At 40.1% G+C, this 72089-nt stretch overlaps 1 protein-coding gene across 5 annotated transcripts; it reads right to left on the bottom strand.

The window, feature by feature from the left end:
* Nucleotides 1-55324: 55324 nt before the first annotated feature.
* LOC132641031 (protein NDL1-like) lies at nucleotides 55325-60220 on the bottom strand. 5 transcript variants are annotated; one of them, XM_060357882.1, is made up of 11 exons: nucleotides 59893-60218; nucleotides 57851-57950; nucleotides 57669-57766; nucleotides 57446-57534; nucleotides 57246-57306; nucleotides 57082-57168; nucleotides 56930-57007; nucleotides 56779-56835; nucleotides 56609-56664; nucleotides 56384-56519; nucleotides 55325-55818 (listed from the first exon to the last, which is right to left on the bottom strand). In XM_060357882.1, exons 1-11 carry the CDS (start codon nucleotides 59953-59955, stop codon nucleotides 55597-55599), a joined length of 1047 nt encoding a protein of 348 aa, XP_060213865.1. In that variant the 5' UTR covers nucleotides 59956-60218; the 3' UTR covers nucleotides 55325-55596. The 5 variants fall into 5 exon arrangements, with proteins under 5 accessions (XP_060213865.1, XP_060213868.1, XP_060213866.1 ...); XM_060357885.1 differs by having other exon boundaries at nucleotides 57840-57950; nucleotides 59893-59920; XM_060357883.1 differs by lacking the exon at nucleotides 59893-60218 and adding an exon at nucleotides 59675-59879.
* Between the last annotated feature and the right edge of the window lie 11869 nt (nucleotides 60221-72089).

The raw sequence follows: 72089 nt of genomic DNA, 5'->3' as shown, positions 1-72089 counted from the left end.
TGGTTAGCCCAGGTACCCGTCATGGCCCCTAGTCGGGTCGTGACACTGCTGGTGCCATCCTATAAGGTGGGATGGAGATAGGACGAGTCCCTGAGTCTACGTCAATTTCGAATTCAATATCACGATTCAGTGGCATGTCAGGCAAGTTCGTGAGGAACACATCCGCAAACACGCGTACCGCTGGAACCGAATCAAAGGATGAAGTATCTGCACTGGTATCACTGATATGTGCCAGATAAGCTAAACAACCCTTCTCTACTAGCTTCCTATCACGAACAAAGGATATTACTTTCTTAGGGAGGGGACTAAGGTTACCCTTCCACTCGAGTCTGGGTGCCCCGGGCATTGCTAGTGTAACAGTCTTAGAATGACAATCAAGTATAGCATAATGCGGGGACAACCAACTCATACCCAAAATAACATTGAAGTCTACCATGTCTAAGATCATCAAATTTGCCCAAGTACTATATCCCATAACAGAAATTGCACACGAAGGGTAGACGCTATCCACTACCACAGAATCCCCAATAGGAGTAGACACAAAAATAGGGGTATCAAGAGTAATACACATCATATCCAGACCCACAGCAAAATAGATATATACATAGTAAAAAGTAAAGCCCGGATCAAACAAAACAGAATCCATACGGTCATAAACTGAGATAGTACTTGTGATAACTGCATCGGAAGCCTCAGCCTCGGGTCTACCTGGGAAGGCGTACAAATGACCGCGCCCCCCTGTCGCCTGTGTACCACCATGATTACCATTTCCAGTCTGAGCCCCGCCCCCGCCGGGCTGCTGTCCGCCTCTACCTTCCTGAGGACCGCCTCGGTTAGGCTGGGCACAATCCCTACCCGCTGTGTGGACGCCCCGCCCTGCTGGTGCGCGATCCTTACCCCTCGAGCTGGTGCAAATAGAGCTCGGGGAGTCTGATACTGAGTCCCCTGCACACGTTGTCTAAGTCTAGGAAAATACCTCTTAATATGCCCTATCTCACCACACTCGAAGCAAGCACGGTCCAGCGTAGGCCACTGAACAGATGCTGATAAAGTAGTGCAGCCTTCATGCTGACCGGAAGCCTGGTAACTTTCCCCTGATAGGCCCCCAGGTGACACCTGCATCGCGGACTGAACCGGACGCCCTGAATATACCAGTGAACTCTGACCCCTCGAGAAGGAGTTGTTTAACATCTCGCCCCTCCGGGCCTTCTTCTCTATATGCTTCGCATGACTCTCCTACCTAATTCCCTCAACAGTACAGACATGCTCCACTACCTCCTAGAATGAAGCCCCAGTGGCTACAAGCTGAAAAGTCGATAACTGAAGCCCAGTGTTCAACCCCTTCACAAATCGCCGTATCCTCTCCCCCTCAGTCGACAGCAACTAAAGAGCATATTGGGATAGGGAGTGGAAACGTCACTCATACATAGCAACTGACGAGTTCCCCTAATCAATAGTAGAGAACTCATCCTTCCTGCGGTCCCTCAGAGTACGCGGAACGTACTTGTCCAGAAACACAGAGTAAAACTGGACCCAAGTCAACGGAGGAGATCCAGCTGGCCTACACTCCACATAAGCCCTCCACCAGAGCTTGGCATCGCCAAAGAACTGGAATGTCACAAACTCTACCCCGTAATTATCCACGGCCCCCATCTTATGGAGCCGCTCATGACAGTCGATGATGAACTCATATGCGTCCTCCGACTCAGTACCATAAAACACAGGAGGATTTATTTTTGTGAACCTCCAAAACAGATCATGTTCTTTACCAGTCATCACTGGCCCAGCAACAGGCCTTGGGAAGGCCTCAAAATCCGGAACCTCATCCAAGCGAGGTGCCATCGCTTCTGCTTGCTGAACCCTCGGAGCCTGTGCTCTGTCCGGATCTGGGGTCGCTACCCCTGCGTTCCTACTTGCTGGACCCACTGGTATAGCTCCGGCCTGTGCTAACCCATGCAACAGATTCAGCACTTGTGCCGTCGCGTCTGGTATACCCTAAGCAGCTGCAGCTCCTAGTGGAACTGGTACTACTGCTGGCTGGGCTGGTGCGGCTGCAACTCCCGCTGCCTCGTTAGGGACCACTGGGACACTACCCCCAACTGGGCTGCCCCTCTGCCAACTCCTCTGCCTCCACCTCTACCTCTAGCTGCTGTCGCGCGTGTTCTCGCCATCTGCTCGAAAATGAAGGATAGTCAGATACCAATTGGAATCAAGTAGCACGAAAGGAGAAAGAAAAGGGAGTTTTCCTAGTATCCAGCAGCCTTTCGAAGATAAGTACAGCCGTCTCCGTACCGATCTATAAGACTCTGCTAGACATGTCCTGGTACGATGAGATCGACGAACCTAAAGCTCTGATACCAACTTTATCACGACCCAACCCGCCATGACTGGCACCCATCTAAATCCTAGTGGGCGAACCAACATACAAAATAATTATCCATTCAATCCGATTTTATATAAATCAAGCTAAACAATTATTACTCATTTAACAACAAAAGAACAAGTAAATCATGCCATAAATACTGTAGTAAGTGCGGAAGTTCTAACTAGTACAATTCCCAAAATTTAAAAGTCATCGTATAGGACTTTAATTCAAAAACAAGTCTAAGAATCTGAAGTCTAACAAATAAGTAATCCATAATGTCTAGAGTATTAAAAGACATCATAGCAAGATGATCATCAGGCGGCCTGGCATGGGAAGAAGCTCACCCCAAAATCCGTCAACAAATATCCTCCACGCTAGATGTGAGGACGATCAGCAGTCTCTATATCAAAATCTGCACTCAAAGAATGCAACAAGGTAGTGTTAGTACAAACACTATGTACCGATAAGCATCATAGGTCGACTAAGATTAGTATCATGCATATTTCGTAAAATCAATAGAATAAAACACGCCAGTTAAGAGTCCTGAACATCAATAAATCACAACAAGTCAACCAAGAATAATCACAATCAATCACCAACATGTCAAGCATCACAATCACGGAAGTCAACAATGGAAACAAATTTACCACAATAACCACACGCACTGTACATGCACGCTAGCTGATGTCTTAGCTCAGTAATCATGACCTGCAGAGGACCCATGGTGTCCATGTACCACTCGTTCCGGAATGCTTCTCGGACCCGAGCACAAACCTCCACTCCAGAACAAATCTCGAACGCGAGAAATATCAATGTACCTCTCGTTTCCGAAACTATCCTCGGACCACGAGCCCATAATCTAGGTCACATATGTGCCATTTCATACCTCATACAGAACAGTGTTTCTTACCTTTCAGTATCATTACTCAACTCATCATTTTATGTCACAATACCATCGAGAAGATTATATTAGCTTCTCACTACAACACATCCACTGCAGATTCAATCACACAGGAATAATGGCACGAAGCCTACACAAACATTCAATTCACATTCACATAAGAGTTTAGCCACAAAATGTCGTGCATGCAAACTAGACATGCTTTGTCCTAAGGAAATCACAAACATACAATCAATTAACCAAAGTCTAACTCAAGTAAACTGTAACCTACCTCAAAGTAGAGCTGGAACGCACAGGTTACTTTGCTACAGCCTTTCCTTTCCTCAAAGATTCAATAGGTTCATGGTATAAAAATAGAAGGCTCAATGAGTCACATTGCTCAATTTACAAATACCAAGGCAAGAAACACCCTTCCCTCTCCCCATTCTAAGGGTGGGTGACTTTCTAGGTGATAAACAACCTATCAAATCCCCTAATATTCATAAACCATCAATTTATACCACATTCTATCAAACATTCCCATTACAAACAGTTTTCTATGGCAAAGACACCATTTTTATAGAACCTTAGGTCTTAAATCACTTAGTTTATTATTGTAAATGTTCAATTTGTGACAAATACCAACTAATCAATCCATTTAAATGATAAATTCGTGTTAATAATCCTAACCCACCAAGTTTAGAAGATTTATTGATATTCTAGGGTTCCTACTTCACTTTCACCATTAAAGACCCACGAAGATGATTATATTAACGGACGAAATGGAATAGTAGAATGGAAAGCAAAGAGACTTACCTCTCAAGGTTAACTTGTCCTAGCTTGAAAATCCTCTCTAGATGCTTCTGAGGAAGTGTGTTTGTGTGTTATGAATGAAAATATAAAACTTAGGCATTAAAAATCTGATTCTGCCTTCCTTCGACCGTTGCGGCAGTCACTACGCTGCTGCAGCGATCCTGCTATAGCAGCCGAGCCACCGCTATAGCGAACCCAAGATAAATCTGCGCACCACTATAGCGGTCACTACCCTGCTATAGCGGCATCGTCGTAGCAGCCAATGGCCCTCCACAGCGGTCCAAAATAAAGTAGCAGTCAGCCCACCGCTACAGTGGTAACGCTGCAGCGGTACTCCTACCGCCACAGCGGTGCATTTTGGGCAGTAAGCTCGATTTTCTGTCCAGTTTTTCCCCTATCATCCCACATTTCATCCAAGCCCTCAAAAACATAACACAAAACATGCATGCATATAAAAAGACGCCATAAGAATCCACCCGCGACCTCGGAATTTCCAATGGAGTCCTAAATTCCCATAACGACCGGAAGAGTCGTTACAATAATTCCCAGCCACTTATAGTTCATAAGAGCATCTTTCAAAACCGTCCACAAGCCTAACATTTCAATCTTCACTTTCAATCTCAAGTTTCATTTGTTTCTTTCACTAATTCACTTGATAAACATATATATACAAATAACAACAAAAACCGTATCATAATCATGTTGAATTCCATAGTTTCCAGCCATCACAAATCATATTTATCACCTCAAAAATAGCTCAACGAAACAGTAGCCATATCTTAGGCTATTTCAATGCTATCTTGTAGTATTTTGCTATAAACAATCTCACCAACATGGAATTAAGATTAAGCACAACCAAAGGGATGGTAAACTTACCTTAAACAGTAATTCCCATTTGAAATTTGCTACTGATTCAACTTCCAATCACCCTTAAACACAACACAACCCTATAGAGGCATTCTTCCTTACCAAGGTTAACTTTTAAGGTTGAATTTGGATATAATCACTTGGATTTGATCTTGAACCTTCATGAACTTGGTTGAGAGAGTTTTGGGGGTGTGTAGAGGGAGTTTAGGAGTAAGAAAGGGTAGGAATAGTGACAAAATGCAGATTTTCTCCCTTTTAATTTTCTGATTTTCACTGTTCATCCATCACTGTTCACCTGCGTCAACTGTTCATCCGTGTCTACTGTTCATCCAGTGGAATTATTTCAGGGACTCAATTTTTCCATAATTTTTTCACGGATGGTCTCATGCCCGAGCTTACATTAACCAACTTACAATATGAACGACGTAAAAAAAATCGAGGTGTAACACACCCCTCTCTAGAACCTCCCACAACATTGATCCAATATCCATACACCAAAACTTAGAAAATTTAGAAGTTCCTACATCAAAATAGGCTCGGGTTTGTGAGATTAACATCGAATCGAGGCTTATAAAATTTGTAGAAACGTTGTGGTGCCGAAATTAATGTCGAGCAAAGCGAGAGATGGTGGAATTTTGAAGTTTAAGTTATTAAAGATGTTATACAAGCTTAGGAAGGTAAGAATCCTATCTTTATAATCATAGGTTTCGTTAATTCGATGTTGTATTCGTTAATCATCGTATATGTGGTCAAATTGAAGTAAGGGGTGGAATTATATATTTGGTTATGTGATGCTAAATGGGTTACTGGTTGTTTTACCGAAATTACGAGTTAAGCCCGTTATTAGATTCTAAGAACTGGGTTTGGGTGTTATTGTTGTTGCCGTTGTTGTTGATGGTTGTTGTTGTTATTGATATTACTTCTACCTGACATATGCCAGGATGTAATAAAAACAGAGAAAGTGCTGCCGAATTTTCCGTAAATCAAACTCTTCAAGACTATAGGATTTGGATAAGTTGAATCTACGAAATTGACTAAAGGAAGTATTTGTCGATATAGGTTTCGGGACGAAAGGACGAGAGGTGGAATAAGGGAGCCAGTCGGGATTAGCAAGGCAGCAGAGACAGGTATGTAAGGTTTAGCTGTCCTCATTCCCTTGGCACGAGTCTTAGAGCTATTTATGTCCATGCTCCTCTATTCGAACCGTCCGAAGTTTTACAAAGAAAGGATATGTTTTTATAAGAAAGCTGGATTTTGAGAAAAATCCATGTTTTATGAGATTTACCAATTTATGGAAAAGTATATTTTATACAATTTTCTCTAAAAGAGCTTATTGATTATGACTAAAAGTCCATAAGTGCGCATTCCTTGACCCTTGTTAAATTCCACAAAATGTCACGTATAATCCTTATGCTTGTTTATTGATATCATAACTATTATTAATTGTCCTTTTGGCCTTGATATACATTCCATAACTAATTCGGAGGTCACGACCTTACATCACTCTGAAAGGCCCATGTCTATTTCTTGAACTCTACATGTATTTATATATATACTATATATGCACTATTTTACTTACCGAGCCGCGCTATAGTCGACCGGGTACAGCACGTAGAAGTGCAACCACTGATCAGTTGGGTATGTTTATCGAGTCCCGAAAAGGGTCGGGTACGTTATGATGATTATATGAATTTTCCCCGGACGCGGGAGGATATGATGATGATGATGCTTATTTACCGAGTCCCGAAAGGGCCGGGTACGATATCTTACCGAGTCCCACTAGGGCCGGGTACGATATCTTACCGAGTCCCACTAGGGCCGGGTACGTATATATATATATATATATATATATATATATATATATATATATATATATATATATATATAGACACACACACATACACGCACACACACACACACATACTATATTGCATTTGATAAATGGTGTTATCATGCATTTCATATTAGCTGCTTTCAGATTATGTCCTTCGTTTTTCTTATCTTATGGTTATGTCTTGTTTCATTACCGTATTTCATCTTGCCTTACATACTCAGTACATATTTTACGTACTAACTATTCCATTTTGGGACCTGCATCTCATGCTGCAGGTCAGGACAGGTTTATTAAAGACGCGCCATGATAGGAGCATCGTCAGCAGGTCAGTAAGTGCCATTCATCCGGACTTTCCTGTTTTGGTAGATAATTATGACTGCATGGTCACTGTATATATTTTTGGATACGTCGGTGGACGTGTAGTCCCAACCTTTTATGATGATGATATTTTCTACACTTAGAGGCTCGTAGACCTTGTGTAGTGTGTTGGTGTTGGTCGTGGGAATTATGTTTTTTTAAATGGGCCTACTGACTTATGATATTGTTTAGTGGTGGCCTCATCGGCATGCGTACTATGATTATGTGTATATGTAGGCGATGTTGTCTACTGTTCGGTTTGGGTTTTGCTGAATGCAGGTGCCGCTAAGGCTTTAAGCTAAGTTATTCTAAGTCCATTATGATTATGTTATCTAGTTCAGGTTAGCTCAGCCGGCATTCCGACCGTAAGGTCGGGTGCCCTGTCACGCCTCCCGGCAGGGGTGTGACAAAGTGGTATCAGAGCGGGTCAGTCCTAGGGGTATCTACTAGCCGTGTCTAGTAGAGTCCTGTTTATCGATATGAAGCGCGCCATACTTATAAACAAGGGGATACAGGGCATTTAGGAATGTTTCCTCTTCTTCTTGATCTAGATCGTGCGTTAGAGCCATACGTAGGGTATTAACTTTCAATTCTGGCCCACATTTATACTGTAGCTATGTCGATGGAGAGTCCAGTTTCAGCAAATAGGAGTGAGAGGACCGCCCCGAGGGTGGATGCAGGACCAGCACCACCTGCCCCTGCAGATCAGAGAGCGGCAGATGAGGGGAGACGGAGTTTCAGCTCTTCCATGGAGTCAGACCTCTCCGAGTTTATTCCAGAGCAGGCTCCCCCTGAGGCTACGATATCTATGGAGTCAGACCCTTCTGAGATCATTCCAGAGCCAGACCCTTCTAAGCATCTGACTCCGATAGAGGAGGACCCATCTGAGGGTTCCAATGAGGTCCCGATAGAGCCCGAGGAGATGCTAGAGGAGCAGGAGGAATACTTGGGAGGATGGGGGCAGCCAGAGCTATTGCAGGAATCGCCACGTTCGGCTTCCCCTATGGTTCAGCATTATGTGATTCAAGCCACAGCTGTGAGTGTTACTGAGCCCGATAGCCCCTAGTCTTTGGCATCTGTAAACTAGGGGTCCCCAGTGTATGTGATGAGATATGTTCCGGAGGAGGAGGAAGAGAATAAACCGACAGAGAGGGAGAGAACAGAAGAGGAGGCTAGGAGAGCTCTACTTCGAGAGGTATCTAACCAGAGCTCCCGTGTGCAGGACCCGCGTAGGCGGCTTACAGGTATATTAGCACCGTATAGATTGTATGTGTGCACAAGTTAGTTTGATTATCTATAGTATGGTATACAAAAAAAAATCGAAGGAATTGGTTCCTGAAAATGGAGATTAAGGTTGGTATGACGAGAACTGTGATGTCGGGTATTAAGTGAATAAGGATTGGGCCTTAGTCGCCAGTTACCCTATTTCACCCTCTTCTTAAAGACATATGATCAGAGAATTTGTCCATAGTTCTAATCAAACCGCAAGTTAACAGACAAATGGGAAAAAGGACTTAGCTCCCAACACAAAGGACATGTAGTATTCATCTTTAGGGCAAGAAATTAGCAAAATGAATAGCCAGATGAGACAAGTAAGGCAGACGGTGGGAAGATACGACACGAAACTACCTTAGGACAACATGTAAACCAAATGGAAAGTCAGGACGACCTGAGTAGGCAAAGATGAATGAAGACAACTGGGAGCTAGGACATGGAGGGTATATTGAGCAAGAATAGGAAAGACCATCACTATAACAAAAAGGGTCTTTAGTGGTAATAAAAATTGCCTAAATATTTGTCCGTCATTAAACATTGGCCTGTGATGTTGGCGTCGCTAAAGCCTTTAGCAGCCATTCAGCGAAATGCTGGTAAAGGTATGTTTTATTGCCGCTAATAATCACTTGCTTTAGCGGCACTTGTGTAGCAGCAATTGTGATGGCCGCTAAATCCAATCCGAAAATGGCTAATTACACTCTTTTAGTGTCTACTTTTGTGGCCGTTAAATTTGATTAAATTGCCGCTAAAAGTCACAATCTTTAATGGCAATTATAATTGCTACAATAAATGTCTTAATTTTCCCTTTTAGCGTCCATTTTATGGTCAGTAAATTTAATTTAATTGTTGCTAAAAGACACAAGACTTATAGGCATTACCGCCAATGATAATCACTAATAAATCCAGTTAAATTATTAGTAAAAGATATCCTTTAAAGGCAATGAAGTTCAGTAAATGCTAAAACATCATTAATTCATAAAAACATAACATATCTCTTTAGATCTAACAAACAAAATAAGTACCGATCCAAGATTTTAATATAACTGCAACTGAAAAAACATACATTGTTTGAACTATATCACTAATGTCATTATATAACCAATCTTAGCGGAAAAAAAATGATAGTCTTCAGATAATTTCCACAACTCTTCATCATATTGAAATCTTCCAAATGCAAAATGTTCGAACATCAGACTATATGGCCTGAAATAACAATAATAATATGATATTTGGGACAAATATCATGTTTCGTGCCATTTTTACATCCTATTCTTATGACTTTTATCGCTTAATCTATGATGAAATAATTGTATTTGGGATTATGTTGTTATATTTCATTTGTATAGGCACGATGAAGACAAACGATGGAAAATCGAGCTAAAAGCGATTGATTTTGGAGCATATGATGATTACATGAGGTGGCTAGGCGAAGACAACAAGTGACAAACTAAAAGAGAAGAAAAACTGAACTGAAGGAGGCATATGTGCCAGACCCGTAGCACGGGTCCAACACGTGAAAAAATGAACTGAAGGAGTCATATGTGCATAACCCGTAGCATGGGGCCAGCAAGTGAAGTTCAAGCTGCGGGAAATTGAAGACCCGCGCTACACACGCGTCGCGGACTTGGCACATTCACAATCTTAGAATCACTGAAGGGTCCATGCTGAGCCCGTAGCACAGATGAGCTAAATGTTATATCCCGCATTTTTGTGCGTTCGGATAATTCAAGACAATCGCGGGAAGACAACAAGCAAGGCCTTATTTTTGTTTTGTTTGGCATATGAGTTGCTTATGAAGAATTTAGAAGCAGAAATATTAAGAAAGGTTAGGGGCAAAAATGTAAATTTGCAATATGACTCGTGGAAATATGGAGGAAGGCGAAGGGCAAATTTGGAAATTTGGAAAAATTAAAATTTGTCATGAGGTGCAAAACAAAACAAAAAAAAATGGGCTAGATCACTTTGGGCCAAGGTTGGCCGTCGAACTCCCTTCTTGATGGGCCAAGCCCATATGGGAATTAAGTGAATGATTTAAAAGATGACTTAATAGTCATCTTATCACATAATTCTCTAGAGACTTCAAGAACACTTGAGAAAAAGAAAAGAAGGAGAAAGCTTCAAAGGCCATTCGGCCAAGACCAAACCCACAAGAACATTGAAAAATTCTTCACCAAAAATCATTCTCTTCTAGCCAAACAATCCATTGAAGATCCCTTAGCAAAGTAAAGTGGTTTTTGGAGCAAGAAAAACATATATTCATATAAGTTGGAAATTCTAGCTAATTGGAGAATCAAAGAAGAAGGTAAGAATTCATTCCCTTTACGTGTTATGGATGTTTGTGTATGTTGTAGTGTATAAAATGAGTGAAATTCATGAAGAATATGGAAGTGGGGGTGGTGGCCGTGAGGTGTAGTATATGTGTGTGTGGCCGTGTATGCATATGGTGGTGTGGCCATGTGGTGGTGGTGTAATATGGAAGAAAATGAGTCAATTTTATTTAGTGTTTTGGTTTTTGTTGAATGAATTCTATATTGCTAATAAAAGCTTAATGATCTTAGTGAAATTGTAGTAGTTGGAGATGTGTTTTAGAAGTTTATGTAAATTGAATATAATGTTCTTGCATGTATGGAAGACAATGTGATTAGTATGACGTTGTTGGTGTATAAATTATTAAGTTGTTATTGCTCTTAGTGGAGTTGGAAGGTCTTGAAGGAAGTAGTATATTGATTGAATCGTTAGAATGTGATTTGGATAAATCGTTAAAGTTGTTAGTATGATTGTTGATATTGTTGTGGATAGTTTGGCCGGGTTGAATTCCCGGATTGTTGTTGAGTAAAATTGACCAAGATAGATTCTTGGGGGACGTTGTATTTACAGGGGAAATGCTGCCGAAATTTCGGTAGACAAGTGTTACTTTAAGATTCAATTCTAAATGCTTTAATTAATGTTTGGTAAATGTAACCAAATTGTAGATTTTGGCGAATTTGGAACTTGAGTTTGGAGTGGCGTAAGAGGCGGAAAAGGTATGTAAGGCTTCACTCTTCCTTCTTTGGCATGTCTTAGACATAATAGGCTTGGATACGAGCCTCGGGGACTACTCTATCTCTAGAAATCCGAGTTTGAATTTGACCCTTATTCATTCAATAGAATTGAATTAGATGCTCTAGGCTTAATTGGAAAAGTAGTTTGAATATATGCAACTTCCACAAACGGAACTAGAATGTCCTAAAACTTTCGTAGGTAATTCCATCAAGTCTAGGATTCTAAGGCATAATTTTCCTCCTAATAATTCGTAATGTTTCCGAAACGTCTATTCTTTTCCAAGACAAAGGTGTATGAGTTTGTAAGCTTTTATGACTATAATGATGAACATGCTTTTGTAATGATAACGATGATATTAAAGAAGAGGATAAGTCTAGAATGATTATGATAAGAATGGTTTCATGTCAAAAAGTCTTGAGTTAAAGATTCAATACGAATATAAGAATAATGAGATAGTTCTTGATTTTAATTCCCTTCCTTTATTATGACTTTATTTTCTAAAAACTCCAAGGTTTAAGAGTCGATGTTTCAGGAGGCTTATGATCTTATTCTATGTTTTTCTCTTAGTGTTATCCTTCGTTGATAGTCTCATCTTATAACTATCGTTCCTTCAAGGTGAGACAAGCGGTCATGGTTATTCCATAATGTAATCGGAGGTTACCGACCTTACGTCACCCCGATGGATATATGACCTTCTTTGGGCTCTCATACATGCTGTTATATGTTATAAGCATATGTATATGTATATGGGGAAGATGGGAAAAGGACAGAGCGCTATAGACGCTATCCACCTGATCAGTTGGCACTGTATGACATGATATCGTCCCGGACGCGGGATACATGGGCGAGCCGACGTATTTCGGCGCTATGACATGATATGATATGATATGATATGATGATACGTTTACTCTCTATATATGGACATGAGATGTTTTTCAAAGGAAAGATAAGCATGCATGGCATCCGTCCTAAAAGGCTTTCATATGTACAGGTTACTCTCTTATCTCACTGTATGTTCTAAGATCCCATAAAATGGTTATTCATTCTTTATGTTTCTTATTATGATGTATTCTATGCCTTACATACTCGGAACATTATTCGTACTGACGTCCCTTCTTGCGGACGCTGCGTTTCATGCCACGCAGGTAAACAGGTAAACGGGCTTGACTCCTAGGAGCTTCATCACCAGTACTTGAGGGTGCTCCAGTCGTTCCGGAGCTCCAGCCTATTGGTACTACTTTTGTGCACATGTTCGGGCTCGGCGGTACCCGGCCCTCCTTGTTATCATATGTATTTTCTTTAGAGGCTCGTAGACAGATATGTACAGTCAGATGATTTGTACTTTTGTTGTCCTCGTCGCTGTATAATGTACTAGCAAAGTTTATTAGTCAATGTTTATAATTATGCTATTAATGTTAGTGTTAAGTAACAAAAAAAAATACAGCATAGTTCATACGGCCCACTCAGTAGTAGAGGTAAAACGATAGATAAGGGGTGCTCGGTACCAGTATCGGGTACCCGTCGCGGCCCCTAGTTGAGTCGTGACAGAGGTGGTATCAGAGCAGGCGGTCCTAGGGGTTTGTCTACGAGCCGTGTCCAGTAGAGTCCTGTTTATGGGTGTGTAGCGCGCCACACTTATAAACAGGATGCTGCAGGGCATTTAGGAAATCTGACCTTCTTTGGATCTTAGATCGTGCGATAGAACTGTAATATTAGGATGTTTTCCTTCCAACAAATTGTTATGTCTACAGTGAGGCTCCAAAAGAGCAATAGCGTCAACATTTTGGGGAATTGTTTCTAATCCTCTTCCTACAGGTGATTGCAGATTAACAAAAGATGAAGAGGGAAGCTTCAGATAGTGGGGGCGCTAAGAAGGCCCCTAGAGTATCTCCAGAGCCGAGTAAGGGGAGCCTCGGCTATTCGATTGAGACTGATCCGTCGGAGGATCCAGCAACAATTCCTCCAGAGTTTCTGACCCCCAGAGTAGAGGATCCCACGGAGGGCAGCTATGATACAGATCCCTCGGAGGATCCGGCGACGATTCCTCCAGAGTTTCTTACCTCTAGGGAGGAGGATAGTCATGATACAGACCCATCAGAGCATTCTTCTGGGACACCGGAGGAGGAGATTTCCGGGGACACGCCAGCTGCTCCTGTGATGGAGCACTATGTCAGACAGGCCTCCCCGGAGAGTGTTACGGACTATTCCAGTCCTTTGTCCTGGTCATCAGTGAACCAGGAATTACCTGGTTATCTATACTCCTCCGATTCGGATGCGGGAAATGACGGGAGTCAAACGAGCGGAGGGCAGACAGATGAGGATGAGGAGCACACTTCACATGGCAGCTTCCCGGACCAGGCCCGAGATTGATCGGCTACAGGTATATGAGTTTTCTTTGAAACTTTCTATGTATACGTAACCTCTGCAAAGTACTATTTAATGACGGCAGACAGAAATTCAAAAAGGGGCCAAAGACTTAGCGGTTATGAGTAATGGCGACTGAGATGTCTCCGCCACCAGTGTGAATTTAGAAACCCCGGGTAAAAGATAATCATATGTATGTGGGAGTAAATAGTGAAGATTTAAACAGAGGCAATATGGTAATTGTATGGTCAGAAAAGTGAAAATAGGGGTGGGACCCACTGCGAGGACGTTTTGGAAGTTGTTAGAACCCTGACTTACCTTAAATTATGTGACAAAGGTCGTGCGGGGCAGTCGATATAATTATACCAGCATTCACACATCTAAATGCACCAAAGTTTCGAGGTTAAGCGTGCTAAGGTGGGAGGATGGGTGACCCCCTGGGAAATACGCTGAAAATTTCATAAATGTAAATATAGGAGATGAATGTGGAAGTAGGTAAACCTAAGGGAAATTAGAGTGTGTGGAGCGGTTACAAACTTTATAGAGGTCGCGTAGGCTGAGACGGACTGGATTAGCGGAAAGATAGAAAACACGACACAGTTTCAGGATTAAAGTAAGTTCGATTAGCGATGGGAAATGTTAGTAAATAAAAATAGTAGTGATATATATATATATATATATATGCGTGTAATATATCCTTTGTGACTGTAAAGTCCCAGAAATAGAGTTGCGATATATAGAAAATACTAGTTGGACGGAGTCTAAGAGACGTAGTGAAGGACATAAGTATAGATGTCACAGGGTAAGACCGATACCGAATCCACACTAGTTAAGGCTAGAAAGCCCTAATACGGTGATATACGGGAACATATCTAGCGAGGGGATAGACGCGGCAGATTCCGCGAAGAAGGAATTACAATTATAAAAGATCGCGGAAGGCGACGATTATTTAAAGGGCATAGGCGTGTGTAGACCCTCTTAATAAAGGGGGGGGGGGGGGGGCGAGAACGTGTTAGACCTAAAATGAACTATGACGATTCAAATTCCAATAAGGGGGGCTTATTAACTCAGGGCCAGAGCCCGGAGCTAAGTAAATTGGCCTACGGCCTACAGGCAACCTAAGCCTCTAAAATGGATATGTTAAGCGACGTGTGAGATAACTACAAAGGAGACCTCCCCAAAGTATTATAATACACTATGAGGCTAATTTAACATTCGAGGACGAATGTTCTAAATGGGGGGGGAGGATATTATATCCCGCATTTTTGTGTATTCGGATAATTCAAGACAATCGCGGGAAGACAACAAGCAAGGCCTTATTTTTGTTTTGTTTGGCATGTGAGTTGCTTATGAAGAATTTAGAAGCAGAAATATTAAGAAAGGTTAGGGGAAAAAGGTAAATTTGCAATATGACTCGTGGAAATATGGAGGAAGGCGAAGGGAAAATTTGGAAATTTGGAAAAATTAAAATTTGTCATGAGGTGCAAAACAAAACAAAAAAAATGGGCTAGATCACTTTGGGCCAAGGTTGGCCGTCCAACTCCCTTCTTGATGGGCCAAGCCCATATGGGAATTAAGTGAATGATTTAAAAGATGACTTAATAGTCATCTTATCACATAATTCTCTAGAGACTTCAAGAACACTTGAGAAAAAGAAAAGAAGGAGAAAGCTTCAAAGGCCATTCGGCCAAGACCAAACCCACAAGAACTTTGGAAAATTCTTCACCAAAAATCATTCTCTTCTAGCCAAACAATCCATTGAAGAGCCCTTAGCAAAGTAAAGTGGTTTTTGGAGCAAGAAAAACATATATTCATATAAGTTGGAAATTCTAGCTAATTGGAGAATCAAAGAAGAAGGTAAGAATTCATTCCCTTTACGTGTTATGGATGTTTGTGTATGTTGTACTATATAAAATGAGTGAAATTCATGAAGAATATGGAAGTGGGGGTGGTGGCCGTGAGGTGTAGTATATGTGTGTGTGGTCGTGTATGCATATGGTGGTGTGGCCATGTGGTGGTGGTGTAATATGGAAGAAAATGAGTCAATTTTATTTAGTGTTTTGGTTGTTGTTGAATGAATTCTATATTGCTAATAAAAGCTTAATGATCTTAGTGAAATTGTAGTAGTTGGAAATGTGTTTTAGAAGTTTATGTAAATTGAATATAATGTTCTTGCATGTATGGAAGACAATGTGATTAGTATGACGTTGTTGGTGTATAAATTATTAAGTTGTTATTGCTCTTAGTGGAGTTGGAAGGTCTTGAAGGAAGTAGTATATTGATTGAATCGTTAGAATGTGATTTGGATAAATCGTTAAAGTTATTAGTATGATTGTTGATATTGTTGTGGATAGTTTGGCCGGGTTGAATTCCCGGATTGTTGTTGAGTAAAATTGACCAAGATAGATTCTTGGGGGACGTTGTATTTACAGGGGAAATGCTGCCGAAATTTCGGTAGACAAGTGTTACTTTAAGATTCAATTCTAAATGCTTTAATTAATGTTTGGTAAATGTGACCAAATTGTAGATTTTGGCGAATTTGGAACTTGAGTTTGGAGTGGCGTAAGTGGCGGAAAACGTATGTAAGGCTTCACTCTTCCTTCTTTGGCATGTCTTAGACATAATAGGCTTGGATACGAGCCTCGGGGACTACTCTATCTCTAGAAATCCGAGTTTGAATTTGACCCTTATTCATTCAATAGAATTGAATTAGATGCTCTAGGCTTAATTGGAAAAGTAGTTTGAATATATGCAACTTCCACAAACGGAACTAGAATGTCCTAAAACTTTCGTAGGTAACTCCATCAAGTCTAGGATTCTAAGGCATAATTTTCCTCCTAATAATTCGTAATGTTTCCGAAACGTCTATTCTTTTCCAAGACAAAGGTGTATGAGTTTGTAAGCTTTTATGACTATAATGATTAACATGCTTTTGTAATGATAACGATGATATTAAAGAGGAGGATAAGTCTAGAATGATTATGATAAGAATGGTTTCATGTCAAAAAGTCTTGAGTTAAAGATTCAATACGAATATAAGAATAATGAGATAGTTCTTCATTTTAATTCCCTTCCTTTATTATGACTTTATTTTCTAAAAACTCCAAGGTTTAAGAGTCGATGTTTCAGGAGGCTTATGATATTATTCTATGTTTTTCTCTTAGTGTTATCCTTCGTTGATAGTCTCATCTTATAACTATCGTTCCTTCAAGGTGAGACAAGCGGTCATGGTTATTCCATAATGTAATCGGAGGTTACCGACCTTACGTCACCCCGATGGATATATGACCTTCTTTGGGCTCTCATGCATGCTGTTATATGTTATAAGCATATGTATATGTATATGGGGAAGATGGGAAAAGGACAGAGCGCTATAGACGCTATCCACCTGATCAGTTGGCACTGTATGACATGATATCGTCCCGGACGCGGGATACATGGGCGAGCCGACGTATTTCGGCGCTATGACATGATATGACATGATATGATATGATATGATATGATATGATGATACGTTTACTCTCTATATATGGACATGAGATGTTTTTCAAAGGAAAGATAAGCATGCATGGCATCCGTCCTAAAAGGCTTTCATATGTACAGGTTACTCTCTTATCTCACTATATGTTCTACGATCCCATGAAATGGTTATTCATTCTTTATGTTTCTTATTATGATGTATTCTATGCCTTACATACTCGTTACATTATTCGTACTGACGTCCCTTCTTGCGGACGCTGCGTTTCATGCCACGCAGGTAAACAGGTAAACAGGTAGACGGAGCTTCATCACCAGTACTTGAGGGTGCTCCAGTCGTTCCGGAGCTCCAGCCTATTGGTACTACTTTTGTGCACATGTTCGGGCTCGGCGGTACCCGGCCCTCCTTGTTATCATATGTATTTTCTTTAGAGGCTCGTTGACAGATATGTACAGTCAGATGTTTTGTACTTTTGTTGTCCTCGTCGCTGTATAATGTACTAGCAAAGTTTATTAGTCCATGTTTATAATTATGCTATTAATGTTAGTGTTATGTAACAAAAAAAAAAAATAAAGATACAGCATAGTTCATACGGCCCACTCAGTAGTAGAGGTAAAACGATAGATAAGGGGTGCTCGGTACCAGTATCGGGTACCCGTCGCGGCCCCTAGTTGGGTCGTGACACTAAACCTGTCCGAATTAAATTAGGATTTTGTCTATTCTTGAGTCATTAAATTCCTAGACTATAAATACTTATTTTAAGGGTTGAGAACGGCATGCTAAGATACTTTGAGACAATTGTAAGCCGTCATTAACCCTTCTTCATAAACCCTAAGCTAATTATGAATTCTTTTGTCTATGATCGAATCATGAGTAGCTAATCTCTTAATTCTAGGGTTGTGGCGTAAGACTTGAAAGTTGGTTTGATGACAATTATTATATATTGATTTTTAATATTTTGGGTTGCTTATTTATTCTTGATCTTAATTGTTTGATTATCTGGCCAATAGTTAGACATTATCTGTGACGTGTGAATTGAACTAGGGATAGGGAATTTGTATGTGTAATAAGAATAAATAGAGCTTGTTCGATATAATCATTTCACTAATGAGGATAGGAATATACCCTTTAGCCTTGCTTAGTTGAATACGGAGAAGTAAATGTGTTCTTGTTACCTCTAGCGACCATAAGGATATAGGCGTTAAAGTAGCATCTACAGGCTTGCGAGCAACTCAGAAGATACTCATAAAGTTATAATTAACCCGTGAACTAGTAACCCATGAAATAAGATAGGTAGAATTTGCAGAAGATCAACTGGATTGTCGAAAGTCATGACCCTGGAACTTTCTCTCATTTGATAAACCTTAAAATCTTTGTCAAAATATTCTCAGTCACAAAAACACCCATCATAAATGGTTTACTTTTCAGTTTTAGTTTAGTTACAACACACACCTTGATTTTCACTTTCTTGAATAGTTTCATTCGAATTTGACTTAGTTTAAAAGTAGAATCTAAGTCTTTATGGGATCGATATCTGGACTTAAAAATCTTATATTACTTGTACGACCGTGTATACTTGCGAGTGTGTTTGGGAGCAATAATTTTTTGGTGCCATTGCCGAGGACTTAGAAAAATTTACTGTTTTTCTAATTTGAGTTTGTTTTTTCTATTCAAGTCTTTACTTTTTTTCGTTGTTCTACTTGTGTCACTTCAGATTTCTCTGGTTTATGCCGAGAACTAGAAGTTCAGGAAAATCGTTAGTTGATCTTGATCCCGAAATCGAAAGAACTTTTCACAGACATAGAAAAATAGTTGACGAAGCAGCAAGTCTTGCTCTTGAACAGGCAGAAAGGGATAAAAAAAGAAACAGGGGTGAACAGGGTTCAAGAGCAACTGCGAGGGCACAAGAACCATGGATTTTTTTGCCCAGTTATGCTAGACCTAGTCTTGCAACTATTGCTAAGCCTATCGTTAGGCCTGACATTACTGAAATTTTGAGCTGAAAGAAGGAATAGTGCGGCTGGTGCAGCATACGTGCCAGTATATGGGTAAGTCTAGTGAAGACCCGCATAAGCACTTAATGCAGTTCGTGGAGTTGAGCGAGAATTTCCAATATAGAGATGTTCCCGATGATTATGTGAAGCTGTCCTTATTTCCATTCTCATTGATTGGTGAAGCAAGGGAATGGTTGACGAATCTACCTGTAGATTCTATAACTTCTTGGGAGGTATTATCAAATAAGCTCATCGACAGTTTTTTCTCACCCAAGAAAACAACGGAGCTGCGAGGAAGAATTGCTAATTTCACTCAGAGAGATTCTGAATATCTTCCACTCGCTTGGGAAAGGTACAAGGGCTATTTGCGAGATTGCCCATATCACATGCGGTCAAAGGAGATCATTGGAAACTATTTTGTAGAAGGTCTTAACCATGAATCAAGGGCCTTGTTGAATGCTTCAGCTCAAGTGCAGATCTTAAACAAAACATATGAAGAGATGGAAGCTCTCCTTGAGATGATGTCCGAAGGTCATCATGAGTCTCACGAGACTAGCCGGGGGTTACCACAGAAAGCTATTGGGGTTCTTCAAGTTGATGATGTTGCAGCTATTCGGGCTGATATAATTACTCTTACTAATATGATGTTGAGGGCGTTTCCTCAAGCCCAACCGATTCAACTAGTCCAACATATTCAGCAGGCAGCATGTGTAAATTGTGGTGAACCTCATGATTATAGCAATTACCTATTTAATCCAGAGTCTGTCTATTTTGTGGGGCAGCAGAACCGTGGTATTGGACATCCGGGAAACTATTATGGAAATAATTACAACACTCCATTCGGGAAGCAGGACTTCCACAAGCCGAACAATTATCAGCAACCTCAGGCTCAGCCAGCTAGCAATTTGGAAGAGATGATGAAGCAGCTCATAGCTCAAACACAAGTGATACAGCAATAAAATCATAAATTTCAGAGTGAGATGCAGAAATATATTCACGAGCTTAAGCGTCAGATGGGGCAGATGGCTCTTACACAAAATGTCAGACCACCGGGTGCTCTTCCTAGTGATATTGAGAAGAATCCAAGGGATTACAAGGCAGTCACCTTGAGGAATGGCAGAGAACTTAAAGAAGTGCCTCCGAAAAAAAAGAACATAACAGAAGCAGAACTCATCCCTGCTAAGCGAGCTGAGCCCAAGCAAATAGTTGCGGAGCAGAACGTAAAGGAAGTGGTTCGACCACACCCTCCCTTACCACAACGACTTTAGAAACTGAAAGCAGATTCGGCTTGCAAGAAATTTCTTAAGCTGTTAAAACAGGTACACATCAATATACCTTTGGCGGAGCTTTTGCAAGAAGTTCAAAAATATCTAAGTATATCAAAGTTGTGGTTGCGAACAAAAGGCGTTGGACAGAGTTTGAGATTGTTGTACTTACTGAGGAGTGCAGTTCTAGAGTGAGGAGTAAAATTCCTCTAAAGTTGAAAGATCCAGGCAGCTTCACGATTTCGATTCCTATTGGCAACATGGAAGTTGGGGTAGCATTGTGTGACTTGGGTGCTATATTAATTGCTGCCTACCTCTATTTTTCGAACGTTGGGCTTGGGTGAGCCTAGGCCAATGACTATTACGTTGCAGCTGGCTGACCGATCTCTTGCTTATCCTGATGGTATTATTGAGAATGTTCTTATGAAGGTAGGCTCGTTTATTCTGTCGGTTGATTTTGTGATACATGATTATGAGGCAGATAAGAGTGTTCCTATCACCATGGGGAGAGGATTCTTGGCTACTGTTGATGCTTTGATTCGAGTGAGAGATGGGAAGATGTCCATGACAGTTGATGGAAAAGAGGCAACTTGTGATGTGTTTAAAGCTACAAAGCTTCCGGCCCATTATGAGGAGTAGAAGATGATTACCGTGGTGGAACCCGAGCTCACTAATGTAGAGTTAGATCACTTTCTAGCTTCGCGAGATCCTTTGGAGACAGCTTTGGTGTATGGTGAAGACTTGATGATTGATGCAGAAGTCGAGGAGTGTCTTAGCATCCTTGACACTTTATGTGCTTATTTACGAGCAAACACACCATTTGTGGAGCTAGACAGACCAGAGTCATGGAAGAAGCCGAAACCATCTATTGAAGAGGCTCCAGTTCTTGAGTTGAAGCCATTACCTCCTCATCTTCGCTACGCTTTCCAGGGTAGTGGAGACACATTACCTGTAATCCTCTCTGCTTATTTTATTGATGTGCAAGTTGGACGTACGTTATGAGTGCTAAGAGATCGAATCCGAGCCCTTGGGTGCTCGATAGCTAATATTCGAGGTATTAGTAGTTCGTTTTGCATGCACAAAATACTATTGGAGGAAGACATCAAGCCTAGTGTTGAGTGCCAAAGACGACTGAACCCGATCATGAAGGAGGTGGTGAAGAAAGAGGCAATCAAGTGGCTTGACAGCTGCATTATTTATCCCATCTCTAACAGCAAATGGGTAAGTCCTGTACAATGTGTCCTGAAGAAAGAGGGCATGACTGTGGTAGATAACGAGAAGAATGAATTGGTGCCTCAACGAACTGTTACTGGTTGGAGGATATGTATAGACTATCGCAATTTGAACAATGCCACCAGAAAAGATCACTTTCCTTTGCCCTTCATGGATCAGATGCTTGATAGATTGGCTGGGCACGATTATTATTGCTTTTTGGATGGCTATTCGGGCTACAACCAGATCATGATTGCACCTGAGGATCAAGAGAAGACCACATTCACATGTCCATATGGTACGTTTACATTCTGGAGAATGCCTTTCGATTTGTGCAATGCTCCAGGTACTTTCCAGCGATGCATGATGGCTATTTTCACTGATATGGTGGAAAAATATGTGGAGGTATTTATGGATGACTTCTCTATTTTTGGGGATTCTTTTGATGACTGCTTGAACCATCTTGATATTGTGTTAGCTCGTTGTGAAGAAACGAACTGGTACTTAACTGGAAAAAATGTCATTTCATGGTTCGAGAGGGCATCGCTCTTGGGCACAAGATATCAAGCAAAGGAATAGAAGTTGACAAGGCAAAGATTGAAGCAATTGAAATATTGCCACCACCCGTTTCAATTCGGGGAATGCGCAGTTTGCTTGGGCATGCTGGCTTCTATCGACGGTTCATCAAAGACTTCTCTAAAGTTGCTAATCCAATTTGCAAGGTTTTAGAGAAAATGTGAAGTATGTGTTTAATTAAGCCTGTCTGACGGCTTTTGATGAGTTGAAACAGAGGTTAGTATCTGCTCCTATTATCATCGCACCCGATTGGTCTTTGCCGTCTATTTTGATGTGTGATGCAAGTGATTTTGCTGTGGGAGCTATCCTCGATCAGAAAAGGGACAAGATTTTTCATCCTATTTACTATGCCAGCAAGACACTTGATGCAGCCCAGATGAACTATACTGTCACAGAGAAGGAGTTATTGGCGGTTATCTACGCCTTTGATAAATTCTGATCATATCTTGTGGGCACGAAGGTGATTGTATATAATGATCACACAACAGTTCGTTATTTTTTTGCGAAGAATGATGCAAAACTGAGGTTTATTCGTTGGGTGTTGTTGCTGCAAGAGTTTGACATTGAGATTCTTGACCGGAAGGGCACAGAAAATCAAGTAGCAAATCACTTATAGAGATTGGAAGATCGGGAACATGTAGATGAAGCAGTAGTGATTAAGGAGACTTTTCCTGATGAACAACTTTTGTCTCTTCGATCAGCTGAGGTGCCATGGTATGCAGACATGGTGAACTTTATAGTAAATGAGATTTACCCCCCTGGCGCTAATCACGAGAAGAAGAAGCGAATTTTGCATAATAGCCATTTTTATGTATGGGATGAGCCTTATCTATACAAGGTTGGCACAGATCAGCTGATTAGAAGATGTATCCCAGAGGAAGAGGTCCCCGCGATTCTTGAGAAGTGTCACGCGTCACCCTATAGTGGTAATCACGCGGGTGATAGAACAGCTGCGAAGGTACTTCAGTCTGGGTTCTATTGGCCCATTTTGTTCAAAGATGCTCATGAATTTGTGAGAGCCTGCGATAACCGCCAGAGAATCGAAAATATCTCCAAGCGTCATGAAATGCCTTTGAAGGGCATCTTAGAGATCGAACTATTTGATGTGTGGGGTATCGACTTCATGGGACCCTTCATACCGTCCAAGGGGAATAAGTACATATTGGTTGTTGTAGACTATATCTCGAAGTGGGTAGAGGCCATTTTACTTCCCACCAATGATGCTAGTATGGTGGCAAGATATATGAAGAAGAACATTTTTACAAGGTTTGGGAACCCTCGATCTATCATCAGCAATCAAGGTACGCACTTTTGTAATAGGCTCTTTGATAAATTGTTGCTCAAGTATGGGGTGAAACACAAGATAGCGACTGCTTATCATCCTCAGATGAGTGGTCAAGTGGAGGTGTCGAATAGAAAAATTAAGAGGATTTTGGAGAATACTGTGAGAGTGAGTAGGAAAGATTGGTCGCTGAAGCTCGATGACGCTCTGTGGGCATACAAAACAGCCTACAAAACTCCAATTGGCACATCTCCCTACAAACTCGTCTTTGGTAAGGCATGTCATCTACCAGTTGAGCTCGAGCATAGAGCATATTGGGCGACAAAGAAGCTGAATTTAGACATGTATTAAGCTGGAGAAAAGAGACTGTTGCAGCTGCACAAGTTGGAGGAATTTTGCTATCATGCCTATGAGAATACGAAAATGTACAATGAGCGAACTAAGAGAATTCACGAGAAGCGCGTCCGACCTCGTGACGTTGAGCCTGGGCAGTTAGTCTTATTGTATAACTCTAGGCTGAAGATTTTCGGAAGGTAGTTGAAAAGTAAGTAGCCTAGTCCGTTTAAAGTCTTTCGGGTAACCGCACATGGGGCGGTTGAGCTGAAACCGCTGAATGCAGAGCGAACATTCTTGGTAAATGGGCAGAGGGTCAAGCACTATTTTGGAGAGCTCATCAATCCAGAGAAGACCTCGGTGGATCTAGAAGAGGCTTGAGTAAAGTCTACATCGTCCTATGACGTTAAATTAAGCGCTTCTTGGTAGGCAACCCGTGTTTGTAAAAGTAGCATAAAAAATGAAAAAATGAGAAAAATACAAAAAAACATCATGCCACGACCTTAACTAAGGCGCTGGTTGGGAGGCAACCTAATGTTTTTGTATATATGTCAGGCTTGTTCATGTTGCAGGTCTCGGGATGGAACTAGGACGCGAAAAGAAGCGAAAACGTGAAAAATCATCGTCCAGGTTTGATATGTGCTGGACCCGCGACGCGGGTCCAACACCTGAGTTGAGATTGGCAAAGAATGGGTTTATCCGTACCAGACCCGTGACGCGAGTCTACCACCTTAGGGAAGTTTCCGCAACTGGACACCTCCGTGCTGAGCTCGCGACGCGGGTCTAGCACATATAGGGGAAAATCTGGAAAAAAAAAATTAAGTGTTAAAAGGTCGGCCCCTCCCATATTTTTATTCCTCTTCTCCATCTCAAACTCAAATCCCTCTCCCTATTCCCTCTCTAAAACAAATATACTTCAATTCCCCCCTCCCTAAAATCCATTCAAGACCCACAAAACTTCAAGAACTTGTGAAATCATCTTCTAAAACTTCAAGAGGTAAGCAAAACTTTTTCTTTCCCTCCTGTTCTTGAATGTTTTAAGGTTGGAAAACTAGGGTGATGGGTTTGGGTGAAATTGGGGTGGGGATTGGTATTTCTTGTTTGAGTATTGATGTTTAGGGCAAGAACTAATTAGCGGCAATTGACTTATTGCCACTAAATAATTGTCGTCAAAGACTTTTTTTGTAGTAGTGCGTGAAACGAAGGAGCTAATAGATAAGCCGAATAAGCATCAAGGATAAATGAGCATAAAAGAAAGTATAGAGAGGTAAAAGCATAAAGGACCGAAATGCATCAAGGACAAGGAATCGCGAATAATGAAGGGTTGAGCAAGTTGGAAAGCGTAACCGTAATAAAGAAGCATAGTGCAGGATTAAGTACAATACGAGGGCAACACTAGAAGTCATGAGGCGACCACGACATCCGACTCAAAGGAAAAGCACTGGCTACGGGAGTGAAGCAAGTAAGGACTAACGTCGTAAGAAGACAAATGCAAGAGGATTCACTCTATCAGGAAAGTGACCTCAGGATTCTGGGATTTGCAACTCTGCCAGGCAGTAGGAAAATATTAGTAAGCGTTGGGGGAAGACCCGAGAAACCAGATGACAGATTCAGATCAATAAGGCGTATTGAGTGTAGACAGCGTTAAGTAAAGCGAAAATCATGTGCAGGCATGCATTCATCTTAGTAAACGCCCAAGTAATGTATATGAATGAAGTGCAAGGATACGAGGATCTTAACCACCTTAGACCCGACTCAAAGAATTCTGGGAATTGACTAACATGAAGAGGGACGGAGTTCCACAATCTAGAGAAAAGAGTGAAGTGTATGGAAGACCAGATGGAAACAAGATAGTAGACGCGGATAACCGAACAACAGACCACTCTAAAACCTAGAGCAGGAGAGTAAGAAAGCGGAGAAGGGATTGGGTTGAGAGAGTTGACGTCATAAGGCAAAGTAGAAGGACTCCCGGGTCAACCGCGCTCTGAGAAAGTGCCAGTCATTGAACAAGTATCTTGAAAATAGCGGGACAAAACCAGCATTATCGCGAAGGGAATCGATCATGGATCAGAAAAAAGGTAAGACACTTTAACCCGAGGAGCATTCAACCATAGATCTTACTATAACAAGTGTATTAGAGACCGGCAAACCAAGAATTAAGGTCACAATGAGGAGAAAGCTAAAAAAAGGCCACACCAGGAAAGCACGATGGGAATTCTAAGGACAAGACCCTAATCGTGTCAAGGGAAAACTATAGACGAAGGTATTAAAGGTCTAAGTTGATCAAGAGAACAGCTCAAGCTATTCCAAACATAAGGTGTTATACGACGTTGGTAATAGAGAGGAGAAGTATAAGGAAGCATTCCATGACATTCTTGGAAAGTATTGGTTAAGAACTATATTACGAGTGGCTTTATTGGTTTTTCTACAGAGTCTTTATTGGTTAAGAACTATATTACAGCCCAAGACTTATTGGTTTTTCTACAGAATCTTTTGAAGCGACTCAATATACTTCAACCGCGGTAAGGGATACGAATATTTCTAGGGATAGGTAAGTAACACGCGAATGGAATCTAACTTCTACTCCAAACAAGGTTGAGAGCCCCAACCAGTCAGTCAGGAATGCAGAAAGGACTCAACACGTGACAAAGGCTTCGGTATTCCTCGAGTTCTATTCTTTGCTAAAGAATATTTGAGAAGGAAATGGAAGTAAAGGACGCATTCTTAGAACACGAATAAGGTATAGGCTGAAAGAGAGGGTCAGCATAGTTTGATGAGATTGGAAGGGCCTTAAAACGATGCACCGGCTCAGGTAATACCCCCGTTTGTTGCAAGGTATCCCACCTGTCGACTAGGACTTGATTATTGGTATGTCGGTCAGTCGCCACGGGAGCCAAGGACAAGCTAAGTGCAGCAGGTAATGAGCGCCGTATGCGAGGGTAAGCCACATAGGTAGTTTTGGTTAGCTGGTGGAATTCAAGTATGGATTAGTAAAGAAAGGTAAGGACACCCCTATAAGTGCAGAGAGAGAAAGGAATAGGAAAGGAAGAATATAAAGGTAAGGTAACCACCCGGAAGAGACAAAATATGGATAATGGAAGTGGATTGGATATCGGGAAAGGACCTAGACATAGTCAAAAGGTAGAGAGGTATCTTTCGTAATTAAGAGGCACAGACGCAATCCGAAAACATCATAAGCAGAAGATACTGGAGACAGTATGATGCGACTACAATGTGATCCGATAAACGACCATGGACGCAGGTATAAGCTATTGTACGGATCACCGAATTCCAAGACAAGCAAGGATGAGTAAGGTATAAGACAAATGGAGTACGACTAATCGTTGTCAAGAGCAGTGACAGTAGGACAGTCAGGACAGCAATGGAATTCACCCGCCCCCCCAAAACCCAAGTAACACCATCGCCTAAGAATTGAGCTCAGTCGAGGAATAGTATGGTAAGGACCAATGATCAGATAAGGGAAAATGGGCAATGACAAAATAACCAAAGATTGAGACATCAGAATAAGACAGGCACTAAGTCGAAGTCCATAACAACAAGAAATGGGATAAGCGTAAAACCTATGGCCATTAAGAAGATTTCACATGAAGGATGATTAATATGAAAAGGGCCTAAGATGAGAACGACAGTAAGTAGATGCCATCCGCAGCCAAAGGGCTGGAAGAACCAGAAATAAAATTTCCCAAGTATTAGCCAGATCCAAGGAGCATATCGTAACTTTTTCACCAAGAGCAGGCCAAGCATTTTTGGCACCCCTGAGGGTAGATATTAGATAAAGGAAGAGGGAAGAAAATTTTTGAGTAAAGACGCAAGATTGATGTAAAGGTATGGAAGTTGGGAACGTTATTGCAAGAATTAAAGATAGTCATGAGGACTCCGGAGGCAGCCAGGAGGCAAATGCACCAAGGAAAAAGTACCTCGTACCACACTAACTCAATGACAACAGGCAGTTATGAAGGATTAAAAGGTAAAAATAAGGACAAGGGAAGGCTGGGGAAGACTCTGAGGATAACCGAGTAAGTCCATTGATCATCAACCTTTTCCATCTATGTGCAAGGGTGCAGACAAGGAAGAAAAGGACTCTTGGAGGTAGATTATCAACAAGATAGATAGAGGAATTAGCGGAAACTAAATATAAGTTCAGAAGACAAAGATAAGAAGGACGTCAGGTTCAAGTATACAGCGGTACCCCATACTTAATCAACAAAAACGAAAACAAGAGTTAGTCTATGGAAGGCAAAGTGTCGAGCTGTAAAGGTCTTGTTCGCAAAGATAACTTAGGTGGCAATGAAGACAAGAACATATGTTTGGGGACAAGCGAAGCAAATACGGACACTATCAACAGTATTCCATAGTACGATAGACCGTAATAAGAGAGGACCCTACACTTTCAAAGGCTTATGGAAGTACATGTATACACCGCACAACATGCCATGTGCATGACAGATCCAAGAAAATCAAGAAGGAAAAAAGTGAAAAAGGAGGTGTTTATACGGACAGAGAAAGAAAGGTTGGTTCAGGACAGTCGAAGGTACTTGAGGCCATCCACACCAGACGATGAAATAGAATCAGTGATTATAGTTGGTCGAAAGGTAGTAGCTAGTGGAGAAGACGTAGGATGTAAGGAGTAATGAAAGGAAGATCTAGATTCAAGAGATAATCGACTGAGGAAGACTTCAGGAGAAGTGTTGGTGTATACAAGCATGCTGAAGTCCAATATAGCTTCTGCCCCATGGAATGATATCAGAATTTTGGGAGAACGAACCCCACAAGTGAGAAAACCCTTAGACTATTAACATTCGAGGACGAATGTTCTTAAGGGGGGAGAGTGTTACAACCCGCCTTCTCGGAGCGTGAGCACGCCATATATTTCACCGTATTAATGGAATATCGGAGACGTCCCGTGAAGTCTTGAAAGGTACAAGCCATGGGAAGTACGTAACAATGAGGTAATGGATGAATTATGATCTCGTAAGTCGTAACCAGGAAGGACAACCTTGGAACAAGGGGACATGACCCTTATCAAGTATAATTAATGATAAATATCATGTATTAGAAGTTTTGGAAGGTTCTGAGATCAAGTGGATAGAAGAAAAGAAAGTTAATGGGACTTTGGAAGAAGTTGGTGAAATTTCGGAAGCAAATTTTGGTCCAAGTAGATGGTAGTGTAACTTTTAGCATACAAGGGGTTCTGAGGTGATTCAAGAGCCTAAAATAAAGTTCGTCGAGTCTAGTTTCTAATGCAACAAATCATTTATTAATACGACATCGGAGTAGGCGGCTATGAACATTTTAAAACGAACTGCCAGAAGTCTACGAACCTACGCGGAAATTCTAGAAACCACTTAAAAGCCCACTAATTTCGGCCCATCAGCCCAAACCCGATTTGGACAACTTTATATACCCCCTTAAGTCACCTAAATCACCTCATTTTTTACCATTTCTCATCTCCACACCTCTCTAGAACCTCCCACAACATTCATCCAATATCCTTACACCAAAACTTTGCAAATTTAGGAGTTCTTACATCAAATTAGTCTCGGGTTTGTGAGATTAACATTGAATCGAGGCTCGTAAAGTTCGTAGTCATGTTGTGGTGTCAAAATTAATGTCGAGCAAAGTGAGAGATGGTGGAATTCTGAAGTTTAAGTTATTAAAGATGTCATACATGCTTAGGAAGGTAAGAATCTTATCTTTATAATCATGGGTTTCGTTAATTCGAAGTTATATTCGTTAATCATGGTATATGTGGTCAAATTGAGGTAAGGGGTGGAATTATTTGTTTGGGCATGTGATGAATTGAATTAATTAGGTATTGAATTATGCTAAATAGGTTACTGGTTGTTTGACCGAAATTATGAGTTAAGCCCTTTATTGGATTCTAAGAACTAGGTTTGGTTGTTATTGTTATTGTCGTTGTTGTTGATGGTTGTTGTTGTTATTGATATTACGGCGACCTGACATATGTCGGGATGTAACAAAAATAGAGGAAGTGCTGCCAAATTTTCTGTAAATTGAACTCTTCAAGACCATAGGATTTGGATAAGTTGAATCTATGGGATCTACGAAATTGACTAAAGGAAGTATTTGTCGATATAGGTTTCGGGATGAAAGGACGAGCGGTGGAATAAGGGAGCAAGTCAGGATTAGCAAGGCAGCAGAGACAGGCATGTAAGGTTTAGCTGTCCTCATTTCCTTGGCATGAGTCTTAGAGCTATTTAGCGTGCATGCTCCTCCATTCGAACCGTCCGAAGTTTTACAAAGAAACGATACATTTTTATAAGAAAGCTGGATTTTGCGAAAAATCCATGTTTTACGAGATTTACCGATTTATGGAAAAGTATATTTTATACGATTTTCTCTAAAAGAGCTTATTGATTATGACTAAAAGTCCGTTAGTGAGCATTCCTTGACCCTTGTTAAATTCCACAAAATGTCACGTATAATCCTTATGCTTGTTTATTGATATCATAACTATTATTGATTGTCCTTTTGGCCTCGATATACATTCCATAACTAATTCAGAGGTCACGACGTTACGTCACTCTGAAAGGCCCATGTCTATTTCTTGAACTCTGCATATATACTATATATGCACTATTTTACTTACCGAGCTGCACTATAGTCGGCCGGGTACGGCACGTAGATGTGCAACCACTGATCATTTGGGTATGTTTATCGAGTCCCGAAAAGCGATGGGTACGTTATGATGATGATGATAATATGAAGTTTCCCCAGACGCGGGAGGATATGATGGTGATGCTGCTTATTTACTGAGTCCCAAAAGGGTCGGGTACGAAATCTCACCGAGTCCCACTAGGGCCGGGTATGTTATATATATATATATATATATATATATATATATATTACATTCGAAAAATGGTTTTATCATGCATTGCATATTAGCTGCTTTCAGATTATGTCCTTCGTTTTTCTTATCTTATGGTTATGTCTTGTTTCATTATCGTATTTTATCTTGCCTTAAATACTTAGTACATATTTTTTGTTCCATTTTGGGACCTGCATCTCGTGCTGCAGGTTAGGATAGGTTTACTGAAGACGCGCCGTGATAGGAGCATCGTCAGCGGGTCAGCAAGTGCCATTCATCCGGACTTTCCTGTTTTGGTAGATGATTATGATTGTATGGTTAATGTATATGTTTTTGGATACGTCGGTAGACGTGTAGTACCAACCTTTTATGATGATGATATTTTCTACTGTTAGAGGCTCGTAGACCCTGTGTAGTGTGTTGGTGTTGGTCGTGCGAATTATGTTTTGTTAAATGGGCCTACTGACTTATGATATTGTTTAGTGGCGGCCTCGTCGGCACGCATACTATGATTATGTGTATATGTAGGCGATGTTGTCTACTGTTCGTTTTGGGTTTTGCTGAATGCAGGTGCCGCTAAGGCTTTATGCTAAGTTATTCCAAGTCCATTATGATTATGTTATCTAGTTCAGGTTAGCTCAGCCGGCATTCCGGCCGAGAGGTCGGGTGCCCTGTCACGCCTCCCAACAGGGGGGTGACAATTATGTTTTCCTAATGTTTTAGGACTTCGTTAGTAGGTTATGGGGGAAACTCATTATTCTCGCTCTTCTATTCATCCGGGCACAACAAAAATGTATCATGATGTTAAAAAAGTATATTGGCTGGATGGTATGAAGAAAGATACAGCGGAGTTTGTTGCTCAATGTCCAAATTGTCAGGAAGTTAAGATAAAGCATCAGAAGCCCGGAGCCTTTTTACAAGCCATCGAGATTCCAACATGGAAAAGGGAAGTCATTAATATTGACTTCACTACAAGTTTGCCTCGAACTCAACATAAGTTCGACTCGATAAGGGTCATAGTCGACAGACTTATGAAGTTAGCCCATTTTCTACCTGTTAGAACTAGTTATTCAGCAGAGGATTATGCACAACTCTACATTAAGGAAATTGTACGACTTTATGGTGTGCCTACGTCCATTATTTCAAACAGAGGAGTCCAATTCACAGCTAATTTCTCGAGATCTTTCCAGAAAGGATTGGGGACTCAGATGAGCCTTAGTACAGCTTTCACCCCCAAACAGATGGGCAAGCTGAGCGTACTATGCGTGATTGACTTTCGAAGTAGCTGGGATGATCATTTGCCCCTTATCGAGTTTGCATATAATGACAGCTACCATTCTAGTATTCAGATGGCTCCTTATGATGGAGAATTATTAGCACAAGTGAGAATTACTCGGATCAAATCAGACGTGGATAAAAGCAAACCAACTCTTTAGACAACTTTTAAGGTTATGATGGAAGTCTTGATCCTATTAAGAAGTTAAGATTACTACTATCTCAAGTTGCTTCATATTTATAAATTTATCTCAAATACAAATATACATGTGCACGCAGGTGTCTTTTGTTTTTTGTGTTAAACTCTGAGTTGGACTATCAATTGAAATTTGAAGTCTATTACATTACGAATCCAAAAGGTTCGATTTTAGTTATTTCAACATCCTAAACATTAGACAAAATCTTAAATAATAACAATTTTATTCAATATAGAATTGGTTCATTAAAGAGATAATTTAGCTTTCGAAGGGCATAAAAGTCATTCAATATTTGAAGGCTATTTTGGTCAACTAACATTTATATTCATACTTTTAAAATAACTAGCCTCTATGTACGTGCGTTGCACGAATATTCCTTGACGATTATTGTGAAAAGAGATGAATTACATGAAGAAAACAAAAGGATCCTTATGAGCTTTATATGGCGAAAGTGTAGGTCACCCATAGGATGGTTTGATATTGGAGAGCATCAGTTAGTAGGCCTAGACTTAGTATAGTAGGCGGTTAAAGAGGTGAAACTGATTCAAGAAAGATTACTAGCGGCACAGAGTCGACAAAAATCTTATGTACATAATCGACGGCGTAAGTTAGAATTTGAGATAGGCGATTGGGTCTTCCTGAAGATCTTGCTTATGAAGCGACTAATAAGATTGGCAAGAAGGGTAAACTTAGTCCTCGATATATTAGGCCATACAGAATTATCCGTACAGTAGGTAAGGTAGCATATGAGCTAGAATTACCTTCTGAACTGAAGTCTGTACATCCAGTGTTTCATGTGTCCATCCTCTATAAGTGCATAGGAGATCCCTTGAGAGTCGTACCAGTAGATGATGTCCAGGTGACAAGAGCAGTTATCATATGAAGAAACCCCAGTGGCTATATTAGATAGACAAGTCCGTCGGTTGCACACTAAGTATGTGGCTTCTGTTAAAGTGCTTCGGAGGAATAATAACATTGAGGAGATGATTCGGGAAGCTGAAAATGATATGAAATCCAGATATCCATATTTATTTCCACCTCCTGAGGAAGTCCAGACATCGGGTATATGATATTTATTCTATTTGGTCGTGTGAGGCCATAGTTATTATTGTTTCGTGTAGCCCTATAAGGCTTTGTGTTGTTAGGTTGCTGTATTACAGTTTGGTATTGGTACAGTTATAGACGAGACTCTGCCAAAATTTTTATAAGACTATAGATTAAACATTTGAGGATGAATGTTCCTAAGGGGGAGAGAATGTTACATCTCCCATTTCGATACGTCTTTAGTTTATGGTACATTAATCATTTTGGCCTCGAGTTTTGAGGTTTGTCTTCTAAGTTATGGGATGTCGGACATGTTTAAACCTTGTACATGAGTTTCCAAGTTTAAGTATTGTAAGTATTAAAAGGATTAGCAGTTAAATGAATCGGATAAAATAAGTTTCGTCGGGGTTCAACATTTATTTTAATGAAATACGGTCCAAGCTAGAATACCCCAAATTTTTGGACTAGAAAATTGGACCGTACAACATGAGAAAATTTACCCGAGCCCAAATAAATTTTGGTCATATTCAAGTATGCAAATAAAGAGATCGGTGGATAGAATTTTGAGGTTCCAAAATAATTTAAGACTTAACAAGTGTGACCACGGGGATTTAGAATAATATTTGGTGTATGTATCAACAGGCTATGGATTAGAGTTCTGCATAATTATGATAATGAGTATATGAAGTGTCTTGAAAGTGGTCCATGTTTAAGTAGATTGACATAAAAAAAATTAATTATATGTGTAATTGGTTAAAAGTGGAAATCAAGTGGAAGAATAAGGAAATAATTACGTTATTAATTCGGATTAAGTGGATAAGTGTAGGAATTTGCCATGTCCATATGGGATTATGGCAAGTAGCATTTTGATGAATTATAATGTATAGGTCTGTTGGGTGACACGTATAAGATAAGTATGATGGTCTCTTTCAACCAACGATCCAATATAATCTTGTAAATCATTTTGATGCCAGGGTTAGGTGAGAATCCACCAACAATTAAAATTGAGCTAAAACAAATACATCTTGATGTGGAGCTCATTGTCATTAAAATATCCTATGGAAACTTGATCCTTTTTTTTTCACTACAACACCCTCTTTACTTTATATATACATAGGAAGCAACAAGATCCCAGAGTGGTGACACGAGTTCCTTTGGAGGAAGCAGTGTATAATTTTTCTCAAGAACAATATTCAGGTTTGCTCACCGCTTCGATCGCGTTATTACGGTTTATCGCGTTGTTGGATTCGGGCTTTCTTCAAAGTGAAGTAAGGTGGAAGAAGATTAATTCTTGTCATATAAGGTAATAATTCTCCTCTCCTAGCTATATTTAAATTCATCCGGTTCATAGTTAGATTGTGAGATGAGAACTACGGAATTAATGGCAGAAATTGGGTAAGTTGTCGTTGTTGTTGTTATAGTGTGGGCTGTTTTGTGATTGTTATGAGTTGTTTTGTGGGCTTGAGTACCATGGGAATTGGATTTAGTTATAGTTATTGTTTTTGCAGTTGGACTACGTATATACTAAAATAAAGAAGTATATACAAGCGTTGGTACACGAATGTATATTGGGTTGTTTTGAGTTTATAAATGTGTTGTTGTGCTTGGAAGTTAGAAGGAGGTAAATGGAGGTTGCTGTTGATGTTGTGGATATTATTTATTGAGTTGGGAATGGTTATTAAATAGGGGAAATGCTTCCTGACTCTTTTTTTCTTCATACTAGTTATCATTGATATAACTCGTATATTAGTATTCATTATGTTAATGGACGTATTGTCAGTGTTTAGGTTGAAGTGCTAATTGAGGCGAATTTTTTATTGAGTGTGTATTGGCGACAAGAGGTATGTTAAGGCTATCCCTTTCTTTTACTTTGGCATGATCTTTATGATGCGAATAAAAGAAGTAGACGATCAAGTTCCAAAGAATTCTATTCCTAGATGCTTTAGAGATACTCATATCTTTGGCTACGTATGCATATTCAAGCATAGTTTATGTCTGTAGTCCAGAGTTCAGAGTGATATTTCACGAATCTTTCATGCATTTATATATATATGTACAACTATTTTCTCACACCGAGCCGCGCTATAGTCGGCCGGGTACGGCACGTAGATGTGCACACCACTGCAGTGGGTACGTTATGAGGTTACCCCGGATGCGAGATGATATGATATATGGATCAGACTGCACGTTTCGCAACACTAACATCTATGGATCAGGCTGTACGTTCCACAGTACTAACAGTTATACTATGATATATATATATATATATATATATATGATTTTTGAAGAAAGCATGCATATCATATGCCCTCAGAAGCACTTCCAGTTATACAAAGTTATACAGACACTTCCAGACACACAGTCACACAGATACATTCAGATATGTATAGATAAACTCTTATGTCACAGATTCCTTTCATGATTCTTACGTATATGTTGTTTCCATGCCTTACATACTCGGTACATTGTCCGTACTGACTCCCCTATTGTTTGGGGGGTTGCGTTTCATGCCCGCAGGCTTTGAGATACAGGTTGGTGATCCATCTATCAAGATTTCAGCTCAGCGGATGAGGTTGATGCACTCCATTTGTTTCGGAGATGCCAAGAGTTAGCATGGTCTTATGTATATATATACCTATATATGCATATGTGTATAGGTACGGCGGGGCCCTGTCCCAGTTACATTGTGTTATGTTTTCCAGTAGAGGCTTATAGATAGTTATGCATTGTCAGATGACGTCCAGACTTATGGTTTTACATGTTGTCACAGGTGGTTATGATGGCCTTATCATCTTATGCAGTATGTTCAGCATATTTATGCAGATGAGTCTTTCAGATTAGTTAATACACGCATGTTCCTTATGAGTTTATTGAGAGTCATATGATGGCCCTATTGGCCCCCCTATGTTTATGTTGATGTTACAGATTGTCACGACCCGACTCAGGGCCGCGACGAGCACCCGGTGCTAACCCACCCGAGCACCCTCTTAGCTTACTCTTATACTTACATCTAGGTGAGCCACATAATTACACATGCATTTCCATTCATTCGTCAACTAATCCCATTTGGACAACAACCCATTTATATCATCGTAAGCATTTATGCCACATCAATGTACATGGGCCCACGTGGCCGACAAAATGATATACAAAACATAAGCCAACAAGGCCAAACACATCTACCCACACACACACATATCTACGAGCCTCTAAGAGTATGACATATCACATTAGCGGGACAGGACCCCCCTATGCCCATAATTATATACACAAATGAATAAGTACCCAAAAGCTATGACTCCGGAAGATATGGAGCTCTACTATGTAATCTTCGAATAGGCAGCTATGGATCAAATCTGTCTCCCTGTGCACCTGCGGGCATGACGCAGCGTCCACAAACAAAAGGACGTCAGTACGAAGAATGTACTGAGTATGTAAAGCATGAGCAACATCGATAAATAAGCATCATGAACAACATATGAAATAGCATAGGAGGGGGAGACAATATTATCATCGTCATAGCACTTACCTGCCTTTCGTAGGACTTTCCATTTTTCATACGTATTTGTACACCTACGTCATCATCCGTATTCCATAATAGTACTCGTACCACACTTGTGCTCATGTTCGTGTACGTGCCCTTATTCGTATTCTTATACATTGTCTTATCACATTCATATTCATATTATATACATAGTCATTTCATATACATAGCATTTACATAACATACCCGACCTTATGGGATCGGTGTTTCATACATACTTGGCCAAATAAGGCTCAAGGTTACTCATACCTGGCCCTACCAAGGCTTCAGGGTTATTCGTACCATCTGCAGAGGTGTGCGCGCGTTTCGTAATCGTATACATACTTTATACATATTCATATACATATATCCTACCCGGCGTTATAAGCTCGGGGTGTCATTATAGCCCTTCATAGGCACATGTAAGTATAATAGCCCGTAGGCACCTTTAGCATCATTATTATTAGCATCGTTATCGCTACATCTTCATCTTAGGCTTACTCGTCATATGGGGTGCATAGTACAATCGTAGTACATATCAAGGATTGTGAGCTTATGAGCTCGGAATGTCAATCATTTGGAGACAACATACTCATATAGAGGATTTAAGAGTTTGGCCAAAGAACCATGCCTTATGAAAAAAGGGTTAGCCTTACATACCTTTTCGTCGAACTATTCTACACTTGCACGTACTCCTCCGATGCTCACGTTTCTACCTTTATTAAAGTCGTACCATCATTAGAATCAACAATTAGCACACATAGATAAAACTAGAGAAAATCGGACAGCATTTCCTTTATTTATACGACATTCCTCCATATTATAATTCAACTTCCAAACGTCAACAATACATTCACAACATCATAATAATAGCCTTTAGTCATCTACATCATCCACATTCTTAATTCATTTCCATTTATCCCTATTCATGGTCACAACACCCAACTTCTTCCATTCATATACAATGTCTATTTCATGATCTTAACGTCATTTATAACACATTCATATCACAACACAACAACAATCATGATTCAATTCAAACTATGTCTCAAAAACGTCACTATTCATCATTCATAACCCATTTTTCTATTCTCTTCTAATGACCAAGCATTTTAACTCTCAAATACCTTAAACAACATATAATATCATGAATCTTACCTTAGATGCTGTAGGAACAAGCTTTAGTTGATAATATTCCACTTTGAGCAAAACCCTAGTTTTTCTCCATTTGGATTTCTTGACTTTAGATGATCCTTGATGGGTTCTTACTCTTGATTCACTTATTTAATGTTGTTGATGGCTTATAATCCTTGAAAACTTGTATAATAAATGTAGAGAGATGTTTTAGAGAGAGGGAGGAAATGTTGAAATGATTTCATGAACTTGGTCCTTTATTTAATAACATTCCACTGATCTGTCGGGTTCCACTATACGGTCCATTATTCGGTCCGTATAATGGTTATACCGTCTGTATAATAGACCGTGAAATGGGTCTGCCTGCACCCCTTCACTGTGACCATTTGACGGTTCGTTATACGGTCAGTATAACTAACCGTAAAATTCCACCAGCAACCAACCTCCACTGTGATGGTTTTACGGTCCATTATACGGTCCGTAAAACATTATACGGTCCGTATAATGAGCCGTAAAACTCATCAATTCACTGAACTTATTCTCATTACTTCGTTTGATCTCCGATCCTTGCGGAACCTTCTTAACACTTGTTCAACAGTTCAATACCAATCTAAGGGACGTTATAACTCTTCTCCAAGACATCACTAAGTCCTGGCTAACTCGTTGCTCGTAATCCCTTTCCGATATTCGTTCACTTGCGTACCAACGGAAAATTTCCGAGGTGTAACATTCTTCCCCCCTTAAGAACATTCGTCCTCGAATGTAAGGCATTCGGGGATTCTACAGAAATTTCGCCAGAGTTTCCCCTATAATATGACACTACCAACCTGTCACAACAACCCATAATATCGATGCCTCACAGGGCCACAACACAATAGCATTTAAAATTTGGCCACACACGACCCAAAAGCATAAAAAGGAAATCATGTATACCTTATGATTTTGACGTCTCATCTTGGCCCTCGTCCAAAGGCTGAAATAAATGTGGGTATTTGGATTGCATACTCTCTTCTGCTTTCCACGTCATTTCCTCTCGATTGTTGTTCCTCCATAAGACCTTAACTGAGGCCACTTCCTTGTTTCTAGGTCTCCGTACTTGCCTATCTAGTATGGCATTGGGTATCTCTTCATAAGTCAATTTCTCTGTTACTTGCACATCATTCACTGGGACGATCCTAGTAGGATCTCCAACACATTTCCGAAGCATCGAAACATGAAATACTGGATGAACTGACTCCAGGTCTGGAGGTAGATTTAACTCATAGGCCACTTTGCCTATCTTGCGTACAATTTCGTATGGCCCAATATACCGGGGACTGAGCTTCCCCTTTTTGCCAAATCTCATCACGCCCTTCATCGGCGACACTTTCAAGAATACCCAATCTTTCACTTCGAACTCTAAGTCTCTTCGACGATTATCCGCATAGGACTTCTGACGACTTTGAGCCGCTAGCAACCGATCTTGTATGAGCTTAACTTTATCTATTGCTTGCTGGACCAAGTATGGCCCTATCAACTTAGTTTCTCCGGTTTCAAACCACCCAATTGGGGATCTACATTTTCGCCCATATAAAGTCTTATACGGTGCCATTTGAATGCTAAAATGATAACTATTATTGTAAGCAAATCCAATGAGTGGAAAATGATCATCCCAACTTCCTCCAAAATCTATCATACATGCTCGTAACATATCTTCGAGAGTCTGGATGGTGCGTTCGGCCTGCCCATCGGTCTGTGGGTGAAACGCCATGCTAAGGCGCACTTGGGTCCCTAAACCCTCTTGGAAAGACTCCCAAAACTTAGCTGTGAACTGAGTCCCTCTATCGAAGATAATAGATACCGGAACGCCATGGAGTCTCACTATGTCTTTAAGATAAAGCCTCGCATAATCTTCTGCCACATAGGTCGTCCTGACCGGTAAGAAATGAGCTGACTTTGTAAGTCTATCCACAATCACCCATATGGAATCATACTTACGTCGAGAACGGGGTAACCCTGTAATGAAATCCATATTAATCACTTCCCACTTCCAAGTTGGGATTTCTATAGCTTGCAATAATCCACCCGGCTTTTGGTGTTCAATCTTCACTTGTTAGCAATTAGGACACTGAGCTACGAATTCCGCTATATCTTTCTTCATTCCATTCCACCAGTATATAGACTTAAGATCATGATACATTTTCGTCGCTCCGGGGTGAACGGAGTAACGGGAACAATGAGCTTCCCTCAATATTTGGTGACGTAGACCTACCACATCGGGAACACATAACCTGCCTCGACATCGGAGAACTCCGTCTTCCGAAATATAAAATGATGACTCCTCCTTCTGAGGGAGTGTATCTCTGTACTGCATTAGCATGGGATCCTCATATTGTCATTCCTTCACCTCAGCTACTAGCGACGAGACTGCAGAATTCTGAATAGTAGCTCCGCTGCTACCTGAGTCCACTACTCGGACTCCTAGGCTAGCTAACTGCTGGAGCTCACAGGCCATTTCCCTCTTCTCTGGTCGTACATCACATAGACTTCCCATAGACCTGCGGCTAAGGGCATCAGCCACAACATTTGCCTTTCCCGGGTGATACAAAATATCAACATCATAATCCTTCAGCAACTCCAACCATCGTCGTTGTCGTACGTTCAACTCTTTCTGCTTGAAGATGTATTGAAGACGCTTATGATCTGTATAAATATCTACGTGGACACCATATAAATAATGTCTCCATATCTTTAATGCATGAACCACCGCGGAAAATTCTAAGTCATGGGTTGGATAATTCCGTTCATGTTTCCGTAATTGCCTTGAAGCATATGCAATCACTTTACCATGCTGCATCAATACACAGCCTAGCCCAACACCTGAGGCATCGCAATAAACAACGTATCCTTCCAATCCCTCTGGAAGTGTCAAGACTGGTGCGGAAGTCAACCTATCTTTCAACTCTTGGAAACTACGTTCACAAGCATCTGTCCATTGAAACTTTGCCGATTTCTGGGTCAACTTTGTGAGTGGTGCTGAAATAGATGAGAAACCTTCAACAAACCTCCTGTAATATCCTGCTAAGCCCAGAAAGCTACGAACCTCCGTAGGAGTTGTGGGCCTTGGCCAAGTCTTCACGGCCTCAATCTTTTGGCTATCTACCCGAATACCATCGGCTGCAACAATATGGCCCAGAAATGATACTGAGTTCAACCAAAACTCACATTTAGAAAATTTCGCAAACAAATCTCTAGTTCGAAGAACTCCGAGGACAATACGCAAATGATCCGCATGCTCGGCCTCGGATCTATAATACACCAAGATATCATCGATGAATACAATCACGAATAGATCCAGAAAAGGTCTGAATACATTGTTGATTAAGTCCATAAACACTGTCGGCGCATTAGTTAGCCCAAACGACATTACTCGGAACTCAAAATGGCCATATCTTGTTCTGAAAGCTATCTTAGGGATATCTTTCTCCCTAACTCTTACCTGGTGATACCCGGACCTCAAATCGATCTTTGAAAACCACTTGGCACCATGCAATTGATCAAATAGATCATCAATCCTCGAAAGAGGATATTTATTCTTAATCGTCACCTTATTCAATTGTCGATAATCAATGCACATTCTCAAAGAGCCATCCTTCTTCCGGACGAACAATACGGGTGCTACCCATGGGGATGAACTAGGCCTAATGAAGCCTTTATCAAGAAAGTCCCTCAATTGCTCCTTCAACTCTTTCAATTCCGCGGGTGCCATTCTATATGGGGGAATAGATATGGGTTTAGTGTCTGGCAACACATCAATCGCAAAATCGATCTCTCGCTCGGGAGGAAGGCCTGGAAGCTCTTCCAGGAACACATCCGGAAATTCGTTCACTACCGGAACTGACTGAAGAGTCGGCGACTCAGCTTCTACATCTTGAACTCGCACTAGGTGATAAATACACCCTTTCGTGATCATCTTCCTTGCCTTTAGATAGGAAATAAACCTACCTTTTGGTGATGCCGCATTCCCTTTCCATTCTAAGACTGGTTCTCCCAGAAACTGGAAACGAACCATCTTCACTCGGCAATCAACATTGGCATAACAAGAAGCCAACCAATCCATGCCCATAATAACGTCAAAATCTACCATTTCTAGCTCATGCAAATCAATCATGGTGCGATGATCACAAATCACAATCACACAATTCCTATATACTCGGCTAGCTATTACCGAGTCACCCACGGGTGTAGACACCTCAAAAGGTTTGATAGAGTCCGGCTCAATTATAAATTGACCCGCAATATATGGAGTAACATATGATAATGTGGATCCCGGATCAATCAAAGCATATACATCATGAGAGAATACCGATAATATACTTGTGACCACATCAGGAGAAGACTCAAGATCTTGGCGTCCAGCCAAAGCATAAATACGGTGCTGAGGACCGCTAGTACTGGGAGCTCTGCCTCTACCTCTACCATGGCCGACTGGCACATGTGAACCTGGCCCCGTAGGTCGTACAGATGCCAAAGATCCGGCTACCGACCCTGATGGCTGGGTCCTACCTCTACCATGCACTGAGGGGCAATCACGCATAATATGGCCCGGTCGACCACATGAATAGCAAACATCTGAACCCAATCGGCATTGACCCCAATGCGACTTCCCACACTGGGAACATCGTGGTATAGGTGGCCTTGACTGGCCTGAATCACCTCTAAACTGGGACCCCGAATAATTCTGACTCGGCCCGGGATGAGTAGATCAATCAAGGCTCTGGCTTGAAACCCGCGGTGGTGCACTAGTCATAGAGTAGCCCGAATGCCTGGGAAACTGCTGCCTGTGCCCGCCTTTGGACTCACTCATTGGGCCTGAAGATCTGGCTGTCACGACCCAACCCCGTGGGCCGCGACCAGTGCCCGAGCTGGGCACCTATACTTACCCGATACCCCAAATTAGCATATTAACAGAATAATAATATAATAATAATAATAGTGGTCGCTACAGAATTTAGCAGAAAAGCAGACTTGGCACACATAGGCCGATAAGGCCATCACAGAACAGAATATCCCAAACATATGTACAGAACCCACACAGATGTATCCACAGACCTCTACAGAACATATCATAATCATAAGACGGGACAGGGCCCCGTCATACCCTGAACAAAGTACATATCCAGATAGCAGTGACAGACTGTACCAAAAGATGGGCTCTGTAGAAGAGAGCGCCCCAAATAGCAGAAATAGGATCCTAAACGTGTGGATCAGCGAACCTGTCGTCAGTACCTGCGCGGCATGAAAACGCAGCCCCCGAAGAAAGGGGGTCAGTACGAAATATGTACTGAATATGTAAAGCGGAATCACAGAAGTCAAATCATAATGGTTACAGAAAATGAGTACAGAATCCAGAGTGTCAAATGCATATTTCCAAAACAGACAGAATGCGTACAGAAACATATGTCATATCATATCATATCCGGTCCCTGACACGGGACTCGGCAGACAGAAGGTGGCCACCCTCCCGACGCTGGTGCCACTATACAGAGGAATCAGAAAAAGGGGTGTGGTCCCGTATCATATAATGTCATATCAAAATGGCCATACAGATCAGATCAGAATAGGCGGACATGGCACATCATACTCCACAGACCCATGTACGCGTATACCTGCCCCCTCACATCGGGACGCGGCGAACAATGCAGAGAATTACGCTTGACAACATATCCTGGCCCGGGCTCAGTGTGGGAAACATTGGGACATCCACGAATGGAGTAGTGAGAGACTAATGCAATTTAAAAATATCATAAATGTTTTCAAAGACTCGATGAAGCGTATCAAAGACAAACCAATCCAATGGAGTCGGACGGAATCATAATAAATGTATTTCGAATATCATAATAAATTACAGAAGTATAACTTTCCCGAAGTCATTCCGAGTGTCAAAATAATTTATAATATTTAACAGAATATTTAAAATAATATTCGTTAAGCGATTAGTAGGGTAATTAAAACATTTCTTTCAAAAATCGCTTAAAAAGGAAGCTTTAACACATTAGGGGCAAAACCGTAAATAGTGGGCCCGCCTTGGGACAAACAAGGCGGCGGGCTCAAATTGTGCCCTCTAAGCATATAGTATCACCTAAAAAGGTTATACAAACATTCTATGATTTTCTGAATAATTTAGAGCAAAATTGCATAATTTCAGAAAAAGCGTATCAAAATGGTTCAATTCTGCTGAAGGAAAAACTGAAATTTTGTCTTGCGGATTCCGAGGGCCAAGAGGTCCTTCGAGGCCCGGATCCGACCCTAACACACTAGGGGCATGCCAAGGGAAGAATTGGGGTTGCTTTACATACCTTTCGCGCTCCTTAAGCCTTTCCAAACTCACTTCCCGTTTCGTCGAAAAACTGCAATTGGTCAAGTTTACCAATTGTGAATTATTAATGCCATTATTTCAACTTTAAGCATATTTGCCTACCGAAATTTCGGCAGCACTTCCCCTATACATATGACACCCCGAGAATTCAACTCGGCTATAAATCATCAACAACAACCCAAACGACAACAACAATATCAACAATGAACATTAAAAACACAAATATCCTTCAACTAGTCATTTTTCTCACAAGTTGACATAATCTTCAATTCAACCCAACTTTCAACTAAGATCAATAATTTCATATTCAACAACCATCATGATCATCACCATATAGTTCTAGAAACATTTCATATCGTTTTCCTTAAGATATACACTCGATATACATGATATACAATCTTCCGCCAAAATCATAACTTATGCAAAACATCAAATCTTTGGCATACAACTTCATAACAAGTTTCCAACTTCCAAATTCATCAACCATAAGCATAATTCACATCTTAACAACTTCATTTCCATAATATCACAAAATTATTCTAAAGTGACATAATCATCTACATTCCAACTTCAACCAAAATTCATTCAACTTTCATTCCCAATATAATTTCCATCATAACCACAACTAGAATGCAACATAAAATTCAACTCATATATGTATACAACATATATACACCCATGGCTACATATATATATACATACCCACTTTGCAAACTTCCTTATTTCCATAATTTCTACTCATTTCCACATACCACAACATAAACAAACCTTCATAACATAAGAAAAAGGAATTGATTCTTACCTTTTTCTACAAACTTCTTCACTTGAACAAGTTGTCAACTTGAAGAAATAAGTGCTCCTTCTTCCAAAACAATTACACCAAGTTGTAGAGGACACTTAATTTAGTAGGAATTCAACAAGAAAATAATTTTAGAGGCAAGATTTTGAGGGGTGATTTTTCTATGGCCAAACCCGAAATGCCCTCTTTTTGTTCTTGTTTTTCTCTTGTTTTTCCTCCTATTCTTTCTCTTGAAAGTTCTATGGAATTTGGATGATTAAGTGGTCTTTTATTCATTGACCACATGACTTAATTCCATGGGCTTGGATCCTTTTTATGGACCATGGCCGAATGGCTCCTCACTTGGGCCTGAATTGTTTTTTCATTTTTTTGGGCCAACTCGGTTGGTCCCGAGTTGGGCCTAGCCCACTGACCTTTCGACCTTAAAACGTTCATATCTCCTTGTACCGACGTCACCTGGGAACCCACGACCTATGGATGGAAAGCTAATTCAATTATCTACAACTTCTATTTCAAGGTATTTTCGAAATTCCAAACTTACAATACAGTTTTTGCCCCCCAAATTCAGGTCACCCGAAAACGTTCTCTTAAAAATATTCGTTTGGAGGGTTTCCACTTTGATTTGGTCCAAAGGTACTTCATGAGTTGTGTTTAACTTTACATATGTGATTCATATGACTTTTCAGATGTTCCAAAAACAATCTCGGTATGTGGGCCCCACCCCAGCAGATGCTCCGAGGTTCAAAAATACGGGATATAACACTGGCCCTCTTACTATGACCCCTATCCTGCTCGTGTTCACTTCTCCGCTGTTGTAGCCTTTCTTCTAAGTTCTGAGCATGTGCCTGAATGCGTGCAATATCCATACCGTCCTGAAGGGACGCAGTCAAGCATTTATCCATCAAGTGTGGCCCTAGGCCCTTTACAAATCGGTGTACCCGATCACCCATATCTGCTACCATGGCCGAAGCATACCTAGCCAAGGAATTGAAGCGGAGGCTATACTCGAGGGCACTCATACTACCTTGCCTCAAGTTCAAGAATTTATCGGCCCTAGCTCGCCGAACTTCTGGAGGCATATAATGACGGAGAAAAGCATCAGAAAATTCTTGCCATACCGGGGGAGGTGCATTGGCCCCCCGTGAAGCCATCCATACCGTATACCACTGGATCGAGACATCTCTCAATCTATACGACGCTAACTCCACCGACTCGGTGTCTGAAGCATGTATCAACCGAAGCGTCCTTAGCATACCATCAATAAAATCCTGGGGATCCTCCTCCGGTTTTGACCCAAAGAATTCCGGAGGGTTCAAAGTAATAAAGTCACGGGCCCTCACACTAACAGCCCTGTCACCATGCCCTGTATTCTGCCTCTGAGTCTGGGCCGCAACCAACTGAGTCAACAAATTAATGGCCTCTTTCACATCTTGGCCAGAAGCATTCGGTGGAGGAGCTGGAGCTAGGGCCGAGGCTCCCACGTGCTCCTCGGTAATAGGAACTGTCTGGGAGGACTGAGATTGAGCCGCACTCTGGGACTCATCTTCCTCTACTACCGGTGGCGGTGCTCTTTCAGCCCGCTTTTCTGCCACCGTCTTGCCCTTTTGGGCCGCTGTAGCCTTTTTCTTTTTAGGCATCTCTGAAATACACAACACACGATTTAGGGACAAGAATTCCTTACAACATAGCTCTATCGCACGATTTTTATGAAGAAAGAAGGTCATATATTCCTAAAATGTCCGCAGCTTCTTGTTTATAAGTGTGGCGCGCAACACACCCATAACCAAGACTCTACTAGACACGGCTGGTAGACACATCCTAGGACTGAACTGCTCTGATACCACTTTTGTCACGACCCGACTTGGGGCCACGACAAGCACCCGGTGCTAACCCACCCGAGCACCCTTTTAGCTTACTCTTATACTTACATCTAGGTGAGCCACATAATTACACATGTATTTCCATTCATTCATCAACTAGTCCCATTTGGACAACAACCCATTTATATCAACGTAGGCATTTATGCCACATCAATGTACATGGGCCCACGTGGCCGACAAAATGATATACAAAACATAGGCCAACAAGGCCAAACACATCTACCCACACACACACATATCTACGAGCCTCTAAAAGTATGACATATCACATTAGCGGGACAGGACCCCGCTATGCCCATAATTATATACACAAAAGAATAAGTACCCAAAAGCTATGACTCCGGAAGAAATGGAGCTCTACTATGTAATCTCCGAATAGGCAGCTATGGATCAAGTCTGTCTCCCTGTGCACCTGCGGGCATGACGCAGCGTCCACAAACAAAAGGACGTCAGTACGAAGAATGTACTGAGTATGTAAAGCATGAGAAACATCGATAAATAAGCATCATGAATAACATATGAAATAGCATAGGAGGGGGAGACAATATTATCATCGTCATAGCACTTACCTGCCTTTCGTAGGACTTTCCATTTTTCATACGTATTTGTACACCTACGTCATCATCCGTATTCCATAATAGTACTCGTACCACACTTGTGCTCATGTTCGTGTACGTGCCCTTATTCGTATTCTTATACATAGTCTTATCACATTCATATTCATATTATATACATAGTCATTTCATATACATAATATTTACATAATATACCCGACCTCATGGGATCGGTGTTTCATACATACTTGGCCAACCAAGGCTCAAGGTTACTCATACCTGGCCCTACCAAGGCTTTAGGGTTATCCGTACCATCTGCAGAGGTGTGCGCGCGTTTCGTAATCGTATACATACTTTATACATATTCATATACATATATCCAACCCGGCGTTATAAGCTCGGGGTGTCATTATAGCCCTTCATAGGCACATGTAAGTATAATAGCCCGTAGGCACCTTTAGCATCATTGTTATTATCATCGTTATCGCTACATCTTTATCTTAGGCTTACTCGTCATATGGGGTGCATAGTACAATCGTAGTACATATTAAGGATTGTGAGCTTATGAGCTCGGAATGTCAATCATTTGGAGACAACATACTCATATAGAGGATTTAAGAGTTTGGCCAAAGAACCATGCCTTATGAAAGAAGGGTTATCCTTACATACCTTTTTGTCGAACAATTCTACACTTGCACGTACTCCTCTGATGCTCACGTTTCTAACTTTATTAAAGTCGTACCATCATTAGAATCGACAATTAGACACATGGATAAAACTAGAGAAAATCGGACAGCATTTCCTTTATTTATACGACATTCCTCCATATCGTAATTCAACTTCCAAACGTCAACAATACATTCACAACATCATAATAATAGCCTTTAGTCATCTACATCATCCACATTCTTAATTCACTTCCATTTGTCCCTATTCATGGTCACAACACCCAACTTCGTCCATTCATATACAATGTCTATTTCATGATCTTAACGTCATTTATAACACATTCATATCACAACACAACAACAATCATGATTCAATTCAAACTATGTCTCAAAAACGTCACTATTCATCATTCATAACCCATTTTGCTATTCTCTTCTAATGACCAAGCATTTTAACTCTCAAATACCTTAAACAACATATAATATCATGAATCTTACCTTAGATGCTGTAGGAACAAGTTTTAGTTGATAATATTCCACTTTGAGCAAAACCCTAGTTTTTCTCCATTTGGATTTCTTGACTTTAGATGATCCTTGATGGGTTCTTACTCTTGATTCACTTATTTAATGTTGTTGATGGCTTATAATCCTTGAAAACTTGTATAATAAATGTAGAGAGATGTTTTAGAGAGAGGGAGGAAATGTTGAAATGATTTCATGAACTTGGTCCTTTATTTAATAACATTCCACTGATCTGTCGGGTTCCACTATACGATCCATTATACGGTCCGTATAATAGACCGTGAAATGGGTCTGCCTGCACCCCTTCACTGTGACCATTTGACGGTTCGTTATACGGTCCGTATAACTGACCGTAAAATTCCACCAGCAACCAACCTCCACTGTGATGGTTTTACGGTCCATTATACGGTCCGTATAATGAGCCGTAAAACTCATCAGTTCACTGAACTTATTCTCATCACTTCGTTTGATCTCCGATCCTTGCGGAACCTTCTTAACACTTGTTCAACACTTCAATACCAATCTAAGGGACATTATAACTCTTCTCCAAGACATCACTAAGTCCTGGCTAACTCGTTGCTCATAATCCCTTTCCGATATTCGTTCACTTGCGTACCAACGGAAAATTTTCGAGGTGTAACACAGATGCTTGTCAGGTGGTGCCTGACAAGTATGGTCAGGTGCCCGTCATGGTCCTCCAGTTTGGGTCGTGATAGTTCTGGAATGGAAGAATAATTAATATGCATTTTTTTAATTGTTAGGCATCATGTAAACTATATATGGAATTGTCCGATTGCCTAGCATTTCTGTTTATTCGGTTAAGATGCTCAGTTCTCTACTAACACCTGAAGATTTGTATATTCAGAGAAACCTTGAGAGCATAGGTTACCCCACCATAGCCCTCCACCTTGAGATAGGTGGGTAGGTAGAGCGCATTTTTTAGACGTTTGAGGATATGTTATAGGTGTATATGTTAGACTTTGAAGAAAATTAGGACAACTAGTTAGTGTAGGTTAAATTTGCATATGGTAGTAGCAACCATTCCAATTTTCAGATGGCCCGTATGAAGCTCTACAAGAACGGAAGAGTATCAGACTGTTAGAGATTTGAAATATTATACTGAAGATATTTATGAGATTTGGTAAGAAGGGCAAGCTTAGCTTTAGATATATTAACTTTCGCATGATTATACGCAAAATGGGCCAAACGGCCTACGAGTTAGAGTAACCTTCATATTTGGAATCCGTACATCCAGTCTTTCATATGTCTATGCTTCATAGTTGTATTGGGAATCCTCCACAGTTGCACTAATGGATGATTTTTGGATTATAGAACAATTATCGTACGATAAAGTTCCTACTACCCTCTCAGATTGCCAAGTTCTAGGTTCGTGGATTGAGAACCAAAGATGTAGCCTCGGTAAAAGTAATGAAAAAATGTGAATGCAGAGGAAATGACTTGAGAATCTGATGAAGACAGGAGATTCCGATATCTATGCTTGTTTTTGCCCCAGAGAGGATCCAGACTGAGACATCACAGCCTTCAGGTATGTATATGTTGTTAGTTACTGTCATTGGTCGTGTGGGGCCATTGTTGTTACTGATTGTTGTAGCCCTGTGTATCATTATACTATTGGTTTGCTGCGTGATAGGTTGGTAGTAGTACAGTTACAGAGGAAACTCTGCCGGAATTTCCATAAGATCTTTGAGAGTTTAACATTCAATGACGAATGTTTCTAAGGGGGGAAGGATATTACACCTCGTAGTTTCATACGTTGAGATTCGTCGTATATTAGTTGTCCCAGTCTTGGACACCAGAGTTATCTTCAAGGTTATACGAGATTAAAATGCCTATCTTATGGCTATAAGTTAATGTTTAGTAACTTATGTAAGGGTCGAAGAATAAATGAATAGAAGAGAATAAGTTTCGTCGAAGTTTCATTTTAAGATTGAAGTATACGGATCGTATCTTAGGGAATACGGACCATATTTTGTAATATGGACCGTATTTAAGTATCTAAAGGACCGAATTAGGGAAAATGCTCCAAATATACGGATCATATATTAATATACGGACCAATATACGGTCCGTATAATTATATACGGTTAGTAAACATGGTCGTATTTCCTTGGCGGTGCAGCCTTTTTTATTTTCATTTCTATATATATCGACTTTAGCTCTTTCTCACTTCATTTTAACATAACCCTAAGTCCATGAAAGCTCTAAACCCTCTCCTAAACATTTCTAACCAATATTCAAGAGAAATCAAAGATTAAAAGTGTAAATCAAGTGATCCAAACTTAGGGTTGTGTATTGAATCCTAGTGTTGCTTCTTGTGCTGAACTTGGGAAGAACTTAAGGGAGAAGAAACTTCTGTGATGGATGGCTATTGGGCTCTGGAGGTAAGCTACTACCTTGTTTTCATGATTATGGAATTATTTAGCCTTTCTACAACTTGTTAGATGAGGAAATTGTGAAAGGAAAGCTTAAACTTGCCTTGGAATATAAGTTGAGTTGTGGACTAATCTTAATCATGTTGTTGTAGGATGATTTCCATGTATATGGATAGTATTTGATGTTGTTAAGATATTGTTGAGTTTATACTTCATGGGTGAGAAGAAGGGAAGTGTATATCATTCTTGTATATTAGTATATTTTAGAGTTGATTAACATATATCCTTGTTTGATTGTTGAAGGAAGTATAAGATGTTCATATGAGATGGTAGTTCTATGGTAAATGGGTAGTAGGTGGTGGTTTTATCATGTTGTCATGATTTTGCTACATAGATATGAAAAAGAAGAGAGTATAAACAATCGTTTACGAAGTATATTTTGGGTTATTTGTTGTGTAACTTGGGAATACTTGTTGAAGTAAGTTTAAGGAACTTATCTAAACTTGTTGTGGTTGTTGTTGGCTGATGCATATGTTATTGTGACTAAGGATAAGGGGAAATGCTGCCCGTTTCACTTTAGGATCGAGTTATCATTGATATATGTGTTATACTTGTGCCATCTAAGTTGTATATGTATTCTTTTGTTATAGGATTGGCGCTCTAGTTGTGATAAGCTCGTTGTTGGATTGCTTGGATGACTTCAGGTATGTTAAGGCTAACTTTTCTTGTTTTGGCATGATCCTTATGAACGGAACATAAACGTAACACCACTCTATAATGACTCCTTTCTTACTAGTTATGGATGATCCATGTTCTATAATGTTGTTTTCAGTAAGTCTTTCTACAAATTCAGTATGATTCATAGAGTCACTTGTTGAGGAAAATATTATCTCATAATGATGTTCGGTGGTGTTCACTCCGACAGATTCAGAATATACTTTTATCATATTTATGCATTGCAAAATATATATACATACACACACACACAAATATATATATCTGTGTGTGTGTGTGTGTATATATACAGACCTATGACCCCTCAGGCGTTATATACACGTATATTATGTATTATATATATGGGGTATGAAGAGGGTGACAGCGTTATATACGCACTACTACCTGATCAGTTGGTCACATGATGATGATGATGATGATAAGGCCTACAGAGGCCAATATGATACGATGGGATGCCCACAGAGGCTTGGCAGGCGTTATATACGCATATGTAAATGTATGAACCCTATGCATGCATGCAGACTATTTATGCATATCATTGGCCCTCAGAGGCAGTTCAGATGTACAGGTTGATTCTCCCTTGTTTCATATTACTTTCATGTCTCTATTATGTTGTTTTTCATGCTTTACATACTCGGTACATTATTCGTACTGACATCCCTTTTACCTGGGGACGCTGTGTTTCATGCCCGCAGGTCTTGATATACAGGTTGACGGCTCTCCCAGTAGGATATCAGCTCGGCAGATAGTGTTGTTGCACTCCACTTGTTAGTTGCCTTGTGAGTCAATATGGTTATATTTACATATGTATGGGTATGGCAAGGCCCTGTCCCGACCACGTTATGTCATGTTCTCCAATAGAGGATTGTAGACAGGTATGTACATTCAGATGTTGTATGGCCTAGTCAGCCCGTACAATATGTCCAGCTTGTTTAAGTAGTTATGTCCTTTCAGACTTGTCTTATTTCGGTCTATTGCTTCTGTGCGTCAGCAAGTTATCTCATGGCGGTCCTAATGGATCACCTATGCTTATGATTATGTTACGAATGTATGTCTAGTGGTACGCAACAAGTAAGGCCAGGTGCCTGACATGGCCCTCCAGTTTGGGTCGTGACACAACCTCTCTACTTCACAAAGGTAGAGGTAAGATTTGCGTACATCCTATTTTCCCCAGATTCACTTGTGAGATTATACTGGGTGTGTTGTTGTAGATTTCATTAAAGGCGAGTTAGCATTAAAAAAGGTTTGCATATTGTTGCTTTGCGCATTCTTCCATTATGGGATGAACTTTGGTGATATCTTATTAAATAAAACTTCCATTTAGGGCCTGTGTGGAAAGCCACCCAGATAATTGGAAATGAGTGTAATTGTTGTAATTACACAGTTTGGCCTGTTTATTTGATCAAGTAATTACTTGGTTAGGTGGGAATTGAATGTAATTGAGAGGGTGTAATTAAACTTTTCAATTCTCCGGGGGGGGGGGGGGGGGGGTGCTGGAGTGGTGGGGTTGAGAATTGGGTGTAATTACACCCTGTAATTACAAGGTTACTTTTTAGTTTCTATCTTTTTTTTATTTTGATTTGTTTTTACTTTTTAATTTTAAAATATATTTTTCTTTTTATATTATTTATCTTTCATTTTCTTTCTTCTCATTATCAACCTTTACTTCTTGTGATTCAATATAATTGCTCGTATTTTTTTATTTGATTGGGCATTGAGAAGGAAGGATGCTTTCAGAGGCGAAAGGCCATGGGGAGATACCGCCTGTGATCCATAGATCTCCGATCGGGAAACCGTATCCAAGCTCCGTGGCTAGTCTGTGCTCTTTGGACTTTTCAAACTGAGCGAACTGAAACATCTTAGTAGCTAAAGGAAGGGAAATCAACCGAGACCCAGTTAGTAGCAACGAGCCAGAGCGGATTGGGGGTTTGAAGAAAAACAAATTCATTTAACATAATTGTGTTATTATTCTAATATTTGAAATTATAGTTCTTAATATTAGAAAGAATGAGTCACTAGCAAACTTGGCATTTAATGAGTGATGTTATTAAAGTAGAATTTCGCTATGAATGAGATAGTAGACTTATATTTTACCTTTCTTTGGAATTATATTTACTTGTGTTACGTTGGTTACTTATGTAATGTTGGATTTGACATAAGAGTATTATGCTACATCTTTTTTTTTTTTTTTTTTAGATTTTGAATTTAGGTTATAGTTTATATTTTTAATTTATTTTCTTTAGTACTATTGATTTTTTATTTCACATTGCTTGCTGTTTATTTTTCACTTACAGTTGATAGATTTTTTTTTTTTTTGTCAAACATTTGAATAATGTAATGCAATTATATTTATAAATATTAATTTTTTGTCAAACATCCAATCCATGATGTTCTCATAGAAATTCTGCTTTTAATTTTTATAATTAATTACAATATTATTAATTTATAGTTATAAATATATGATTATTAATTAATATATTTTCAAGAAACAATGTCTTGTTAAATACCTAATTTAATATCATTTACAAAGGCATATATTTTTCAAATATTAATTTTTAATTTTTGATAATTAATTTTATCTTTAAATTAAACTAACTATGTAATTGCAGTTGTGCAACCAAACAGTGCGCATGTAATTACACTGTAATTATGTTATAACAAACAAACAAGTCATTGTAATTACACTACTTTGTAATTAGTACTTTAGTAATTACACCAAATCCAATTACCAGGTGGCTTTCCAAACAGACCCTTATTTTTTCTTTCTTGCTATATAGAAATTGTTGATCTTCGGGTTAATTTTGAATTTTCATGTTTTTCTTTGGACTAAGGAAGCAATAAAATCTCTAATGATAATCATTAAGTTTATTTACCCAATGCAAACACCAAATCAATAAATGCATGGATTGCAAGTAAAGTTGTTCCTCTAGGCATGTTACCGAGGCAATCTTCATTCCGAGTGAACTAGAAGCGCATGCAACATACTTTTATCTCGCCTGAACTAGGAGCACATGTAAATTTACTCAATCAAAGGATTGCTTTTGATTTACTTAATCCATTAACTAATTGAAAAGTTACCTTTGTGTAATTAAGAGGTCAGGGACTTGAGCCCACAAATTTTAGCCTCTTGCAAAAAGGCAAGGAAAAACTTCTTACTGTAGACCCATTGTTTGAATCTTTACCTGACCATACACAGCTACAGCTTAGTGCAACAGACGGCCTGTAAAACTAATAAGCAAATTCCAACCAACCTCTGGCTGTATACATTGTTTATGGACATGGAAATTGTGTCCTTAAACAATGTATACAACAATTCCAGTAGCAGTCAACTATTAGTGCTACAACAAAGCCTCGTAACAATGACTTGTGGTTTCACCCATCAAGTGCCAGTTGTGTGTTTCCTGACTTTTATATATTGAAGTGCGATAGCAGGGCAGTTATCCATCATCAGAAAATATCAATCACCATCACATTTGCTGTCTTATTACTCATTCATCATGATGATGGACAAATGTCTCCTTTATGATTTGATTTACAAATACAACTCAGAATAGCAATATCTTTTATGAATCACAATATTTCCCTCCCTATGTCCATTAAAGAATTTCACTTTCCTATCTACAATCCATATCTACCCTCCTTTTGACCCTTAAACATCCCCAAAAACTAACCAGAAATGAAAACTATAGGGATTCTATAATTTACATAGTTTAAATATAATCCAGTATTATTTCTTGGATGCCATGCGAGTTTTGATAGGTTTGAGTTTTAAGCCCATGTTTTCTGGAGAGAGAAGCTCAGGAGCAATGCAAGATGGACTGAGAGGACTTGTAGGGCTGCCATTGAACTGATTTGGTCTGTATAGTCCATAGCCCATTAGGAAAAACTCCATTGGTATTAACATAGCATGTGGCTGCTCTTCTGTCACCATTGATCCACACGCCTGTACCTGCAATCACACTCATTCCTTATTCCCTATTTTTACTCAAAGGCGCGAGATCCAAGCACTAATGCCAACTCAAATATCAGCATTTAATTAGAGCACATACTTAAACACTTGATAAAGAGAGCACATAATTAAACATTAACACTGTATTAAGATCAACCCAGCAAGATTTTTGCAGCTTTTAGGAACCAGCTCACCATGTTACTCTGGTGTATAAATTGAGAACAGCATTACAGCAAATGATCCACTTGGGCACTACCAACTGAATGGGATTAAACTAGTTATCCGTGTAGTGTGTAGACATGAGTGAGATTTGGAGGCACCTAATTTACTTTAACAGGCAAATGTTGTATTAGAATGAAATGGACTAAATAAAGTGGAATAGATATAGAGTAATATATCTGACCCAACTGATTTCGGAGAGGCACAGTTGGTTGGTTATTTGATATTTAAACAGTAATAGCCAAGATAGCTAAATATCAATAAATATTTAACTACACAAGGAATTCATAGCACGTTCACAATAAATTGAAATGGTGTGTCGTTAAACATAAAATTGATGACGTACCTCAACTAGGGCACTGAATCTTCGATCTAATTTAGCAGTCATGTGGAGAGCCTCCGAATGGAAAGGAGAATCATCCCCGACAAATATGAGGGTTCGACATTTCAGTGTCTTCAATCCGTGTGTGATATCAGGTCTCCTGCTCATTCATAAAACCAAGCTTCGAGAGGTGTTGACAAATATGTACACAAATGATGAATATTTAAGCAGTGATGTCTAGTTTGCTACCCATCAATGGCTTGAAGAAAGCGCCAAACATTCATACTCTGCCTCTCATCTAACAACTGCATGGGAGAATATCAAAAAGAAGAAACATACATAAAAGAAGATCCTTAAACAATATCCAGTCGAAGAAGAAGAATCAAACTGACTAATTGATCATGTGTGGAGGCATTTACCCTTCTGCATGCTTGAGCTATATCTGATTCTGGAATATCTTCAGATCCACGAACTTCCTGATACAATTGAATGACCTTATTCAATCCAATCGTTTTAAAAAAAAAAAAAAAAAAGACATGCGTACATCTCCAAGTGAAAACACTGGGATACCTTGCTGAAGTAGCGGTGAAGCAGAAACTCTTTCAGAACACCACACATCCCGTAGAAGTATAGTAAATTTGACATGACCTATATTAACAATAATGTCCTCTTTCATTTTTCTTCTCGCAGCATGAAGGTAAAAAGAAGATATAAAATGATACCTTATTGTAAAACCATTCAGTCCACGAAGGTGCTCTGCATAGAGGGGAAACAAGAATCAAACCAAGAACGCGCTCCCTATGCTTTATCTGTGACATGTGAGCGTTGTTAGTAAAGTTCAGCCATCATTAAAAGCATCAGTACGAGATTATTGGAGAAAACCTACAGCAAATAAGGTGAGTATGTAAGCACCAGCAATTACTCCCATACACATCACTGCTCCAAGCCTAAAAAACAGCAAGAATCTCATCATTAGTAAGAAGTTTCCAAGAAAGAGCTCCTCACAACTTAACAAAGATATCTAATAAGTCAAAAGGGTCAGAGAAAGAGGGAGAAAGATGGGACAAACAAACTTAAAGTGATTACCCAAAATAGTTAAGAACCTCAACGATCTGATCTGTTAAATCATCCACTGATGGTACAGAATTCTCTGAACAAATTGCTGCAGCTCCCAACTGCAAGAACTCTTGTGGAATTCCGAGAAGAGAAGTATGTAAGTAATGGAATTCAGTAAAAGAGAGTTTGACAACAAATAGAAGAAAAACTAATATGACTTGATGAAACAAAACAACTTGGCCAGTTCACAGACCTCATGGCCAGGAGGACTAATGTGGTAAATGCAAAAATTGTGGAGCAGCAAAGAAGCTGCTTCCGGACAGAAGAACAGTCCTTGGAAACATGACATATCTGCAAGGACGAATGAGAATATATAGCATAAAACTAAAAGTCAACATATAATATAATACCAGAGGATACAAACTTATCACTAACGATTTACTGCTAGATCAGGATAAGTGATCAGTGCCGGCTTCTCTTGGTCCCCATAAACTATAACTGACACAGAACCATAACCAGTCCGTACGATATGCTCCTGAAGAAAAGGTCATTTGCATCATGTTAATTGCTCAGAAGATAGAAGTTCCATAATGTAAAAAAAGTACCTCATCCCGTAAAATATATCATTAATGGGAATTCTACTAACCAGTATAATTTGTAAAACACAATGACTGTTCAAGTAAAATATAAATTCAAATAGTAAACTAACACCATCAAGTAGACAGAAAGTTCTCCATTCCAAGAAATGAAATGTCAAACAAGAAAATCTTCTGAATTATTAGATATAAGAATTCAAAACTGGGATTTCAATAGGTCAGTGAAGTGAGTTGAGAACCATGAGGTCTTAGGTTTAATTCCTAGCGGAGGCAAAAACACTAGGGGATTTCGAGGTGGATAGAGTTACCCGGTACCTATGCTGGTGGGAGGTAGCAGGTGCCTCGTGGAATTAGTTGAGGTGCGCACAAACTGACCCGGACACCGCGGTTATAAAAAAAAAAAATCAAAACTGGGCTGGGGAGGTTGGAAAAAGATGTTAGTGAATGGTTTTCCATCGCGTCAGCGTTGTCTTAATGAACGAAGCCCCAACGAGGAAGGCGTTGGTGGTTTATCATTATTAGGTGAACAATGCTAATTCCTTTTTTTGTGTCACTCCTAGACTGGGAAGAAGTGCTTTTCCGACTTGTTGTATCTAGAGACTGCTCTCTCTCTAAACTAGTCCAGCCTCAAATCAAATAGAATTCCAAAGAGAATGTCTCGGCTTCATAAACATTACACAGGATCACCTAATTTACCTCCTAGATGGGACTAAAAAACTTACCCCTACTAATCCATATGGCTTCACAATCCAAATAAGATGCCATTTAGAAAGTGTAGGATGAGTTAACAACATTTAAGACAACAAATAGGATATGGGCCTAAATGACAGAATAAAATAGACAGAAACCAAAGACACTAAATGACAGAAAAGATAGATTATATTCAGGATTGAATTACTTTTAAGCACCCCTCCCCCCCCCCCCCCCCCAACCCCCCAACCAAAAAAAAAAAAGAAAAAAAACCACCCTCCCACAAAACAAGGGGAAAACAATCAACAACTGCTGTGTTTATGGTCTTTCAAAGAATGAATGCCACCATTAAACAAAGTTAAAAAGGAATGAGTACCAGGACTAAAGATTCTATTTTACTCAAAAAAAAGATTCTATTCACAATGAAATAGATAATTGGGGGCAGAGAAGGATAACTCAAGCGTTTGTCATCTTAAATATTTAAATTTTCAACAAATACGGATAAAAAATTATACATTAAACAGCTAGTTATAAATCAGCAAATTAAACATGTAAAATAGAGCCGACTCAACTAATTTGGAATTGAGGCACATGTAATCAATTGATACACCAGAGAAAGCAAAATAATTCTAAGAGTGTGTTCCCTTATGGAGGAAAACATAAACGTTTTCCAATTTTCTCATGTTCGGTTGGTCAAAATATTTGGAAAACATTTTCTCTAGGAAAATAAGGTTTTCGAAATTGAAAAAAATGGCATCCCCTAATGTAAGTAGAGAAAACAAGTTCCACAAGTGGCATTCCACGTTGATTGTCTCCTCCCCACACTTGAACGCACCCAATCATGTCCCCTACCTCTACCCCCAACCACATTGCCCCCCCCCCCACCCACAAACCAACCCATCCCTCCCGTCCCCATAGTATTTGTGTAGATTATATACAAATGCTTTTAGGATAATAATTTTGGCATACGTACCGAACACACCCTAAATGGCGTAAAATGAAAGCCAGCTGTTTTCTGCCTCATAAGAAATTCCCAATAAAATTATGGATTCAAACGCAATTCCAATTTCCTTTCTATACCCATCTTCAATCAAACCAAATGCTCATATTTTCATTTTAAAATGTAGACAGATGCTAAATATACATCTAGTGTATCCACACACACATAAAGATGAAGAAAAAAGTTGAGACCTTTCCGCCAAGATAGATTGTGTGAACATCAAGGGAAACGGAATCGCTGCTTGAATCTGACATGGCTTTTGGTTATCTGTGTTCACACAAATAACCAAAATGTCAATTAGAACCCTCTCCTCTTTCTCTCCTTCTCTCTTTAAATGTTTCACTTTGTATATAAATGAATATATATATGTATATTCAACAAGAAAGAGGAAGAAGGAGGCCTTTCAGCTTCAATGGCTTCTATACCAAGCGATTCTCTCTCTCTTTCTTTTTTTCTCTCTGCTTTCTATTTTCGGTTCCTTCCTTCTCGCGACACTTTTTTCCTCTTTTTTTATGGTTTTTTTTATTTCTCATTTTATTTAAAAAAATACAATATGCGGTTAACTTTAACTAACCTCCCTCGACGGTTCCCCTAGGCTCTGAGTTTTTGACTCCGTTCATTGTCTTAACGGCAGTTCTCATCGAAGCTTGGCACTTGCACTATGTTGCTACAAATATAATCAGGTCTGCAAGTTGGAGTCGAATTCCACAGAAAATTAACGTTAGCGGTAACTGTTCAATATCACTAAAATTACAAGATCGAACAATTTTCTTAATTATAACGATTAAGATTGCTATTTTAAACATTTTAACTGATAAATAATAAAGCAATAAAATTATCAACTAAAGAGGGTGAAATTGTTTGGAGGGCTAGGGTTATGGTTTCCCCAATTATTGGAATTCTTCTTGCTACGTTATTTGTAATCTCGCTGATTTATTCTCTACGGATCGTGAGCACTCAACTTAGAGTAATTCTCTCTCGAGCAAAAACAATAATTTACTAGACGTATTCTACCGAATTGCCCTAGCTAGCAATTTTCTACCGCTCACTATGACCACGTCAAGCTTCGTTATTTCTAATCCTACTTTAATGTCACGACCCAGCTAGGGGTCGCGACGGGTACCCGAGGCTAGCCACCGAGCACCACTCGTTCTACTACTCATCTTGCTCATTTAATGCCCTTTTTATCAAGGACTGGCATCTACGATTAAAATAGTAATCTCCAGAAAACGATTAAAATATATATATATATATACATGACTATATATATATAACGATTAAAATAGCAATCTTAATCATTATATATAACGATTAAAATATAATGCCCTTTTTATCAAGGACTGCGCATCTACGAGCCTCTACTGGAGTACTGAACTCAAGGACGGGACAAGACCCCGTCATGCCCAAAAATATATATATATACATGACTATATACACAAAAGAATAATCAAGCACCTCCGGGACAAAGGAGTGCTTCCAATCGGCTGACAGCTACTACGAATTTGGATCAAGCTCTCCTCCCTGTCTACATGTGGGCATGAACACAGCGTCCAAAGAAAACGGACGTCAGTACGAACATTGTACTGAGTATGAGAGGCATAAACAATGAAATAAGACAATAATAGTAAGGAGATACCAATATAGGACATCTGAATCTGACTGTCAAACATGAGGAAAATAAGTCATACTGTCTTACTCATGCTCATCATCATATCATATATGCATAACGTATAACTGCCCGTCCATATCGGATCGATGTGATAATCATAGCATTAGCCTGCGTCAGGCCTCCCGCGTCCGGGGTACCATCTCATGCCGCCCACTAGTGGTGTCTGCCCATGCCATTCGACCATGGTGTGTATAGTTGCCCGCCTTGGCGGTGACTGCCCGGCCAAATAGGCGCGGTGTAATAGTAATATCATCATAATATGCTTAACTTATCATAATACATGCATAAGGCTCAAGATCAACCATACTTTATCGGGGTGACGTAAGGTCGTGATCCCCCGATTTCATTATGGAGCAATCATTGACATTCTGCCTCACCTTGAAGGAATTAGCATATAAGGTCAGTGTAAGCAATAAATAACATCATTAGAATCACTATACTTTAACTCATTACCTTGTGTAGCTAATTATGGACATAGGCTCATATCTTTCGGAACTTAAGAAGTTCATGGACAAGAAAGAAAGTACACTACAGGATTGATGCCATTAGAAAGAAAGGACTAGCCTCACATACCTTTGACGTTTAACTAAGCTATCGTTCACTTGTTCTCCTTTGATATCACGTCTCTACCTTCAAGAGGAATTCGTACTAACGTTAGTTAATCGACTATAAAAACGTGCTACCATTTCTAGAGGAAATTGGGCAGCACTTCCCTTATTTATACTACTTTTCCTGTGTTCTATATTAACTCCCAAACGCTCACAACAACATTCACAATATTGCAATCAACAATCATCGTTTATATACATTGACCACAATCCACCATTCCTTTTCAATTTCTCCACATTCATAGTTATAGCTTACTATCGCGGTTTCTCATGTATAATACTTATTTCATGGTCTAAGCGTCATTTATAACGTATTCATGATCTCAACATATCAACATTCATGATTCCATTCAACTACCATTCTGTTATATCCCGTATTTTGCATATTCAGAAAATTTGAAATAATTGTGACTAGTAAGAGATAAGGCAATATTTTGATCTTATTTAATACATAAGTTGTTCATAAAAATATTGATGCGGGAATATTGAGGAAGGCTAAGGGAAAAATTGGAAATTTGAAAAATAGTTTTCATGAGTTATAAAAATTTGTCATGAAATAATGGGCTTGGAATAAAAAGAAAAAAAAAATTGGGCTTGAAAAATGGCCAAGGCCCATGTAAAAATTTAAATCCATGTGATAAAAAGAGAGGGCCATATCATTTATCATCATTTATCCAAGAACTTTCAAGAAAAAGGAGAGTGAGAGCAAATGGAGAAGGGCCTCACGGCCAAGAGAAAAGAAAAGAAGAAAAAAAAATTTAGCCTTCAATCTTTGATTCAAAAAATGGATTCTTCTAGTATTCCTACTAATTTAAAGACCCTCTTCAACGTGGTATAATTATTGAAGCAAGAAAACCACTCTTGATGTCAAGTGGAAAATTGAGGAAAAAGGTAAGAATTTCTCTTCTTTTATATATTATGGATGGTTTTGTATGTTGTGGTATGTGAAAATGAATGAAATTCATGAAAATATGAATATTAGGTGTAGCCGTGTATATGTATGTGTGTGGCCGTGTGTGTGTGTAAAAGTAAGGGACCAATTTTGCTTAGTATTTTGGTTGTTGTTGTTATGGATTCCATGTTGATAATGAAAGTTTAATGATCCTAGTGATGTTGTAATGGTTGGAGACTTGTTTTAGAAGTTAATGTGGATTGGAAATAGTGTTCTTGTATTTATGGAAGATAATGTTGTTAGTATGTAAGTTGTTGGAGTAGTTCATGAATTTGAATGAAAGAAATGTGTTGTTATTGTTCTTGTTGCATTTGGAAGGTTTCGGATGAAGTAGAGTATTGGTTGAATTGTTTTGAATATTGTACGGATTGTTGAAGTATCCTTGGATGTTGTTTGAATGGTTGCGGATTGGTACTTGAATATGTAGGCAATTATAAATTGAATGTAAATGGAAAGTCGTCAAGTTTGTAGAAAGAAGTTGTGAACGTTGGAATGTGTTTTGAATTGATTGTTGATATTGTTGGAACAATTGTTGGCATTGTTGTTGCTAAGTTGGCCGAGTTAAATTCTCGGATTTGTTGTTGTATGTTTGGCCGAGTTGAATTCTCGGGGATGGTGCATTTACAGGGGAAATGCTGCCGAAATTTCTGTAGATTAAGTGTTGGTTTAGAATTGGATTCTAAGTGTTTATGGCTAATGATTGGCATACATGAATATTGTTGTAGATTTTGCGAAGCGAAAGACTTAAGTTCGGATTAGCGTAGAAAGCGGGCAAGGTATGTAAGGCTTACCTTTCTTTCTTTTGGCATGATCTTTATGTAACGAGCAAAAGAACGTATATGTATGGTTTCAAGAAATTCCTACTCTTAGAGCCACTAGGATGGCTAACGTTCTTGATTTCCATAAGCTACTTCATATGATTTTGATACGTATTTATGATGTCCGAAGGTCTATGTGATATGTTTCCGAATGATATTTGAAAGGTAATTGATATGACTAAAGTGTTGATTTTTCAAATGCTAGCACATTCGACTATTCCATGGAGTCTTTGATATACTTTGATATGTACATATGATTCCAAAAGTTATATTTGATTTGATCTATACGATATCTGAAAGATACCTGATATGATTATTGCTTCGATTTTCCAAAAATAGCTTCTGAAACGCTTATAGAACGTTCTGTACTTCAAACGTTCGTAACTTTCTCTTACTAAGTCGGATCGACCCGAAACTTGTTTCTGAGCCTTCAGGGGTCGGTAAGTACACTTATCCATCGGGTCTTGATTTATGTGCATATGGTTTCGCATTATTCTGTTCGTGCAAGCCTCAGTTTGGATTTCACTGAACCCGGGCCAGGACATGTTCTCGTGCGTACTCCACTGCATTATTCACCGAGTCCCTCTCACTTGCGGGTCGGGACACGTTATATGTATATGTATGTGATGACATGATGATACGGGGATGGCGGCCAAGATGGCATATGATGACTTTCTCCACCGAGACCCGCAATAGAGGGCCGGGACACGTTATGTATATATGGTATATGATTCTGCCATGCATGATTCTATCCACCGAGTCCCTTAATAAAGGGCCGGGACACGTTATATGCATACACTATACATGATGTTGACATACATGATTCTATCCACCGAGTCCCTCATTAAAGGGCCGGGACACGTTATATGTACATATGGTATATGATGTTGATATTCCTGACCTTATTCACCGAGTCCCTCACTAAAGGGTCGGGACACGTTGTATATATATGTATATGTGTATGATTCATGATTTGAGATATACTACTTTATTACATAAAGGAAACGTATTGATGATTTTACACAGTTTACTGGTTCTGGAGAGTTTCTATTTTTGGCTGTGATCCCCTGTTCTGTACTTCATGCCTTACATACGCGGTACATTTTCCGTACTGACTCCCTCGTCTTCGGGGGCTGCGTTTCATGCCCGCAGGTACAGACGTTCGTTCTGGTGAACCGCCAGTGTAGGATACTTATTCTGCTATTTGGAGTACTCCTTTGATCCGGAGCTCATATTTTTGGTACATAGCTTTTGTTATACATGTTTCTGTATATATGACTATTTGGGGTACGGCGGGGCCCTGTCTCATCATATGTTTCTGTTATGGTTGTAGAGGCCTGTAGACATATATGTGGGTTATGGGTCGTGTTTGTTCGGTTATGTCCGTGACTTATGCCTTAAGCGGTCCCGTTTGCTATTATGGCCGAAACGGTCCATATGTTTGTATATGTATGTACATTCAGGCGATGTGTATTCCGCCAGCCTGCCGGCTTTTGTATGGTATTCTGTTACAGGTGACCGCTTAAGATGACGTCTGTTCTCCGTATCTGTATAAATTAACGTATGTTAAATATGAATAAGTCTTTGATATGTCGATTTGATAAGTGAATGAGTATGGGTGTCCAGTTAGGACACTAGTCACGGCTCACGGGGTTGGGTCGTGACACATTCAACCATGGCACTATTCACTCATTTATGACCCATTGACTATACTTTTCTACAATTCGGGTATCTTAACCTTCCAACACCTTAAGCAACATGAGATGGTCATGAAAATTACCTTGGATGATGGTTGAACAAATCTTGAGTGGAGTTCCTCCTCTAGCACCAAAACCCTACTTCACTCCTTTTGGGTTTTCTTGAGAAAGATGAACTTTAGTGTGATTCTTACACTTGATTTCGTGGGTTTCATGTAGTTGATCACTAATTTTTCTTTGGTTTTCTTGTGATGAAGAGTAGAGAGTATTCTAGAGGCTTCTTGAGAGAAAGATCGTGGAATTGAAATGAATTGAATGAGGTTAGGTCTCCTTTTAATGACTTAAAATCTAATCCGGAATGAGCAGTGACTGAGGTGTACAGTGGTCATAAACCCACTTTACGGGCCGTATTCTGATTTACGGTCCGTCCTTCGCGACTGTATTTAAGCATAATAGAACCAGAAAGGTTTGCTAGGGTCATGGTGGTTTACGGTCACAATTTACGGGCCGTATTTCGATTTACGGTCCGTATTCTGGGTCGTATTTAACCATTTAGACATTTGGCAGAAAGTTGAAATTTTGGAAGGGTTGAAGACGATAGCAGTTTACGGTCCGTAAATCACTTTATGGGCTGTATTCCACTTTACGACCAACTGGGCCAAAGTGCAAACCTGCAACTTTTCACTGTACGTTCACGGGGAAATTTCCGAGGTGTAACATTTAAAACCCGCCATATTGATCTCTCATATACCTAAGGAGTGATGTTGTTCAACAACTACCTAAATATGCATTCTCTCTCGAGCAACATATAATAAAAAGGAACATCTAATCAATGGCCATTCAATCAACTGAAATAAGCACGTAGTTGAACAAGTAGAAAATCAAACGATTTAATTATATTAAAACTTATAAGAATTCATCCTACAAAAGATTCCATCAAAACCCTAGATAAGGAATCTAACTACTTATAATATTGTCTAAGAACATAGCTGTCACGACCCAAACCGAAGGGCCATGACAGGCACCCGGGACCTACCTGCCAAGCACCGCTAATCATGCTTTCATATCATACTCATGAACAAGGGTGGACCCCGAGGGTCATCTGATGGAAATCTGCTAGATCATAAGAGAACTATACTGAAAAGGAACGAGCCCAAAGGACATACGTGTTACACCTCGGAAATTTTTCCGTACTTGTGTGATGAGTAGAACAATGAAGGACTTGAGTGTATGGTGTTTTACTAAGTCGAGAATGGCTAATTTTGCATTTTTGGAAATAATAAAGTTGCAGAATTCTTTTTTCACCCAGTGGTCGTATATGGCACTATACGGCCCGTAAAGTGATTTACGGACCGTATAGTGCAATCGTCTTTCATTACGTCAAAAATCTCAAGATTCTGTTAAGTGTTGAAATGGTTAAAGACGACCCAGTTTACGGCCCGTAAACTGGTTTACGGACCGTAAACCAGGTCGTAAACTGCCATGTCCCTCAGCCAAGACTTCCTGTAAATGGTGAAAATGATTAAAAACGACTTGGAGGACGGCCCGTAAACTGGTTTACGGACCGTAAACCTCAGTCGTAAAGTGCCATGACACTCAGCCAAACCTTCTGTTCTTGAATTGCTTAAACACGATCATGGAAGACAGACCATAAACCACAATACGGTCCGTAAACTGCAATTTACGACCACTGTTCACCCGACGAGAAATCATTAAACATCAGCTTTTGAGCTATTAAAAGGAACTTAGGCCTCATTTTATTTCATTCTTCATTCATACAACTCAAGAACACTCTAGAACTCTCCAAATACTTCCTCCATAAGAATCCAAGAGAATCAAGGAAAAAGCTAAAGATCAACAACACAAAACCTATGAAATCAAGTGCAAGAACACATCAAGGGATCATCTAAGTCAAGTAATTCCCAAGAAGGTGAAACTAGGGTTTTGTTTAAGTGATGAATTTCAACTCAAGGGTTGTTCAACCGCTATCCAAGGTAAGTTTCATGATCATTCTATGTTGTTTGAAGTATTGAAAAGCTTAGACACTTGAAATGTAGAAGAACATAGAAATGGACCATTATTGAGTAAATAGTGCCATAAATGAATGATAGTGGGATTGAATTATGAATGTTGAAGTGTTGTGAATACAAATACGTTATAAATGATGTTTATATCATGAAACAAGCGTTAAACGCATGAAAATGCAAGGACGAGTCATAAGGCTAATTATGAGGGAAATTGGAGGAAAATGGTGGATTTTGCTAAATGTACATAAACGATGATTGTTGATTTCGATATTATGAGTAATGCTATGAATGTTGGGAGTTAATATAAAACATGGGAAAAATAGTATAAATAAGAGAAGCGCTGTCCGACTTCTCTTAGAATTAGCGACGCGTTCTTGTAGTTAGTATGCTAATGTTGATATGAATTCTTTATGAAGGTAACGACGCGATATTGAAGGAGAACGAGTGAGCGATATCTTAGCTAAACGACCAAGGTATGTGAGGCTAGTCCCTTCTTCCTGATGGCATGAATCTTGTAGCACGAAATTCCTATTCTCTTCGTGAGTTCTTATAGTCCGAAAGGCTAAGAGTCTAACTCCTTATTGTCTATATAAGATGAGGAATACGATATGATGATGCTAGTATAATGACGATGTTAATTATCGCTTACACTCACCTTATGTACTAGTTCCTTCAAGGTGAGGCAGAGTATCAATAGTTGTTCCATAATGGAATCGGGGGATCACGACCTTACGTCACCCCGATAGAATAAAGTTGATCTTGAGCCTTATGCATGTATTACAATGAGATAAGTATTTTATGATAAGTATATTATTATTATGAGCATTTTATGATAAGCATGACATGAGCATTTCACACCGTGCCTAGTTGGCCGGGCAGTCACCGCCAAGGCGGGCAGCTATACGGATACACCATGACCTTCGGGCATGGGCAGACACCACTAGTGGGCGGCATGAGATGGTACCCCGGACGCGGGAGGCCTGGACGCGGGCTAATATTATTGATTATCACACCGTTCCGACATGGACGGGCAGTTTTCATATGATGCATATATGTTATGAGGATGAGTATGAGTAAGATGGCACGCATGATTTCCTTTATGATTATCAGACAGATCCAGATATTTCATGTTGATGTGATCACTATATTGTTGATGTTTTCTTTCATTGTTTATGCTTCTCATACTCAGTACAACATTCGTACTGACGTCCTTTCTTCGGACGCTGTGTTCATGCCCACAGGTACACAGAGAGGAGAGCTTGGCCCAGATCCTCAGTAGCAGTCAGTTGGTTGAAAGCACTCCATTGTCCGGAGGTGCTTAGGATTATCCTTTTGGTATATATATATGTATATTTTGGGCACGACGGAGTCTTGTTCCGTCCATGTATATACAGTATGTTAGTAGAGGCTCGTAGATACGCAGTGTGGGTTAGATGGTCTCACAAGACGTTTTCATATGCATGTATATTATTTTGATGGCCGAAAGGCAATTGTATATAAAGTATTTATGTTTGCTTAATTATGATTTTCCTACAACTGGTATGTAAATTGATAAAAGAGTATTAAATGAGCAAGATAAGTAGTAGAGTGAGCGGTGCTCGGTAACTAGCTCCGGGTACCCGTCGCGGCCCCTAACTGGGTCGTGACAGAAGTGGTATCAGAGCAGTTCGTCCTAGGAAGTGTCTACGAGCCGTGTCTAGTAGGGTCTTGTTTATGGCGTGTTGCACGCCACGCTAATAAACAAAAGGCTACAGGGCATTTAGGAAAATGACCATCCTTCTTCTCATGAAATCGTGCGATAGAGCCATGCTTAGGATTATGTTGTTCCTAAAAGTGCGTTATGGTTTCAGAAAATGCCGCCAAAGGGAAAAGCTACAGCTGCCCAGAAGGGCAAAGCTACGACAAAGAGGCAGGCGGAAAGAGAGCCTCTGGCAAATGTAGAGGAAAGCGAATCGCAAAGTGAGGTCGCGCCCAATGTAGGAGAGCAGGGAGGAGCCTCAGCTCCGATTCCTCCACCGGGTGTTTCGAGTCAACAAGTGTCCGAGGCCATCCATTTATTGACATAATTGGTTGCCGCTCAGGCACAACGACAGGATGCGGGTCCAAGGGATCGTTCAGCTAGCACGAGAGCCCGTGACTTTATGGCCTTAAATCCTCCAGAATTCTTTCGGTCAAAGCCAGATGAAGATCCACAAAATTTTATCGATGAGATGTTGAGGACTTTAGAGATTATCCATGCTTCCGAGACCGAATCCGTGGAGTTGGCTTCTTATAGACTCCGCGATGTGGTGGTGTTATGGTATAAGAATTGGGTGATAACAAGAAGAGAAAATGTTCCACCTCCCGTGTGGCAAGAGTTTGTAGATGCACTACTTGCCACCAGAAGTCTGCCGAGCTAGAGCGGACAAGTTCCTGAATTTAAAGCAAAGGGGTATGAGTGCCCGGGAGTATAGCATGCAATTCAACTCATTGGCTCAATATGCTTCGACTATGGTGGCCGACATGGGAGACAGGATCTATAGATTTGTGAGTGGTCTGGGGCCACATTTGTACAGAGATTGTTTGACGGCCTCCTTGCACTCAGGTCAGTCCGCGACTAGTGCGCCTCCCAGATTCTCAGACGGAAGGTTGGATCGCTCTTTCCAGTCAGGGCAGGGTCAGAGTTCGAGGGCCCCAATTTCTCAGTATCAGGGAGATTTTAGTCAGAGGAGACCTCCAGTACCGCGGTGTAGCCAGTGTGGCAAATTACATTCCGGACGGTGTCGTCAGGGTTCGGATGCTTGTTATGCTTGCGGGCAAGTTGGGCACATGATGAGAGATTGCCCCTCAGCGAGAGATAGAGCTGAGACTCAGCCCACAGGTTCAGCAGCGGGTTCTTCTTCAGCACGCCCGACAGCACAGACTCCTCAGACTACAGCAGGTAGAGGCAGAGGTAGAGGGGGAGCATCTACTTCAGGTGCTGTTCAGCCCCGTGTGTATGCTTTAGCTGGGCGACAGGATCTCGAGTCTTCCCCAGATGTTGTCACAGGTACCCTGACTATATTTTCCCGTGACGTATATGCTCTGATTGATCCAGGTTCTACCTTCTCATATATTACTCCGTATATCGCTGATTGTGTTGGGGTGAGACCCGAGCCAATTAAACCGTTCGAACTATTCACTCTGGTTGGTGATCCTGTAATAGCGAGGCAAGTATATAAGAACTGTGTAGTCATTATACGTGATCGTCAGACAAAGGCTGATTTGATTGAACTTGAGATGATAGATTTTGACGTAATTATGGGTATGGACTGGTTGGCGTCATGCTATGCTAATGTTTGTTGCCGGACAAAGGTAGTTCGATTCAAATTTCTGGGAGAGCCCATACTCGAGTGGAAGGGTAATACAGTTTCCCCAAAGGGTAGGTTTATTTCCTACCTTAAGGCGAGAAAGATGATAGCCAAGGGTTATATTTGTCATCTAGTTCGAGTTCATGACACGGAAGGCGAAAGTGCCAACTTTCCAGTCTGTCCCGGTAGTGAATGAATTCCCAGATGTGTTTCCCGACGAGTTACCAGGCCTTCCTCCAGAAAGGGAAATCGATTTTGCTATTGATGTAGTACCCAACACCGAGCCTATTTCTATTCCTCCCTATCGAATGGCTCCAGCAGAGTTGAAAGAACTAATGGCACAGTTGAAAGACTTACTCGAGAAGGGTTTTATTAGACCCAGTTCATCACCGTGGGGAGCACCGGTCTTGTTCGTGCGAAAGAAAGATGGGTCGCTACGAATGTGTATCGATTATAGACAGTTGAACAAGGTGACTGTGAAGAACAGATATCCCCTTCCCAGAATCGACGACTTGTTCGATCAATTACAAGGTGCTAAGTGGTTTTCTAAGATAGACCTAAGATCGGGTTATCATCAAGTGAGGATCAGAGAAGAAGACATTCCCAAGACAACCTTCAGAACGAGGTACGGCCATTACGAGTTCCGAGTGATGTCGTTTGGGTTGACAAACGCCCCGACGGTGTTCATGAATTTAATGAATAATGTGTTCAGGCCGTTCTTAGATCTTTTTGTGATAGTGTTTATTGACGATATCCTGGTATATTCTCGCACAGAGTCAGAACATGCAGATCATCTAAGAATTGTTCTTGGCGTTCTTCGAGATCGGGAATTGTATGCAAAGTTTCCGAAGTGCGAGTTTTGGCTAAAATCCGTGGCATTTCTAGGTCATGTTATTTCAGATGATGGTATCCGAGTCGACACTCAGAAAATAGAAGCTGTGAAGACTTGGCCAAGGCCTACGACACCTACGGAAGTTCGTAGTTTTCTTGGGTTAGCAGGATATTACAGGAGATTTGTAGAGGGCTTCTCATCTATTTCAGCCCCATTGACGAAGTTAACTCAGAAGTTGGCTAAATTCCAGTGGAATGATGCCTGTGAGCGTAGTTTCCAAGAGTTGAAAAACAGGTTGACCTCAGCGCCAGTGCTAACACTTCCGGAAAGGTCCGATGGCTATGTCGTATATTGTGATGCCTCCGGTGTGGGAATAGGATGCGTATTGATGCAGCATGGGAGAGTCATTGCATATGCCTCGAGACAATTGCGAAGGCATGAACAGAATTATCCGAC

The sequence above is a fragment of the Lycium barbarum genome, chromosome 5 (assembly GCF_019175385.1).
Source record: "Lycium barbarum isolate Lr01 chromosome 5, ASM1917538v2, whole genome shotgun sequence".
Taxonomy (NCBI): domain Eukaryota; kingdom Viridiplantae; phylum Streptophyta; class Magnoliopsida; order Solanales; family Solanaceae; genus Lycium; species Lycium barbarum.
The sequence above is the reverse complement of the archived record's forward strand: the minus strand, read 5'-3'. Positions and strand labels throughout refer to the sequence as shown.

What these genes read in the sequence shown, in the direction of transcription:
- LOC132641031 (XM_060357882.1), bottom strand. Translation starts at nt 59,955, where the DNA reads ATGTCAGATTCAAGCAGCGATTCCGTTTCCCTTGATGTTCACACAATC. An exon ending in TCCTGATCTAGCAGTAAATC is followed by an intron (nt 57,767 to 57,850) that starts GTTAGTGATAAG and finishes TCGTCCTTGCAG; the next exon opens with ATATGTCATGTTTCCAAGGA. An exon ending in TAGCTCAAGCATGCAGAAGG is followed by an intron (nt 56,665 to 56,778) that starts GTAAATGCCTCC and finishes TCTCCCATGCAG; the next exon opens with TTGTTAGATGAGAGGCAGAG.